Below are 72089 nucleotides of genomic sequence, written 5' to 3'. Positions count from 1 at the left end.
TATCCTGAGGAAGTTTAAAACGATGTTGGAGGGAACAACGGGGATGGGAGAGTTGATGGTCAGGAGGAACATTTGCCTCTGACCAGTTCAACTCCCCAGATGACTGGGATTGAGGACATTTAATTGAAAACATCATTTGTGTCGAATAAACTTTGCGAATTCTGAATAAGCTACACAGGTCTGGCATTATCTGTGATTGAAGGAACAGAGCGAACGTTTTGAGTCAGGTCCGTTTCCGGTTCACAACCCAAGTTTCCTGCATGTCAACAAATAAGCAGACCTGACAAAATGTAGGGTTATTGAGACGTGTTTCCTGTAGTTTGAGGGATTACGTATCCACTGGAAAGTCATTTAAAATCAACAGTGAAGGAATCGTAGTTGTGATTGAAATCTGCACGGGGAACCCCTAATAGATATCTAATACATCGCCTTACACACTCAGCCACAACTATTACCCTGGGATGCTACTTAATATTTAAATTGGTGCTTCCAAGAGAAAACGTGAGTACACTATTCGGTTTGTTCTGTCTGCGCAATGACTCCAAGATTTGGGGTCCCCCTGTAAGTGACTAAAATGGATGAGGCTGATAGGAAATTGGATTGAACGACACATATTGATGAGAGATAGAATGCTTGGGAAGATGCATTTTTATGACCAGAGAGATGAGTAATAATGTAATGGATCGAGAAATGAAGATGTCATAGTATTTTAAAGCGCCTTAATATTACTATCTGTGTCCCAGGCACTGAAGAAAATTTGAAGCAGATGTGTTGTTTTCAAATCAAATGTGCCAATCCGGGCAGTTTGTTCAACCAGAAGTTAAAAAGAAACTGCTACAAATACTTAGAATTGACACTGGAGACGCCAGTGAGATTATGCCTTACATTTAGCGTTTGTTCTGCTCTGATTGCTATCCGGGATAGTATAGGACTGGAGGTCCTAAAAAAGGAGCAGTGTTTACCCAATTAAGACACAGATGAGGAGGCTGTTGTCACATTCTCAGGGGAGCAAATACGTGTACTTACTTTCAACAGAGACGTCTGTCAATATTGGGTATATTTACGGCTTCAATTACTTATCTCTTTGTTAATAGCATGGAGCAAGTGGCATTGTGAAATGTGTCCAAGTTTGCTGACGATAGACAATAAAGGGAGGACGTGGGAATCTGCAAAGGAGTATAAATAGTTTGAGTGAGTGGGGGAAACACTTTGCAGATGAAGTTTCATGTTGGGAGAGTCAGGGTGGAAGAGTCAAAAGGCAGAGCATTATTAAAATAGAGGGAAAATAGAAAAACACTTGAAGCACAGAGGAATCTAGGAGTTCTTGGGCCTGACGCAAACAAAGTTTTGTGTAATTTGTTTTCGGACAAAACCGTATGACCTCGTTTGCGAAAGGTTGCAATGAATGATGTTTTCCCGAAAAAAAACTATAAATCGAAACTATAAAACGAAGGCAAGAAAAGTCTTGTGCCGTTCTATTGGCCAATGTTGATGTGTATGGTTCTGTAAAATTTGTTTACAATGGAGTCGGGAGTTGGAATTGTGGGAGCTGGGGAGTGGAAGTAAGGAGATCCATGATTACTGCCATCCTTTGTCTGTCTTCTTCAATTTTTGGACGTTTTATTTCGCATTGTGGTTCTTGTGAGTGAGCTTGTAAACTACACGCTCTGGTGACTTATTTCCCTCACTGTTTCTCGTCACACCATGAAAGAATTCAATGATCTTAACTCCTGCATCTAGGTAACGTCTAAATATTGTACAAATGTCAGTCAAACCTCGACGTTTCCCACAACTGTCTGGCTGTTTACAATATCAATTGATCCATCACTGTGTTACTAATGCACACATGAAGAGCAACGCAAAACAGCAGCAATCGATACTGGGTTACAAACGCAGATGACTGCAGCCACATCTCAGAGTACTGACAACTGTACGATCACAGAAGCACATATCGAAACGCTAGGAAACTCCATATAAGAACACTGCCAGAGGCCGTGCTAGGCATAGCACCGGAAACACAACAGAAATGCTCTTTTCTGCGAGGGACCTGGTTGTGTTTCTCAATCTGCAATCAAATGTTACACTGGTGACATCAACAGTTCCCTCAAAGAAAGAACTAACCACTGCTGCAGACGGAAGTGAAAATGAGGACGACATGTGCTGGAGATCAGAGTCGAGAGTGTGGTACTGGAAAGAATAGCTGGTCAAGCAGCATCCAAAGAGCAGGAAAGTCGACGTTTTGGGCATAAGCCTGATGAAGTATTCATACCCAAAACGTCGATTCTCCTGCTTCTTGGATGCTGCCTTACATACTGTCTTTTTCCAGCAACAAAGTCTCCACTGCGACAGACTGCCGTATAATGCGAGTTCCCAGCGACGGAATCAGAGAGTCTGAGTGCCCTGAGAACACCTACTGGGGACACCTCGCGGTGGTGTTTGGGGTTAGTTGTTCTTCATGAATGTGGGTCTCGATTTGCCTTCCTCTTGGTCCTTTACAATGTTTTATGCAGTCCTTGCGTGGAGTATTGTTTGTCCACATGTGTCCAGCACATGCTGGGTATTGGTCATTTGTTCTGGTGAGTTGTTGGCTGAACCTGGCTTTCGATTTATGTTCTCTCATAAATCCGAATGGTGAGAGGAGTGTGGCTGTCAGTTCTGAGATATTCTCTTCATATAATAGGTAGAGTGCTTAGGATATGGGGGTCATAGCATGTCCTCCGAACGTTGTTTCTCTGTAAGGATTCTGCGGGAATATCTATTGCTGGCAAAGCATTTCTGGAGTAGCCAGTGAAAACAAAGGCTAGCTGCCCCTCGTCGCAATACACACAGTCGACTGGAAAAACAAGTTGGACTGGGTCAACACATAAATAATAGGAGAAGCCAAATAGAGAATGGCCAGAGAATTTTTAGAAGGACAACACTCATCCATGAACTCCATCAACAAGCACGTTGAGCTAAACCCAAAATACTGGGACCTGCAACGAAATGACAGAACCAACAAACGAAAGCAGTGCAAACGAACTCAAATCAATTCCAAATGCCACAGGACAGTCACACTTCACAGGAGTCTCAGCACCCCTGAAGATGTCGCCGAGAAACGGGAGGAAACGGCTGCAAACCAACTTCCCAAAACCGCCAAATTTAAACACCACCTGCACTAGATTTACAAATCTTTACACAAACCTTGAAATCCCAAAACAGTCCGGGCCGTGGCAGCAAGGAAATGAACTCTGGACACCCACGTGACAGGTGAGGATAGTAAATATCACACTACGGAGGAGGTCAGAGCTAGCCAAGCTCCCAGCTCCTTGTTCGTAACCTTGTTAAAAATAACTGGTTGACTCTCCTCATCCCATTTTCCATCCTTTGGCCTTGTGTGCCGTCAGCATTACAAATTCACAAGTCAACACCTCAGAAGGTTATTAGGGTTTCTGCCGCTCTGACGCTTGGAGACAGTGAGTTCCAGATTCCAAACACTCGCTGTCTGATTAAGTTTTATATACATCTACTCAAACGTTCTTGCATCTTACCTTAAATCTCCGGTTCACTGGTGATTGACAACTCCATCATAGGGAAACGTTTCACTCAATGTGCCCAATCCATACCCCTCATTATTTTCTGCATATCAATTATGTCTCCTGTCAATCTCCCCTGCTTTCAGGAAAATAATCCCAGTCTGTCGAAACACTTCAATAGCTGCGCTTCTTCAATCCAGACAATATCTTGACAAATCACTTCTCCACTGTTTTGATAGCTGTCATATCGTTTCTATCATGTGAATTGCAGAATTGTAATCAATATCCTCGCGAAAACTGAATGATGATATGAAACAAATGTGCAGAAACCACCAAAATTCGTCTTTTACAATAAAGTCTCTTCACTTCGATTCGGTTCAGAGCCTTTTTCGTGAACCTGATGCTCCAATACTCTCTGGTCCATTCAAATAAATCACTATACGTGAGGAGTGATCATGCAACCACCTTATATGAGTGCATTAAGTGGTTTTTAGGTCCTGATGGTGATATTGGGGCACGTTCACCGAGCAACAGTGACTTAATGGTGTCAACGTGAAAGTGAGTGTTAGACGGTGGAATGCATCAGTGACATGGTAGGACTGACAGAAAGGGGGGATAGTGTTTGTGAAAGAGAGAGAAGTCTCCAATATTGGGTGAATTGGAATCCTGATATATGAATCGCAATGACGTCAGAGAGCAGACTGAAGTTAAAAATGGTTTGATTCATTTCAGTGTGTGTTTCGCACAGGTTACATTGCATAACATGGAACAAATGTGCCACGTCATTACTTGGAAATGAGCGGAGTTTGCTGCAGTCACAACGCAGAGTACGAACCACTATATGACCATGTGAAAAAAACACAACATATAAAAAGCAAAAAACGCAATGGCAGAGGTAGGTGAGGAACAGCACCGCATGAACAACAGGAAATCTTTTCACATACTGGACTGAGGTATGGATACTGAGATTGAGTTGAAACCTTTTCTTCGATATCCCCAGAGACTGTCGATATTCGATCATTGAGGATGTTGAAGACTGAATCCGATAGGTTCCTACAAAAGATGAAATGTACAGGCGATAATTCACGGTATTGTCGAAATGTAGTTTTCAGTTGAACCGAAGTTTCACATCGTTATTTTATCAGTTCCACGAGACAAGGAAGTAAATATTGTTCACACTCACATCACACCGGTTCCCAGGTCTGGAATCAGAGAAACTGAGTGGCGCAGAGGCGATGATCTAATCGGAAATGGGGAGTGGAGTGAATGCTTGTTTCTACTCTGTTGTCCGGTGATGAAATCCATGAGAACGCAGTTCTTCTATGAAAGTATAGGGCCGATAAAACGCTGAGGCTGGAAGCTCCAACCTCAGCTGGAGCAACTACTATTCACTTGGAGAAGGGAGCATTGGGACATCGGGCTGGCAGGTCTAATATCACCTGAACATTCTTGAATTGACATGGCGCAGGGAGCACTGGGTTGGTGGGGGGGGGGGGGGGGGGTAAGATACTGAACGATTTTAATCAGAATTGAAATAGGTTATCGCAGCACACATGATTGTGGGTTGACAGAGGATTTGCCCCAGGGAATTGTCTCAATTGTAAATAAACATTTCGCAAAGATTGAGCACGTATACAGGGAGAAAAATGATTTAATGATATTGCTCTCTGACATTTCTTGTATGTCTGACTCAACAATCGGTCCTTTCTGGAAGGGTTTTTAAAATCTTTTTATTTTCAGACTATTCAATTTCCTGCAAGCTTGTTCAGGTCATTAAAGTAATCTAAAAGTCCGAACATTAAAGGAGATATATGATGTAGTGATTCGGCTAGAGTTTCCCTCGAATAATGGAGGAACAACAGGAGAGACGATGTGGAATTTATCAGATCGGCCGTAATCAAATTCAATATCTTGGCAGACAGAGGGTGAAAGGAAGCTTCATGTGTACAAATGTGTTTTCTTTGCCAATGAAACTGACCACGTCACAAAGTGGTGATGACATCTGTGGCAGGATTCCTTTCGAAGCCTCGGTTCAATTAATCACCCCGAGAACATGAGTGTCAATGTGTCGGATTCTGACATAAGGGGAAGATACCTGGATAGTCCCTTCTCTGTCGGTCATTTCAGCCATTGTTCTCCACCAGTTCCGTTTCCAAAGAAGTTTCTGAGGATTTTGAAACTTGAGATTGGGTATTTGTTTGGTTTCCTTGCCATTCCCTGGAGCTGCAGCAGTTGAGCAGCTGGGTTTGGTAAATATAAAGTAGTAAGAACAAACTATTTCATCTTCCACTTCTGTGGTGACCATGGTATACTCAGGGAATTTATGGAAGGGATTCCTGCACTTGCATATCAGGAATTAAATCCACATCTTAGCCTCACAGCAACTCGTCATCAGTTTGGTAAAGCCGAAAGGCCTTGCTGTCGAGCCAAACAGGATTCCAACCTACAAACTCCTGACCCGTAGACAGTTGCATTACCCATTGCGCCACTGGCCAGGACATTACGGCATGTATCCAAACTGCAAATCAGTGTTGTTAACACGAATATGAACAACAACGTTCATTTTCACAAGTTGAATAGCCAGTAAAGATAATCACCGTCACTGTTTCACATCAATGGCCCCCACTTTTTGAAGCAACAGCCGCAAAGGAAATACATCTGCCCCCATGAAGCTGACAATCACCAGATATCTGCGCTAGCATTCAGTCCGATCACTGTTAATCTGATAAATTTCAACTCTAGTTCCCTTTTGTGGTTCTGTTCGCCGAGCTGGAAGTTTTTTGTTGCAAACGTTTCGTCCCCTGGCTAGGCGACATCATCAGTGCTTGGGAGCCTCCTGCGAAGCGCTTCTTTGATGTTTCCTCCGGTGTTTATAGTGGTCTGTCCCTGCCGCTTCCGGTTGTCAGTTTCAGCTGTCCGCTGTAGTGGTTGGTATATTGGGTCCAGGTCGATGTGTTTGTTGATGGAGTTTGTGGATGAATGCCATGCCTCCAGGAATTCCCTGGCTGTTCTCTGTCTGGCTTGCCCTATGATAGTAGTGTTGTCCCAGTCGAATTCATGTTGCTTGTTGTCTGCGTGTGTGGCTACTAAAGATAGCTGGTCGTGTCGTTTCGTGGCTAGTTGATGTTCATGTATCCGGATTGTTAGCTGTCTTCCTGTTTGTCCTATATAGTGTTTAGTGCAGTCCTTGCATGGTATTTTGTACATTACATTCGTCTTGCTCATGTCGGGTATCGGGTCCTTCGTTCTGGTGAGTTGTTGTCTGAGCGTGGCTGTTGGTTTGTGTGCCGTTATGAGTCCTAGGGGTCGCAGTAGTCTGGCAGAGAAACCCTAGCCAGAGAAACAATAGCCAACCTACTGGACATACAGAACAGAAAACAGGACGCTGAACCTATCAACAAAGACGGCATACTTAAACTACTGGACTTGTGCCTCACAACTCACTTCACATTCAACAACCAGACATACGAACAAATCAACGGAACGCCCATGGGATCACCAATCTCGGGACTCATAGCAGAGGCAGTTATGCAAAGGTTAGAACAAACAGTCCTACCACAAATTCAACCCAAACTCTGGGTCAGATATGTCGATGACACGTTTGTAATCATTAAAAACACGGAAATAGAAAAAACACACCGGATCATCAACGCCACACCCACAGGAATCCGATTCACGAGAGAAGAAGAAAAGGATAGTCAACTCCCATTCCTAGACGTGATGGTACAGAGAACACCAGACGGAGAATTCACTACAAGAGTATACAGGAAAGCCACACACACAGACCAAGTCCTAAACTATGAAAGTAACCACCTCAACACACACAAACGAAGCTGCATCAGGACACTATTCAAAAGGGCCACAACACACTGCAGTACACCAGGACTGCAAAAAGAAGAAGAGGAACACCTATGCAAGGTATTCGCCAAAAACGGATACCCGCGCAACTTCATCAGCAGATGCCTAAGAGAAAGACCACGGAACGAGGACATACCACAACCAAAAGGACTAGCCACACTACCATACATCAGGAGCATCTCGGAACTGACTGCCTGACTACTGCGACCCCTCGGGCTCATAACTGCACACAAACCAACAGCCACGCTCAGACAACAACTCACCAGAACGAAGGACCCGACACCCAACATGAGCAAGATGAATGTAGTGTACAAAATACCATGCAAGGACTGCACTAAACACTGTATAGGACAAACAGGTAGACAGCTAACAATCCGGATACATGAACATCAACTAGCCACGAAACGACACGACCAGCTATCTTTAGTAGCCACACACGCAGACAACAAGCAACATGAATTCGACTGGGACAACACTACTATCATAGGGCAAGCCAGACAGAGAACAGCCAGGGAATTCCTAGAGACATGGCATTCATCCACAAACTCCATCAACAAACACATCGACCTGGACCCAATATACCAACCACTACAGCGGACAGCTGAAACTGACAACCGGAATGGGCAGGGACAGAGGAGGAAACATCAAAGAAGCGCTTCGCAGGAGGCTCCTAAGCACTGATGATGTCGCCGAGCCAGGGGGCGAAACATTTGCAACAAAAACTTCCAGCTCGGCGAACAGAACCACAACAACGAGCACCCGAGCTACAAATCTAGTTCCCTGCTTTTCGTCCATAAATCGAGGTAAACTCGGGTGTAATCACAATGGATGTTCCCGTTAATTTTCGTAGCTTTAGATTACTTGAACGATCTGTGCGATTTCGCAGGAAATTCAATAATATGAAACAAGCTAAAACACGCTTCTGTAAATTTAACTCAGTGCAGAGTCAGCCATATGAGAAAGGTCACAGAGCGTAAAAAATGCCCCTGTTTGTCTCTGCACAGAATAATAATTCTCCCATTTCCTCATATCCCGATACAAATAACCTAATTTCCTGTTGCCTTCGTCCAGATATCCCACTTTAGGGTGCCCTACGCTCATTTTCGCATTTAAAGGTGCCTTTCACATATTTTCTGATTTAGTTCCACTCTGCTCCATTTCTTCCATTAACTATTTCTCTGCAATGATTCTCCCATGTGGTGGTCCACTGCCAGAGTTCTCCAATTTTGGTTTTTTTTCTGCATAAAATCTCCAAATTGGCAAACCTGCACAAATCCTGACTTTCATGATGAACTGCACAAACTCTCCCATTGAGTATTGTCTTGTCCCAAGTCTCCCATTTGGTTGCTTCCTTGCATACATCTTCCACATAATCGTGCCATGTCAAATTCTATTCATTTAGTGTTGCCAGAATCGAATCTTCACTTTCCTGCTCTTTATAACATACCTCTGACCTACTCATTCCCTGCCCGTGTTCTCCCATTACACATGCTCTGTTTCCATGCTCTATGTTGTGAGTACCCCACACCAATTGTCCCATTCAATGTTACCCGAAACAATTCTCAGGTGCATTGATAATCAAACGAAATTCTCCTAGCGAGGGGTGCCGTACTGTGACTCGCTGAGTTAGTGGTACCATACTCCAATTCGCTGTAAACCTTCCATTGCACAGTTTTTTTTCCATTCCCGTGGTTCGTACAACAATTTTCCCAATTGCAGCTTCACTTCCGTGCACCATTGTCCCATTTTAGAATCCTGCAGAAACCCTCTTTCAGTCAGCAACTGCACCTCCAGCTGCATTGAGTATGATCCAGCACCATTTCTCCCACTTCCTGCACCAATTCTCTAATTTAGTGACACTGGCACCAATTCTACTATTACTGACGTCCTCCATCATTTGTACCATTGAGTTGTTTCCTGATGCACTTTTTCCACGTATGGCTGCCCTGCTAAAAGTTTTTTTCATTTCGTGGTGGAAGGACTCGAATCTCTAATTTATTGATGCTTGCAAAATTGCTTCTTTTCACCGTTTTTCTCCCACTGTTCTCCGACATAGACGTGTTCTGCACCAATTCTGTAATGAATTCGCAATTCATTACATTTTTCTAATGGAATGGCACCGTGAAATTATCCCATTTACTGACACCCACCAATTTTTCCTCTTGCTGACAACCTGACATTCATTCCCCCATATACTGATGTCCTAGCTCACATTTCCCATTTAGATGTGTCCTACTCTAATACTACAATTCACTGATACCATGCCCCCTTTTCGCTAATTGAGTTCCACTGTGAACTGGCTCTTCCATTTAGAATTTCCCTGCAATAATTCTCCCATTTAGTGGTCCCCTTCCAGGAATGTATATTTTTGGCGTTTCCTGCATCAAATTCCAAATTGCCAGTCCTGCACTAATTACCCCTTCAGTGGTGAACTACACCAACTCTACCATTTGTAGAGTACTGTATCATAATACATCAATAACAGCTTTATTAAAATTGTGATTTGGAGATGCCAGTGTTGGACTGGGGTATACAAAGTTAAAAATCACACAAGACCAGGTTATAGTTCAACAGGTTTAATTGGAAACACACTAGCTTTCGGAGCGAATCTCCTTCATTAGGTGATTGTGGAGGGCTCGATCGTAACACAGAATTTATAGCAAAACTTTGCAGTGTGATGTAACTGAAATTAGACATTGAAGGATTGACTGTCTGTTAAGCCTTTCATCTGTTAGAATACAGTGATAGTTTCACTTCTTTCATGTGTAAATCACAAAACCCTATTTTTTAAAGTTGCATGCTCGGGTTCGCTGTTAACAATGATGATAGCTCGACAATATGTTGATAGCATATTGTCTGGCATATTTTCTAGCTATCACCATTGTTAACAGCTAACCCGAGAATGCAACTTTAAACAAAACGGTTTTGTGATTTACACATGAAAGAAGTGAAATTATCACTGTATTCCAACAGATGAAAGGCTTAACAGACCATCAATTCTTCAATGTATAATTTCAGTTACATCACAATGCAAATATTTGCTTTAAATTCTGTGTTACGATCGAGCCCTCCGTGGGTGGCACGGTGGCACAGTGGTTAGCACTGCTGCCTCGCAGCGCCAGAGACCGGGGTTCAATTCCCGCCTCAGGCGACTGTCTGTGTGGAGTTTGACGTTCTCTCCGTGTCTGCGTGGGTTTGCTCCGGTTTCCTTCCAAAGATCTGTTTCCACACTGTAAAATAATCTAATCTAATCACCTGATAAAGGAGCGTCGCTCCGAAAACTAGTGTGCTTCCAATTAAACCTGTTGGTCTATAACCTGGTGTTGTGTGATTTTAAAGTTATAAAAATTGAATCTGGACAGTCCGTTTTTTTCCTTTAGTTAATCTCCATCACTAACCCTGAGCATTTATCCGATTTCCTGATTTGGTGCTTTTGTTCATCAATTTGTTGCAAGTCTCGAAGATATTAGTGTATTGCACCATTTCGGTCATTAACTGATGCCCTGCACTAATTCTCCAGTTCAGTGTTGTACAATACCATTTCCCCATTTCCTGATATCTGGAAGAGTTTCTCCACTCAATATTGTCCTGTACAATTTTTACATTTACTGGTGCCCCAGTCCAGTTCTCTTATTTAACATTCTCTGCCCCATTTCTCCATTTTGGTTTTGTGCTCGCCGTGTTTTCCCATTTCGAGTGACAGTTCCCCAATTCTCCCGTTCAGAGCTACACCATCCACATTCTCCCATTTAGTGCTGCACTGCCCAAGTCTCCCATTCAGTGCTACACTGCACTAATGTTCCCGTTTAATGCTACACTGCCCCTTTGACACTGAGGCACTTCACCTGACATTGAGGCACTCAGACCCACCCTCTGACAAAGAGGCACTGCCTCATGCTGACCATCTGACCGTGTGGCACTGCCTCACCCTGACACTCTGGCGGTGCTGCGTTGTCTCAGGCCGATCTTTGATCGTGAGACACTGCCACAGGCTGACATTCTGATGATGAGGCATTCCTCCAGGCTGCAACTCTAACGGCGAGACACCGCCTCATGAGTGAAATTGCAGTCCTCCTTCAGGCTGACCACAGTGCTGATCCTCTCATTTTGACTGACTCCTTTCACACTAAAGTATCAGACAGAATCTCCAGGAATAGTGCACTTCCTCAGTTCTGGCCATCTGAAAGCGCGGGCTTACGCACACGATACTGGCCGTTTGACGGCGCTTTTGTACTGCCTCTGACCTCACACTCCAATAGTATGAAATCCTTCGTTTCTGGTCTTGTTGCACTTTGCAACTGCGGAACTGAACTATTAACAAAGAGTCAAGACACAGCCACTGGCTCTTTTCACTGCAGTTGTGGGGAGCAGTACTGAAGTATTCTGAGATGCTTGGAGGTTTGGAGCGGGGTAATGCTTCGTTTTAGGAGGGTCAGTGATGAGGACGTGCCTTATTGTCTGCGATTGAGTCCTGAGTGAGTGACTTGTCAAACATTCAGAGCTGTGTTAAAAATTGCGACGCTCCGAAAGCTAGTGTGCTTCCAATTAAACCTATTGGACTATAACCTGGTGTTGTGTGATTTTTAACTTTGTTCACCCCAGTCCAACACTGGCATCTCCAAATCATTTAGAGCTGTGATGTTGTCTGAGTACCCTAGTTGCATTCTCCCATTTATGGGTTCTCTCCTTTAATTCTCCCATGCAGTATGTCCTGCTCCATTTACTGTTGCACTGCACAAAATCTCCGATTTACTCCTGCCCTGAACCAAATCTTCTATTCGCTGCTGTACCTAACCGTTTCCCCCATTCTCTGACGCCCTGTTCCAAATGTTCTTACTGAGATAAACATTTGGCTATGGTTCCATTTCGTCATTCCTTACAATTACTGTCCCATTCATTGGCGCACTGTTAAATTCATAAATATTAGGGATGCACAAGTTGGACAGAGTGTCTGTTTCTATGCAGCGCTTCTTCATCATTATATTCAGTGTTTCACTACGCTGCACACTTTCTCCCATTTATCAATCCTGCACAAATTCTGGAAAAGCATCAACTCTTCCATTTAATATTATCCAGCCCCAGCTCTCCCACTTAGAATGTAACAGCACCTGCGTGAATTCTCCAATTATTGATGCCCTGTATCAATTCATTCCCTTCTGTTATTCCCTGTACACCTCTTGCACGTATGGGTGCCCTGCACAGTTTTTATTTTCATTTCGTGGTGCTCTGACCCGAATACCTGTTTTGCTGTTGCTTCCAACATTTCTCCTTTAAACTGATGCCCTGCCCCGATTCACCTACTTAGACGTGTACAGCTCCAACTCTCTCATATTTTGGAACTCCCACCAATTTTGTTATCTCCCACTTACGGATTATCCCATTTACTCATGCCCCTGTACTTATTCTCCCATTTCCTCATGCTCCGACACTAAATTTTCCTGCTTTTTCATATAATGATACTAATTCTGCCATTTCCTCATATATCCCAGTATGATTCTCTCATTTTCTGATGCCCGAGTTCAAATCTCGCATTTAGGAGTGCCCTACTCTAATTCTACATTTTAATGGTGACTTGCATCAAATATCTAATTTAGGTCCACTCCGCATCACTTCTTCCATTATCTATGTAGCTGCAATGATTCTCCCATGTCGTGGTCCACTGCTGTAATTCTCCAATTTTGGCGTTTACTGCATCAAATTCTCAAATTACCAATTCTGCACTAATCCATCCTTTTGTCATGATCTGAAGAAACTCTCCCACTGAGTATTGCCTTGCCCCAACTCTACTGTTTTGCTGTTTCCTGACATACATCTTCCACATAATGAGATACTGCTCAAAGTTTTTTCATTATTGTCGCCCTGCATCGAATGGCCACTTTCCTGCACTTTACAACATTTCTCCGACTTACTGATTCCTGCCCGTGTTCTCCCATTTAAATATGCTCTGTTCCAAGTCTGCATGCTTAAAGCACCCCACACCAATTCTCGAATTCAAAATTGCCCTGAAACAATTCTCATGTTCATTGATACCCAAACCAACTTCTCCCAGTGTGGGGAACGCCACTCTGACTCTCTGAGATAGTGGTGCCATACCCCGATTCGCTGTTAACGTTCCACTGTGCAATTTTTCCATTTTGTGGTTCGTGCAACAATTGTCCCAAACACAGCTTCACTTCCGTGCACCATTCTACCATTTTCGAATCCTGCACGAATCTTCTTTTCGTCAGCAACTGCACCTCCACCACATTTAATATTATTCAGCACCAGTTCTCCCACATCTTCCACCAATTCTCTACTTTCGTGACATCGGCACCAACTCTCCCATTATTGATGCCCTGCGTCAATTGTCCCATTGCGTTGTTTCCTGATACACTTCCTCCACGTATGGATTCCCTGCTCCAAAGGTTTTCTTTTCATTTCTTGGTGGGCGGACTCGAATTTCGACTTTACTGCTGCTTGCAAAATTTTCGTTTTCAATGATTCCATGCCCCTATTCTTCCAATTAGAGGTTTTCTGCTCAAATTTTTTAATGAATAGGCAATTTGTACTAATTTTCCAATGTACTGGCACTGTGCAACAATTCTCCCATTTACTGATACCCAACAATTCTCCCACTGCCTGACACCCTGTCACCCTGACGCCTGTCGTGGAAATTTAATCGACTCGAATCAACTGCAAGCAAGAGCAAAGGAAAGGCTTTATTTAAAGTTTGTGCGAAGATTTGCAGCTCGGGTGCTCGTTGTTGTGGTTCTGTTCGCCGACCTGGAAGTTTTTGTTGCAAACGTTTCGTCCCCTGGCTAGGCGACATCATCGGTGCTTGGGAGCCTCCTGCGAAGCGCTTCTTTGATGTTTCCTCCGGTGTTTATAGTGGTCTGTCCCTGTCGCTTCCGGTTGTCAGTTTCAGCTGTCCGCTTTAGTGGTTGGTATATTGGGTCCAGGTCGATGTGTTTGTTGATGGAGTTTGTGGATGAATGCCATGCCTCTAGGAATTCCCTGGCTGTTCTCTGTCTGGCTTGACCTGTGATAGTAGTGTTGTCCCAGTGGAATGACCTTTGACCGGCTTAGGGTTAGGTCCACGATGTGGTTTGATTGATTGCCATGCTCCAGTGCTCCTGTCGTCTGTCGTACATTCTGCACTGCATCTCGGAGGGCGGGGGTGGGGCGACTGCACCACTATATTCACCTGTCTACAGATGTCGGAGAAGGATCTATCTATTCCAGACCACGAGACTCCCTCATTGCTCTTCTGAGTCTTACTTTGATCATAGAATATCTATTTCCCATGTCAGGTGCCCCTTTTGCCGTGGTGGCTACTACTAAGTGCCAGTCACCGGCGCAGCATGGATCCCTGCATAAATCTTAATGATCGAATTTATAGTCGTCCTTGTTACTGAACGGCTATGGGTAGCATGTAAAGATCCACTTCATCCTATCAGTTAAGATAACCGTCAGCTGCTGCATCCCAGACGCCGCTGCCCTGATGAATAGTCCTACCAAGGCGCTTGCCAACAGTGTGAACTGGGGCAGCCCCACATTTGCTTAAGTCTTCTGATAAATACTTGTTCTAAATTGGTTTTGGTGTTGTGCAATGTCTCCTCAGTCCCAGCTGCAAGTTTATCCACGTGGCTGTGCCGGCGATCTTAACAGCTATCTGTGCTGTATGGCGTCCTTGTCACGGTCCCAGGCTCCTCTTTGCCTTCCTGTTTTCCCTCCTGAACTCTTTCGCCACTATTCAGGCTCCAGTTTATAGATCGTACATCTCCCCATCTGCTGATTGGGGTAGTTCTGTCTTCACTTGATTCTGTATTTGGGACAGAAGTGTAGAGAGTTTCATGCAGTAACACAATATCTCATCCTCACAGTGGCCTGTTTTCTGGCTTCCATTACGTCTCGGGACAATTCCTGTGTTTGGCGGCCTACCAAACAAAATCTCAAACGGGCTAAGATTAGCTCTCCCTCTCCTCCTAGATCTCATACGCATTAGCACAATTGGAAGTGCCTTTGTCCATGTCAACCCTAGTTCCTCACAGCATTTTGTCAATTTATTTTTTAAGGTAGAATTTTCTCTTTCCGCTGCTCGACACCTCGTTTGGTGGTAGGCACAGTGTTATCTCATGTTTATTCCCAAATACTCACTAATCTACTGGAGGGCATAGAACATAGAACATAGAATAATGCAGCGCAGTACAGGCCCTTTGGCCCTCGATGTTGCGCCGATCCAAGCCCAGCTAACATACACTAGCCCACTATCCTCCATGTGCCTATCTAATGCCCGCTTAAATCCCCATAAAGAGGGAGAGTCCACCACTGCGACTGGCAGGGCAGTCCATGAACTCACGACTCGCTGAGTAAAGAACCTACCCCTAACATCTGTCCTATACCTACCACCCCTTAATTTAAAGCTATGCCCCCTTGTAATAGCTGACTCCATACGTGGAAAAAGGTTCTCATGGTCAACCCTATCTAAGCCCCTAATCATCTTGTACACCTCTATCAAGTCACACATAAACCTTCTTTTCTCCAAGGAAAACAACCCCAAGTGCCTCAACCTTTCCTCATACGATCTTCCTACCATACCAGGCAACATCCTGGTACACTTCCTCTGCACCCGTTCCAGTGCCTCCACATCCTTCCTATAGTATGGCGACCAAAACTGTACACAATATTCCAAATGCGGCCGCACCAGAGTCTTATACAACTGCAACATGACCTCAAGACTCCGGAACTCAATTCCTCTACCAATAAAAGCCAGTACGCCATATGCCTTCTTCACCGCACTATTTACCTGGGTTGCAACTTTCAAAGATTTGTGTACATGGACACCAAGATCCTTCTGCTCATCCACACTACCAAGTATCCGACCATTAGCCCAATACCCCATCTTTTTGTGACACTTACCAAAGTGAATCACCTCACACTTAGCTATATTGAACTCCATTTTCCACCTTTTTGCCCAGCTCTGCAGCTTATCTATTTCCCACTCTAACCTGCCACATTCTTCCTCACTGTCTACAACTCCTCCGACTTTCGTATCATCCACAAACTTGCTCACCCAACCTTCTAACCTCTCTTCCAGGTCATTTATAAAAATGACAAACAGCAATGGTCCCAAAACAGATCCTTGCGGAACACCACTAGTAACGGCACTCCAACATGAACGTTTACCATCAACTACTACCCTCTGTCTTCTTCCAGCCAGCCAATTCCTAATCCAAACCTCCAACTCACCCTCAATGCCATACCTCCGTATTTTTTGCAGTAGCCTACCATGGGGAACCTTATCAAACGCCTTACTAAAATCCATATACACCACATCTACTGCTTTGCCCTCGTCCACCTCCTTACTCACCTTCTCAAAGAATTCAATAAGGTTTGTGAGGCACGACCTGCCCTTCACAAAACCATGCTGACTATGCTTGATCACATTATTCCGATCCAGATGTTCATAAATCCTATCCCTTACAATTCTCTCTAAGACTTTGCTCACAACAGAAGTGAGACTCACTGGCCTATAGTTACTAGGGTTATCCCTACTCCCCTTCTTGAACAAGGGAACCACATTTGCTAGCCTCCAATCTTCTGGCACTACTCCTGTAGACAACGAGGACATAAAAATCAAGGTCAATGGCTCTGCAATCTCCTCTCTTGCTTCCCAGAGAATCCTAGGATAAATGCCATCAGGCCCAGGGAACTTATCTATTTTCACCCTTTCCAGATTTTCCAACACATCTTCCCTACATACCTCAAAGCCATCCATTCTACTTAATTGTGACTCAGTATTCACATCGGCAACAATGTCCTGTTCCTGAGTGAATACTGACGAAACGTACTCATTCAGTGTCTCCCCAATCTCTTCAGCAAATACTTAACTACGCCATTATGGACAAATGATGTCCCACTGTCACTACTAAGCCTAGAGTGTCGGTTTGCTCGCTGAGCTGTAGGTTTGATATCCAGACGTTTCATTACTTGGCATATGGAGGTTGGTGTGCTAGTGTAGGTTAGGTGGGCTTGGATCGGCGCAACATCGAGGGCCAAAGGGCTCTGTATTTTTCTATGTTCTTTGTTCTAGGTAACATCATCAGTGACGAACTCCAAGTGAAGAGAAGCTGTTGTCTCCTGCTTTCTAGTTATATGTTTGTCCAGGATGGGATTCCTGGGGTTTGTGGTGATGCCATTTCCTGTTCGTTTTCTGAGGGGTTGATACATACTATCTAGATATATGTCTTTTATGGCGTTGTGATTGGAGTGCTAGGTCTCAAAGAATTCTCTGGCATGTCTTTGCTTAGCCTGTCCCAGGATAGATGTGTTGCCCCAGACGAAATGGTGTTTATCTTTCATCCGTGTGAAGGGCTACGAGGGAGAGAGGGTCGTGTCTTTTTGTGGCTAGCTGGTGTTCTGTATCCTGGGGGATAACTTTCTTCCTGTTTGTCCTGTGTAGTGTTTGTGGCAGTCCTTGCATGGAATTTTGTATATGACGTTGGTTTTGTCCATGGGTTGTACTGGGTCTTTTAAATTTGTTAGTTTTGTTTCAGACTGTTGGTGGGATTCCGAAGGGTCTTAGTAGTGTGGCTGCCACTTCTGAGACTTCATTGATGTATTGAAAGGTCGATAGGGTTTCTGGCTGTGTTCGGTCTACTTGTCGTGGTTTGTTCCTGAGGAATCTGTGGACTGTATTTTTTTAAGTATCCGTTCTTCTTGAATACGTTGTATAGGTTGTTCTCCTCTGTTTTCCGAAGTTCGTCTGTGCTGAAATGTGTGGTGGTTCGTTTGAATAGTGTTCTGATACAGCTTCCTTTTTGCGTTTTGGGATGGTTGCTGGTGTAGTTAAGTATTTGGTCAGTGTTTGTCAGTTTGCTGTATATGCAGACACACCAGAGAATTCCGAGAGACCTCACACTCCAATCACAACGCCATAAACAAACACATAGATCGATTTACTATCTGTCAACCCCTCAGAAACGAATAGGAAATGACATCACCATGAACCCCAGGAACCCCATCCAGGACAAACATATAAATAGAAAGCAGGAGACAACATCTTCGCTTCTCTTGGAGGTCGCCACTGATGATGTTACCTAGCCAGGTAATGAAACGTCTGGATAACAAACGTACAGCTCAGCGAGCAAACCTACACCCTAAACCTCTACCGGAGCTATAAACTTTCACAAACCTTGGGACTACTAAGCCTCTCAGGGATGCTCCATCTCGGAATTATTTCAGTTGGGAAAGCTTTGGTTCCGGCACTGACATTCTATTTTGACGTGGGGAACGCTTGCACCCATTTGGAAAACATATCAACTATTACCAGACAATAACTTTTACCTTCGCAGTGTGTTAGTTCGGTAAAATCCAGTTGTAAATGTTCAAATTGTTTTTGGGGTTTCGGAAGTGCTACATGACTCATCCGTATTCCTCTCCCCACATTATTGTGGCACAGATAACACATCGTTCACAATATTTCTGGAAGTAATGAGTAAATCCCTCAGTGTACCACTGTGCTGAAATGCTGTCATATCTCCCCTCTTTTGACACATGTTCCTTACCGTGTGTCAGTTTGGCATAGAATGGAAATAATGATCGTGGGAGAAAAGGTTTAACATTGGGACCACACCATACCCCTGACCTCAAACTGCACTCTGCTTTTTCCCACAAAAACGTGTCTTCAAGCCTGGACTTCGACTGTGACTCCCGTACATCTGCTGTTTGGGTAAGGATTTTTGTAATTCCCATGTCAAACTGATCATTTACCGGCTGCTGGGCTGCCGTCCTTCCCGCTGAGTCTGCCCTTGCATTCCCTTGAGAAACGGAATCGTTATTTTTGCGTGTGTGGATCATATTTACACACAGCGATTGATTTAGGCAATACGACCGCTTCCAAGAGGTCAGAAATCAGATCACGGTGTGTGATGGGCTTTCCGGTGAAGGTCAAGAAGTCCCTGTATTTCCACAGGGTTCCAACATCATGTGCAACTCCGAATGCGTATCTGCTATCGGTTAAATATTTGCTGTGTTTCCCTTAGCCAATTTACATGCCTCAGTCAAGGCAATCAGCTCTGCTGCTTGCGCTGGCAGTTGACAAGCGAGTGATCCCGCTTTGAATACCTCCTGGGTAGTTACTACAGCATTCCCAATAAGATTCTGGCCTATCTCCTTTTTCCTGAATGCTGACCCATCCACACAAAAAACGCCATATTTAGATTCTGAAGTGGTGAATTCTGCAAGTCTTGTCTCGGCAGCACATTTAATTAATTACAGCGATACAATCATGTGGGTCTCCGTCTCATTTTCTAGTGAGAGGATTAGCAGCATTAAGGACGTTACATCGTTTTATTGCAATTTTAGGCTTCTCCAATAACACAGTATTGTATCTGAGTCAACGTGATGCCGACGTATGTGCTGTGTTTTGCTCGGAAAGCAGTAAGGATACTGCATGTGCGATCAAATTGGTTCAGTCGCCATAGCCGATTATATCCATGGACACTGCAACAGCCTTTTCAGTTGCAACCACAGCTCGCAGGCATTTACGCAATCCTGCCGCTACGAGGTCTAGCTTCGCCGAAAAATAAGCTGCCAGCCTGAATTTTCTCCCATGATCCTGCAACAACACAGATGTCATGCAGCCATGTTTCTCATCTACCGTTTGACCGAAGGCTTGTTTGCATTCGGAATCCCCTGTGTGGGTGGACTTTGAAACGTCTTTTTGAATTCAACTCGGCTGCTGGGATCCATTGCAACGGACCTTGGTTCTGCTCCCCTTTTCCATGGGCCGTGTCACTTCAGGGCGCCTCAAGATTTGTGTAATGTGGGATAAACATTCTTCAGTAGGAGCGTATCCCCAAAAAGGACAGCAATTGTTTCTTCATGTGAGGCCTTGGAATTTGCTGAATTACTCGCACTCTGTCTTCACGAATGGCCTTCTCTTGCTCAGATTTTAAGTGATTGAAGAACAGCACCTGTTGTTGCATAAATCGAAGCTTTGCGAGACTGACTTTGTGCCCTTCCCTCGTGCAATGCAAAGGAATCCTTCTCACATTGTTCCTCTGTCGGTGCTACTGTTAAGCAATCGTCTACAGATTGCAGAAGCGCAGACCCAGGGGTTAAAACAAGAGTCTCCAGACTCCTGCGTAGAGCCTCATTATATATGGTGGGTGACTCACAGTAACATTGACAAAGTCGTGTGAACACATAAGATTTCCCTTTGAATGAAAAAGCGAACCAGAATTGACTATCTGGATGCACCGTTACACTAAAGAACATATTTGCTAAATCCACAGCAGGGAACCATTTACTGTACGGTGGAAATTGAACTGATACAGTATGGGGTTTGGTAACATTTGTTGCGCGCGGGACAACACTGTTGTTGACTGCCTGCAGGTCATGAACAAACCTGCATTCCTCCGGTTCACTTGGAATTTTTGCCTTTTTGATCAGAAAAATGGGAGTTCTCACCGGTGAGTTTACGTAGGTGATTATCTCTCTAGCCTTTGGGAAGGATTGAAAGACTGGAGTAACTACGTCCATGACCTCGGGTTTTAACGGGTATTGTGTCCTGCAATGACGATACTCCGACTTCGTGGTTACTCGTATTGATTCACAACCTCGTATATGCCCCACATCCTATTTGCCTTTTACCCATAATTCAGTAGGGACCGCTATTAATCTTGGGTCTGTGAAGTTTATCTTCGGGAAACGCCAGGCCAGCCTTTTAGGCTCTTCAGAGCTAGCGGTGGTTATCTCGACTGTTCTATTGCCTGAGTTAGACAAATTAATTTCTTCCTATATGTCCGCACATCTGCATTGAACCACATACCCACATCGTCCCAGAACACCCAACATTTCGTTCTTTATGCCTTTAGTATCAATGGCCCCAAATCCTGCCACCAGTCACTGGACACCTTCGCCAGTGACACGCGAGGAGCGTTGACTTCCACATCAAAAATATAGAATTTACTTGCCGTCGCAGGTACTTTATATAAGTTCACACTGACTGCACATCTGCTATCCCTTCAATAAAATTCGCACAATAACAACTGACCTGGTTTAAACAATCTCCTGAACAAATACTTCTCTTATGGTTCCTCAAGGCTATCGTGGTGTATGTGTGCTGTGTAGTGCAGCATATTCCCGCAAAACAAAAATCGGTGTTAATAGGATTAACATGGTTACCTGCTTCCAAGGCGAGTGAATTGCTCACTGAACTCATTGCTCTCTGGCTTAATCGCCACTCATAGACATACACCAGGGGTCGTGGGTTGTATTTTGCAGTTTACACTTGTGAATCTTCCCTTTGAATTACCTGCAAACCCGTCGGAGTACTGAGCAAATACAACCCCAGTCTCACTATGAGATCCCGAGCCATCAAATGTAAAGGACATAATTCCGCTAACAAAATTGAGAATTAGAATGTATACACATTACTTATTTCACACAATATGCGTGCGGTAAAAGTCTCTCATATCACGACGCCTGATGCCTCCATTGAGTTCAGGAACATTCCACTCATCGTTATTGGCGTCAACTCTCTGAACTGTCTTGATTTGAGGAGTGAATGTGCTGGTCATGTATCTACCAAAAAGGTAACTGGTGTACCTTCCACATATAACATAGAGGTAGGCATTGACATATACGTATCATTGTTATATTGAACATATTGTCCACACTTCGCAATCTCAATGTTCACTGTAGAGTTGGGACACATCTCAGTGCCCGTTAGGTTAGTAGAAGTCATTAGCATAAGGGATTCTCCGTTGCCAAGTATAAAGGAAAGCGGTTTACCTGTACCTTGTGGCCTGCCCACCTCAACCTCATTCGTCCCCTGTCAGTCACCATGCTGTACAGCCTCCAGGCCTGATTGAGGCTGTCTATGCGGGCACTGTCTCGACCAGTGGTCCATTGCTCCGCAAACAAAGCACCAGCCAGATCTATCTCTGCAAGCGCACTTCCGCGATCCCTTCCTCTTTTGCGAACTCCACCTGTGCCTCTCCCTTTTCCCGCAGTTCCTCCCTCCAACGGCTGAACGACCACTTGCATCATAATAAGCTGAGGTTTATGTGATTGCTGTTCCATCTTTAATTTCCGTTTATGGTTCTCCTGGGCCAGCGATTTTTCAGCATGTATCACATATTGTTCTATCTAATTCAGCTTTGCCGTGTCCCCGGTAATACCCGTATATTTTACCTATTTTGTTGTTTCATACTTCATTCTATTGATGAAGCTGCTCCTCAGGTCTGCCTCATATGGTGTGATGTCTGCCGTCGCTATGTCCTTGGGTGGTATCAGTCCACAATAGACGTTATCGACGTTCGTGAGGCGCTTAAGGTACTGGGACATTGTCTCAACTTCTTTAGGGATTCTTGCTTCAATTGATTGTGGGTACGATATGCTATTGGTGATTCAGAAGACCCTGATGTGGCGACCGTTGACTTGGATCTGATCCAGTCTTAAGACACTGTACAATTTCATTAGGTTGTTTTCCGTGTGTGTGTGCATGTGCGTTGGTGTTTGTACGTGTACTTGATCTATCCTTTATTCGAGATTTTCTTTCCCTGAAATCAGGCTCAGCCTTCAACATGTTATAAGCACTCCAATTCACAGGTTCTATTTTACCCTTCCGTTTCTCCTTCTCTCTCTCCTCCAACGGTGACCTCAGCATTTGCAACTGCATGTTACTAAAACTTCCTTCCTCCAGAAAACCACATTCCTTGATTTACATTTTTAACTGCTTTACAGAAACTGGGCCATAATTATTTATCATATATTGTATTTTTTCTTGACCATTCCGAGTTGTCTGTCGACCGTCTTTTTGTTCGCTCTTGTTGGAGCCGATTTTCATGGATATTGGAAAAGTGAACATCTCTGTCTGTCTGTCTGTCTCTCTCTCTCACGATACCATAATCTTCTCTTTGCCAATATAACTTGTTTTTACCTGCCGAGGTCCCCTCTCATTGGTTGCGACCGCCTCATTGCCTTGGTTTTCACAAACCAAGAACCCACGTAACCGGTACAGCTTTGGCGACTCCAACGTGGCACATGGTGGCTTCAAGTCTATACCGACGTTAATCTTGCTGTCTCTTAAACTCTCTCGAGACGGCAATCCTTTCACTTGAGTTTTACTCGAATATCGCGTGAGAGTTCACTGGTCCCGCTTCCTGGTTCATGTATTCTCTTCGAACGAGTCTCCATGTCGGATTACTTTAGCCACAACTCTTACCCCGACCCTATTCGATTCGGAACGCGACTCTGGAGCGATCCACTTATCCCCAGTTCTCTCATGCAAAGGGGCCAATTCAGTGCTCGAGATGGAGTGAAAGACCTTCAAGGCAGTGGCGCGTACACCTCCTGGGAATCTTCAAAATCTTACCCAGTCGCAGGGTCCCAGGCGAGCCCCCAAGTTTACTGCCGTGGGATTTCAATCGATTCGACTCAAATGCTACCAAGAGCAAAGGAAAAGTTTAATTTTGAAATTTGCAGAGTGGACCCGACACATTCGCAAGACGCCTCATAAAATGGACGCCTGACGGTTTTCACATATTCCCTTTATACTATATATCGCCTTGCCTTATCACACCTCAAGCCAGGAACCTGGATCAGTCGAATTCCTTTCCACACATGGAGTTGCTTTTTCTAATTCATGGACTGCAGATATAATAGATTATTGGCCTTGAGAGTCAGCTGAAAATTAGGTTGAAATTTACATTTTTTCAGTGTTTTTGCAAAGTTAGGTCCATACTTCTTTGTTTCAAACTGATTTCACAAGACATGATAATTTTCCATGACAGGGGATCAGGCTGACAGTGACTGAATAAGTGTGATGGAGTGAGGATGATAGTGACACAATGAGGGTGAGGTGTCAGCGTGGTAGTGATGCAGACTATGTGAGTGGATCAGGCAGATATGTACGCAGTTTGGGGGGGTCAGAGTGATTGTGATGCAGTAAGTCTGAGGGATCAGACCGATAGTGACGCAGTAAGTGTGAGGTGGTCAGGGTGACAGTGACGCAGTAAGAGTGAGTGGTCAGTTTGATAGTGACACAGTAATTGGAGAGAGATCAGGCTGATAGGGATGCAGTAAGTGTTACTATGTCAGGCTGATCCTGACGCATAACGTGGGAGAGGACAGGGTGATAGTGACGCAGTAAGTGTGCAGGGGTCAGGCAGAGACTGTCGCAGTGAGTGTGAGACAGTCAGGGTGATAGTGAGGGAGTAAGTGTGTGCGTTCAGGCTGGCAGTGACACAGTAAGTTGTGAGCATCAGGCTGATAGTGGCCAATAAAAGTGAGGTGTTAGGGGAATAGTGACGCAGTAAGTGTGAGGTGTCAGGCTGTTAGTGATGCGGTAAGTGTGAGGGGTCAGTCTGATAGTGAAGCAGTAAGTGTGGTGGGGTCAGGCTGACAGTGTCACAGTATGTGTGCGGGGTCAGGCTGATAGTGATGCAGTAAGTGTCCGTGAGTCAGAGTGATCCTAATGCAGGAAATGTGAGGGGACAGGGTGATAGTGACGCAGTGAGTATGAGGGGGTCAGCGTGATGGTGACGGAGTAAGTGTGAGTGTTCAGGCTGATATTGATGCAGTATGTTGAGGGCGTCAGGCTAATACTGGCCAGTAAGTGTTAAGTGACAGGGTGGCAGTGATGCAGGAAATGTGAGGAGTCAGACTGATAGACACTGTGAAATTGTGAGGGGTCAGGCTGAAGGTGATGCAGGAAGTGTGCGAGTGTCAGGCTGATAGTGACGCAGTAAGTGTGTTGGGAGCAGAGTGATAGGAACGCAATAAGTGTGAGCGGCTCTGGATGACAGTGACAGGTCAGTATGAGGGGGAGTATGGGAGTGATCCAGTGAGTGTGAGGTGTCAGGATGACAGTGAAACAGACTGTGTGAATGTGTCATTGTGATGGTGACATGGCAAGTGTGATGGGGTCAGGGTGACAGTGACGCAGTGAGTGTGAGATGTCAGTGTGATAGTGACGCAGAACATTTGAGGGGCCAGGCTTATAGTGACGCAGTATGGGCAAGGGGTCAGGGTGACAGTGATGTAAATGCACTCACAGGGCCAGGTTGTCGTAAAGCTGTAAGTGTGAGTGTCTCAGGCTGATAGTGATGAAGTAAATGCGACGGGGTAAGGTGGATAATGTTGCAGTAAGAGTGCAGGGGTAGTGCTAGAAGTGACGCAGTAAATGTGAATGTTGAAGCTGATACTGACGCATTAAGTTTAAGGGGATCAGTCTGATCTTGACGAAGTATGTATGACATTGTCAGGATGATAGTTACGCTGTAAGTGTATGGGGGCACAATGATCTTGATGCAGCAAGAGTGGCGAGTCAGGGTGATAGTGACGCAGTAAGCATGAGTGGGTAAGTCTTATAGTGACGCAGTATATGTGAGGGAGTCAGCCTGGTCGTGGCGCAGTATGTGTGAGATGGTCAGGCTGATATTGATGCAGTCTGACCCCTCACACCTACTGTGTCACTATCAGCCTGACTCCATCACATTTATTGTGTCAGTATCAGACTGACGCAGTTGGGGTCAAAATGATAGTGACGCAATAGGTGTAAGCGGCTCAGGATGATAGTGACACAGTGGGTGTGAGATACCAGTGTGATAGTAACGTAGTAAGTGTAAGTGTAAGGCCCTCAGTGTGATAGTGCCACAGCAAGTGTGGGGTGTCAGGGTGTAAATGACGTCGTAAGTAAGAGAGGGGCATTGCGATAGTGAAGCAGTAAGTGTGAGGGGGTCAGGCTGATAGTGACACAGTCAATGTGACGGGGCAGTGTTTTAGTGACAAGATAAGTGTGAGGCGTCAGTCTGATACTGACACAATAAATGTGATTGAGTCAGGCTGATAGTGATACAGTAAGTGTGAGGAGTCAGACAGATAGTGACACAATAAGAGTAAGGATTCAGGGTGATAGTAACATGGGAAGTGTGAGGGCGTGACTGAAAGTGAAGCAATAAGTGTGTGGTGGTTAGGCTGATGGTGACGCAGTAAAAATAAGGCCGACAAGGTGAAAATGGCAAAGACTGTGTGAGTGGGTCAAGGTGATAGTGACGCAGTAAATGTGAGGAGGTCAGGGTGAAAGTGACGCAGTAAATGAGAGAGGATCAGAGTGAGAGTGACGCAGTAAGTCTGAGGGGTCAGACTGATATTGACGCAGTAAGTGTGAAGGGGTCGAGCTGATAGTGACACAGTCAGTGTGAGGGGAGAGAGTTTTAGTTACGCAGTAAGTGCAAGGCGTCAGACTGAAACTGATACAAAAAGTGTGAGTGGTTCAGAGTGATAGTGACGCAGTACGTCTGAGGAGTCAGGCTGATAGTGACGCAGTCAGTGTGATGGGGCAGAGTTTTAGTAACATGGTAAACGTGAGGCGTCAGTCTGATACTGACGCAAAAAGTGTGATGGAGGCAGGCTGATAGTGACGCAGTAGGTTTTAGGAGTGAGGGTGATATTAACATAGGAATTGCGAGGCGTAACTGATAGTGACGCAATATTTGTGGGGCTGTCAGGCTGATAGTGATGCAGTAAAAATGAGGATGTCAAGGTGGAACTGGTGCAGTAAGTGTGAGGAAGGCAGATGGACAGTGACGCAGTAAGTGTGAGAGGTTCACGCTGATATTGAGGCATGCAAGTGTGAGGGGCTAGGTTGATAGTGACGCTGTGTGCCGGCGGGTCTGGCTGATAACGACGCAGAGAATGTGAGTGTCTCAGTATGACAGTGACGCATTGCGTGTGAGAGGGTCAGGGTGATAATGACAGAGGAAGTGTGAGGTGGTGAGTTTGATAGTGATGCTGTAATTGTGAGCTTGGTCAGCGTGATAGTGAGGGGCTCAGGCTGATAGCGACACAGCAATTGTGAGGAGGTCAGGGTAGTAGTGACGCAAAACGTGTGAGCGGGTCAGGCTAATAGTGATGCAGTGAAGGTGAGAGTGTTGGTGTGCTAGTGACGCAGTAAGTGTGAGCCGCTCAGGATGATAGTGTCACAACATGTGCGAGGTTTCAGGTAGACACCCATGCAGTAAGTGCGACGTGTTCAGGGTGAAAGTGACACAGACACATTGAGGGTGTCAGATTGAAAGTGACACAGGAAATGTGAGGGGACAGGTTGATAGTGACACAGTAAGTGTAAGGGGTCAGGCTGATAATGATATATTAATTGTGATGGAGTCAGGATAATAGTGGTGCAGTGAGTATGAGTTGTCAGGGTGATAGTGACACACACACGGTGTGAGTGGGATAGAGTTATAGTGATGCAGCAAGTATGAGGAGGTTAGAGTGATAGTGTGCAGGGTCTGGCTGAAGGTGACGCAAGAAGAGTGAAAGGTTCAGGGTGATCTGGACGCACTAAGTTTGGGGGCTCAAGGTGATAGTGATGCTGTAAGTATGAGTGGGTCAGTCTGATCGTGACGCAGTACATTTGAAGGGATCAGGCTGGGAGTGATGCAGTAAGCGTGAGGGGGTCAGGCTGATATTGATGCACTAAGTGAGAGGGTATCAAGGTGATGGTGACGCATGAAGTGTGAGCAGGTTAGAGAGAGAGTGACGCCGTGAGTGAGTGGGGTTTGGCTGATAGGGATGCAGTAGGTGCGCATGTGTCAGGGTGTGAGTGATGCAGGAAGTATGAGGGTGCCAGAAGTATAGTGACGCATCAAGTATGAGGGGGTCAGAGTGATTGTGACGCAGTAATTCTGAGGGGATCAGGGCGATACCAACGCAGTCAGCATGAGGGTGTCAGGCTGTTAGTGACGCTGTCAGTGAGAGTGCCTCAGCCTAATAATGATGAAATAAATTTGAGAGAGTAATTCTGCTTGTCAGGTGATAAGTGTGAGTGAGTCAGGCTGGTAGTGATGCTGTACGTGTGAGTGTTGAAGCTCATAGTGAAGCAGAAGGTGTGAGGTGGTCACTGTGATTGTGAGGCAGTAAATGTGAGAGGGTCAAGATGATAGTGACATAGTTAGTTTGAGGAGGCAGTGTTGTAGTGACACCGAAAGTGTGAGGCGTCAGTCTGATACTTACATAATAAGTGTGATGGAGTCAGGCTGATAGTGACACAGTAAGTGTAAGGAGTCAGGGTGATAGTAACATAGGAAGTGTAAGGGTGTGACTGATAGTGACAAAGTCAGTGCTTGGCAGTCAGGCTGATAGTGACGCAGTCAAAATGATGGTCTCGAAGTGAAGGTGGCGCAGTAAATGTGAGGGCGCCAGATGGATAGTGATGTAGTAAGTTTGAGGGGTTCACGCTGATATTAAGGCGGTAAGTGTGAGGGGCAGGTCTATAGTGATGCAGTAAGTGTCGGCGGGTCAGGCTGATAGTGATGCATTCAAAGACCAAATATAAAAGGCTCACTGTAGCGCTGATTAGTGAGACTTCTCAAGGCTAAGACAAAAATCAATATTTCTCATCCTGGTCATAAATCACAATGCTTCATTTTAAAATTCTCCTCTCCTGCTTCTAGATTCACCAATGAGGGAACAAAATTTAATTGCACCACCCTGTTTATCTCTTCAAATATTTTGCAACTCTCAATGAGATTACCTCTCTTGTTTTGAAACTGTTAAAAAAAGGCTGGATTTGCCCAATTAAAATTCAGAGGACTAACGTTCATCCATTATATCAAGGCGAAACACCATTCGTGGTATTCCTCATATGGCATTAGTATCTTTCCTAAATTGAGGATTGTAATTCCTCATACTGTCGTCCAAGTGCGGTTGAACTGAGCCACCATACATTGGAAATAATGCTTCGTTCTCGTGCCCTGAAATCCTTCTGCAGCTTTCACAACAGACTTCTACAACGGCTACTAGACTGTAATGACTTATTAAAAACTTCTCCAAGATGCATTTCTAAACATCTGTACATCAGACTTTCTACTTCAAACCTTCGACAAATAATCTCCACACATTTCCCTCCTGACAAGTATGATAAAGTCAAATCGTTGCTATTTATTAGATCATGAGGGACATGGATAGGTTGACTCGTCACGGTGTTTTCCGGCTGGTGAGGAAGTCAAAATTTAGAAAACATCGGTTTACATTTAGAGGGTAACGATTTAAAAGGGACGTCAGGGGCAACTTTTTCAGTCGTGTCCAGAATGAGCTGTCAGAGAAATTGTTGTAGACTGGTACAACTGTAACATTTAATGGCATCTGGATGGATATAGAGTAACAAGGTTTTGAGGGATGTGGGCCAAATGTTGGCAAATGGGACCTATTAATTTAGGATAACTGTCCACCATGGTCAAGTTGGAAAGAAGGACCACTTTCCGTGTTCTTTTGTTCAAGGACTTGATGACTCTAGAACAACCGCAAAAACTTTGCAAATAATTCCGTCAAGACGATTTCAAGTTCCAAATCTTTGGTTAATCTTCCCCTTTTGCGCTCACAAATTCATTACCTGATGTCAGAACTTATGGATTAGTTGCTGGATCCATTCATGTAAATTGGTTCTGCATTCTTTCTAATTCCGATATTGTTTTTACGAATGTAGCTAGTGTTTATGGACTTAGCATCAATATTTCTAATACCATATTTCGATGAATATTAAAACACAACAGCATATCTAATTTGGCACCAGATGATGAGCAATTGAGTCAAAATCGATCGGACGCAGTGAGACAATGATCCTCTCTTCGTGTGGTGTACATCCGTGACTCTATAATTCTACGAAGAATCATTCCCATAACTTCAGCTGTGTCAGAATCTAGTTTGCGGTGAAAGCCTGTCAATCTGCGAAGGTACCGTTCGTCTGGGCATCTGCAAAGGATTTGGCGAAATCTTTGGGTCTTGACAATTTGTTCTTCCAACAAATGAATTCAGTTATTTTACTATGAAAATTGACAGACTTGCCGCAGCTGTGATGGCCGAGAGGTTAAGGCGTTGGTACTTGAAATCCAATGGGGTCTCCCTGCGCAGGTTCGAATCCTGTTCACAGCGTAGAATCTTTTAAAAGTCATTAATTCATTTGCAGAATTTGAATTTCGTGGAGCTTGAGCTTTGCATTCAATCGAAAGTAAGTTTTCAACTGTGAAGAATCCGAAGTAATTTCAAGACTGACCCAGTCATCTAATTGAATAAATTATGTGTCGAGACACAAAAAGCCACCAACTTCCAACACGAATCAGTGTCAACACATTTGTCGAACTATCATGAAATTTGGATGTTTGGGGGGTGGAATTCAGCAAAACAAGAAGCAATGCAATACATTTACCTGCAGGTGATGACATCTTTTTCAGGATCAGTTGAAAGTCAAGCTGAGAAAGTTCAACCTAATTTACAGCTGACTCTCAAGGCCAATAATCTATTATATCAGCAGTCAATGAATTAGAAAAAAGCAATTCCATGTGTGGAAAGGAACTCGACTGATTCAGGTTCCTGGCTTGCGATGTGAAAAGGCAAGGCGATATCAGCGGAGTAGAATTTTCTGGAAATATTAGAAATGGGATGTTAACGGTCTTCTGCTGTCCACATTCATAAGAAACTGTGCATTAAGAACTGAAATTGAAAATTAACGATGAAAATCAGACTTAGCCCTCTGTTTGTGGTGTAGCATTGTTCAGAACAATTGGTTGTTGTTGAGGCTAAAATTGACCAAAATAATCGATGGGGAACTTATCCACGGCCTTCGTTGGAGCAGTTGGTGTGGAGAGGTCAGCTTGAAGAACCAAATGCCAATTATTCATCATGGCTGTCTGAATTGCTTAGTTAAACATACTCCCAGTTTAATGAAAAAAAGTTTTGCTATCGGAGCTAGATGTTTTCGTGTCAGCATGTTCAGATATGAGAAGACACTCCATGGAGTAGATGTGACTTAAATATTGACTTTAACGTCAGAGATGTTGACACATTTCTGCACCAGAACAGCACTACCATTGGTATCAAATCAAACTGAACAAAGGACTAGTCACTTCGACATTTCCTGTCTGCAGACTCTGCCAATAGACCGTTCAGGCCCGATGTAGGAATAGGGCGTGGTGACATCTGTTCGCAAGTGGATCACTTCATTCTTGCTCACGATCCGTAAACCGTAATTCATTTTGAACTTCTTCGCCATCAGCATGATAAGTGGTACATAATGCACAGGTTTGCTTCTCGAAAGAAAGAGTGAAATCTTATTCAATGCAGACGCAAATTCAAGTTGTCCCTGGTCGACCAGAAGACAGATGTCGCGAAACAAAGTGAATACAGAAAACAATCAATGTTTTCTGGGAGTCAAAAAGATGTACTGGAAGAACGGAAACATATATTTGGAACTAAAGTCACATACCACTTCCACAGACTAAATGTTCTTGAACCGTTATCTTAATTTGACCTTCATGTCCACCATTGCTGGAAAAATTATGTTAACAACTCAGAACTTTGTGTTCTTTGATATTCTCTCCTTCATGTTTCTCTTGATTTTAAAACTCAAACCGAGCAATAGTAATGCGCCCTACTTCATTTGCAAAGATCAGAAGAAGATCAATTTATAAGAGAACAGAAATAAAGCTACGTCTGTCTTTCGAGAGAAAACACAGTTACCATTTCGACTCCAAAAAGTCTTCTTCAGAAGTCTGCGCAATGAACTCGAAATAGTAGACCGAAAATGAAAAAAAGATGCCAAAATGCCGCGAATACACCACCCGCAAGTGCCTCAAGTCCTACTCGAATATGCCGGATTACTACCATCAACATCAGTGGAGAACGGAACAAAGCTCATTCTGCAGTTGTCAACCTGTTATGACGTAGTTTGTAAAGTCAGAAATCTGATTCGGTAAAAAGCGGGATGAGAGCGGGATATAGGAAGTCTGAAAAAAACAAGTGCGTGCTTTGCTTTGAAGAAGGTTGGCAGTGATGAAAATGGAAATTAACTACAGTAAGGGGGGCTGAATTAATACTCAGAATCGTTGCAACACACAGGGACGCAATTCTTTTTGCGAGGTTTCTGTTCTGCCATTTTATAATCACGACTGCTGTCGGGTTTGGTTTCTATTCCAGGCTTAGGTGACAGCCTGATGGAAGTTTGCACATTCGCCCAATTTCTGTGTGGTTGCTCTGGTTTGCTACCACATTCCAAACATTTGCAGGTTATTTGGAATCGCCATTGAACGCACACGGTTACAGAGACAGTGATGTCTCTGTAATAGGAGTGTCTGGATAGGACGTACTTCAGAGGATTTTTGTGAACTTAAATAGACAGTGTGGGGTAAGTCTGCTGTTTTTTGGGTGAGCTACATGGACAGAGAGGGGTCAGGGTCTTCTTCACTGAGGGAGATACGTTGACAGAGTTGGGTTAGTTGCTCTTACCTGTTTCAGTCACGCAGATACAGTAGGGTCAGTCTGCCTTTCCCTGGGCGAATGTCTTTCACAGAGTGGTGACAGTCTGCTCTTCCCTGCCTGAGTGAAATAGAAAGAGCGGGGTCAGTATTATCTTCCCTCGATAATTAATGTTGACAGTCTGGCTTCCGTCTGCTCTTCCCTGGCGAGTTACATTGGTGGAGTGGGGTTAGTGTTCATTCATTGGGTGAGTGCCATAGACGGAATGGGATCAGTCTGCTCTTCCCTGAGGGAATTACATTTATAGAGTGGGGTCAGACTGCTCTTCAGAGAATGACTTATATTGACAGTGTGGAATCAGTCTGCTGAGTTACACTGAGATTGTGGGGTCAGTCTGTCCTTCCCTGGGTGAGTAACACTGACTGAGTGGCGTCAGTTTGCTCTTCCCTCAGTGAGTTACATTGACAGAGTGGCGTCAGGAGTGGCGTCTTTGAGGAGTTGACAAAAGTAACTCGTCCCCTACATCTTTGGGATAATTAGGGATGGGCAGTGAATCTTATCTCATTGAAAGACAACTGTGTCCCAGAAATGCATTTCTAATAATTGCATGTACTAATTCGACACTGCAAGTGGACGGGAATAACTTGAGGAGAGGTGCAGGGTAGAATAATTAAAGTCAAATGCACTGATGCCGAGGAGACATGACACAAGATGTGAATGTGGAGCTAATGGTGCAAGGCTCAGTGTCAGTGCTATTGGTTCAGCATTTATTTCTCACTGTTCGCAATGACTCACACACCACTGCTGTCAATTCACAACAATGAGCCTGTTCATCTTGGTTTGAACATCCCTGCGTGTGTATTAACGTGGTTAATGGGACGCGAGAGGAGATGAGCACATCCTGTTTATTCTGTCAGTTTAAACAGATGAAAATATCGGTTGGATGCCAATGCAAAAGGATACTGTCTTTTTCTGTGCCTTTTCAGTAGGGCATGCTCAGCATTGAAATGTCTGTTTCTGCACAAACAGAGTTTGATTGCCATTTATACTGAGCAACGCTAATACAGAAAACGCGTTTTCGAATTCCTGTGATCAAGTAGTTCAGACATTGCACATATGGACGAGAAATCTGGCTTTTAACGTGGCGCCGTTGCTTAGCTGGTGAAAGCACCTCCCATCACACTGGTGCCTGCTCATTGTATTGAAAGCTCGTTATTTCTCGCAAGTATTGTGTTGCTGATCGAGAAACTCAGTGTCTGTTTGAATTGCTTTATATTCTGATTTCGAGATCCGGCTTCATTTTCCAGGTTTAAATCCAGTAGTGTATGTTGCTCTTTTTAACTACTATTTTAACCTGGAGATTCTTCCCGCAGTTCCACAAGCACTTTTGCTTCTCATCCTCTTATTCTCATTCCTTCATTCCCAGTTTTGTGGAAATTAAGTGGTGAGGCAGGAGACACTGCAGCATTCCCGGGGAATGTTATGGTAATGGCACTGACACCACGACATGATCACCCTCATTCTCTGCTGTCACCATTCATTTGTTGTACACCAAAAGTAAATGCATCCTTGTTCTTCTTCAGCTATCATGTAATTACTTTCTTTTTCTGTTGGATAAGGAATTCAACTTTAACTTCGAAAGGGTCTTTAGATTTTGAGGAAGAAATGTCTCCTTGCCTCAGGTCGAAGTGACAGACGCATTATTCAGAGAATGTGAGACGACTTCGACCGACTCCAGCCAGGCGTCAGAAAGCCTCTCAGCAGTTCGAGTCTCAAACTGTCTCTGAATGTCATGCTTTTCAAGAGCAGAAATGGGAAATGAGGGATATGGACAGCCAGAGAGTTGGAGAATGTGAAAAAGGCCCAGGAGGATACAGAGACAAATATAGAAAAAACAAAGACAAAATTTGAGGCAGATACTGAAAGAAACAATTCTCCATTCAACGCGACTGCTAAATAACAGAAAGCAAAAGGAAATGTAGCCATTAAAACGTAGCCTTCCACCAGCTCAGGAAAATGAAAGTAGCATGACAGCTGATTAAGTCCTTTTAAGATTGTAAATTCGACGTTTGTAAGCTCAAGAGTGATTTTGATAAATATCCTGATTCGACAGGTAAGATTATCATTTTCCCAACAGTATAATCTAGAAATCTATAACTAACCTGTTTCCTGTCCATCTTAAAAAAAAATCTGTTTCTCTCCACAGATGTTGCCAGGTGTAGCGGGTTTCTCTATCAATTCTCGTTTTTAGTTCAGCTTTCCATAACCTGCATCTTTCTGATTTTTGATATTCTGGCACAAAACCAAGCATTACCAGGTTCGGACCAGTGATCAGAAATACTGGTACCACGATATATTTGCACAATAAAACGTTCATTCCCTGTCCGAAAATAGAACTAACTGCCATGGCAGTTCTAGTTCCAAATCCTACCTACGTCATTACACTGAATGAAGACAGACGCTCTTGCACTTATTCTCAATGAAATGGCTTTTCCCTTTGATTTCTGATCAGTTTCACTGCAGATTGTTTTCTGCTCGTCTTCAAGTTTTGCAGAATGGGAAAGCCCATTTGGCCCATGGTGCAGTCTGGTTTAAAGACATTCGTCTATTCCATTCCCAGTTTCCAGCTTTGGTCCATAACCTTCTGTGTTCTGATGTTTCCAGTGCAAATGGCAGTGAGGTTCTCGCTTTGATCCTAGATGACACAACAATGGGATTGAAGTTTGACATAGTCACACTGTGTTATTACCCACGTCTTGTCTCCCACAGAAAGAGACACGCAGACACATTCCCCGAGAGTGGCAGAGTTCTCAGGATTTGATCAGCTCCTTGTACTTCACTTCAGCTATCCGCTCCAACATGCAAGTTCAACCGCCAAAAGGCAGCTTTTGGTTAAACCAAAGCCAGTTCTACAGACAATGAGAGACGTTGCTCTGAGCTAGAATTTGAAGTGGGCGAAAGAAAGTGTAAATTCGAAAACCCAAACCCTTCCGTTCCTGACAGATAACAGGAGTGGACTAGCACGCTGCATCCTCGTGATTTTAAATGCGAACCGATAATCCCCTAACTCGACGTCAGGAGTGTTACCAATACTGTCACTGACCCAAAGACCAGGTTTGGCTGTGACAGTTTGTCTATAGGTAATGTAAACGTCCACATCAGGGGAACAGCATTCACAAGGTGAAAAATCAGCAAACATAATCGCCATCACTGTTTCACTTGGAATTCCCCACTCTGTGAACCATTTCCTTTCACTGTACTTTCACATTTGAAGTTTTTTACATTCCAGAGCCTGAACTATTTCAGCGAGAAACCACTGGTCATTTCGAGCCCGTCATCCGGAATGAGGCGAGTTGAGCGATGCCTTTCTTGCTGCCAAAACATCAGCGCATACAAAACAAGCTCGTGTTAGCATCAGTCTTTTATTAACTTGCTGCAGTATATCTGCTGAACAACATCAGATTATCACAGCATTGCTTTCTTCACATTGAAACCAAGGGTGATAGTATGAACCGACTTGGGAACATGGAGAGAGAAACAGTGCTGGGGAAGACGATTATGACGTGAAGAGAAGCCACTAAAGTTTGTACAGGTCCCAAAGGTGACTGCAGTATCAATGGACATCCCTGCATACGTGTCTGATTTTGCATTGCCCAGAACAGGCCTTCATTCCCAGTCAGGAAATGAAGATTTAATTCTCTTCTTGTGAATTATCCGAATGAAAACTAAATCCTGGTTGCACCCAGAACACACACGCGGATCCTGCCAGAACAATTCAGTGATCGATCAGCATCTGTCTGGAAGGACAATGGCAGCAAATTCAAGCGAAAGCTATCACAGCAATTACCCCTCCAAGGTTCTCGCGTTTCCCAGTTGAAAATATTTCGCTGTTCCTTCAATGTCACTATGTCTAAACCCTTGCCTCATGGCATCATGCCTGTACCCCGCTACTGAGGACATCCGGGGTTATGCGGAGTAACTCAAAATCTCAATCTCTCGAGTAATTAGGCATTGACGGTGCATCCCATCATATTGAGCAATGACTTTATCCCAGTAATACGTTTCCTAAAGCTGCAGGTTCTAAGGGAACACCTGCAAGCTGTCGGGAATAAGTTGAGAAGTGGAACGGACGAGAGGAAAATGTGAAAGGCAATGATGACTGGGAGGCATGAGTCAGCAAGTGAGTGAGGAGCTGGTGTTGCAACGTTCAATGTCAGTGTCAGTATTTAGTGACCACTATTCACTCTGACTCACACACCACTCCTTAACAATTCACCACAATGAATCCATTCCTCTTAGTGTGAATTTACCTTTGCTGATATTAACGTGGTTAAAGGTGCCCAAGAGGATGGATGGATCCACGTTATCCTGTCAGTTTAAGCAGTCTAAGTTATCAGTTTACAACAAAAGCAATAAGAGATTGCCTCTTCCTGTGCATTTTCAGTGGAGAATATCCAGCTTTCAACTCTTCTGCATAACCAGAGGCTGTTTTAAATTTACACCGAGTAACTGTGAAACACACAAAAATGAGTCCGAGTTCCTGTGTTCGAATAGTCAAGTAAATGCACGCATAGTTTTGAATCGTTGAGCTTGGGCAGTCCCTCAGCCTTAGTTAATGAAAGTTCCTGTCAAAAAACAGCCTAATATGAGATCAAATCCTGACATCTCAATGTTTATAGGTCTTTCATGAAAAACAAAGTTCTCGACTTCACCTGTGGTTCTGGTCGTGGTGGGAATTCAAATCAATGACTAGATTGAGGTTATAGTTTAAAGACAGCTCCTTGAACACCTCTGCCACGATGCCACACAAACCCCCGCAACCACGTTTTTCATGATTAGTGTGTCAGCATCGCCTCACTTCAGGTACTTACCCATACGCACTTTCAATGGCGAACTTGTTTTAAGTTTGATAATATTTATGAGGATGTTGCAAGGCATACAGTGTTTGGACAGTAGCGTAAAGCTGAATAGGATGTGAAAATTCTCCCTGGAGCTTGAGGGCTGAGGGATGGGATTACAGAGGTTTATATCAATATGAAGGAGACGGTAGAGTAAATGGTCAATGACTATTTCTTTCCAAGGCAGGCAAGTTCAAAACAAAGGAACAATGTTTTAAGGTGAGAGTGGTAAAACTTAAAAGGGATCTGAAGAACATTGTTTTTTATTCACATAGAAAGGTTTGCGTGTTTGGAATGAATTGTCAGATTTAGTGGTGGAGTCTGGTATACTCTCAACATTTCAAAGGCATATGGATCTGTATACAGACAGGAAAGTTGAAAAAGAATAAACATGAAAATTTGGCAAATAGAGCCTTTGTTTACGGGCTCAGCCCCTCTGAGATGCTGCAGTGGCGATCACCAGTTTGAATAGGCACTCATCACTTGGTCAGTGCGATGGGCTAGTTTTCTGGAAGATGGTTAGATTAGATTCCCTACATTATGGAAACAGGCCCTTCAGCGCAACTAGTCCACACCGACCCTCCAAAGAGTAACCCAAACAGACCCATTTCCCTCGAACTAATGCACCGATCATTATGAGCAAATTAGCATGTCAAATTCACCTGCCCTGAACATCTTTGGAGTGTGGGAAGAAACCCACGCAGACGCAGGGAGAATGTGCAAACTACGCACAGGAATCAAACGTGGAACACTTGTGCTGTGAGCCACGGTGCCGCCCTAAAAAGCTAGCATCCCCGCAATCTCTTGCATGCAAAGCGAGTACTCTCCCATTTGAGATAACTCCCACAGGCTGCTTCCGTTAAAACCAGCAACGAATCATTTTTTCTGGTCTTAGGCTGCCAATGACCATTCTTCTTGACACATTCCCAACTTCTCAGTGGAGATTTTGGCTTCGGAAAATACCTCACAAATCAAGTTGCCCACGCGGCTCTCCAGCGAAACCAAAACCTGACAACTCATGAACAGAAGCAGAACTGACAAAGAGAACCTATTTTCAGCCACACGGACTCATGAATGCTGTCTGTGAGGCAGAGCGAGTCGTCTGGGTCATGAGCTGCTCACACAAATTGCAGCGAGGCAATTTCAAATGGTGCTTTCAACGTACTGGCGCCTTAGTGCACCAATACTTCCAGGAAAGTGCTCAAGTAACATGAATCAGAACTGACTAACAATGAACCATGAAAAGTGAAGAATGACCAATTACAGTCTCGATTAGATGAGGTTAACAATTGGGCTTATGTCTCCACCGGATCGAGAGGACCAATCACCAGCCTCTCTCATCAGGACAGAAATTAAGGAAATTAGGGAAAAGTAACTAAGTTTCATATCGCAATTTCCGTCCTTTTCGCAACAACAACAGAAAACTGCGAGCAGATTCAATGTAGAACCTAATTTCACATAAACAGGGAAATAAATATCTCCATTTACTTTCAGAGAAACGGTGAAAAATGCAAATTGTCTGGAATATGAAAGATTGGCGCAGCCTGTTTTTCAGTCGCATATTATGCTGGTGGACTTTCAAGCTGGAGGGGAACGTGACAACTACAGCAGAAGGGGAAAACATGGGCACTGACATGTTGGTTGTTTTCTGCTGTGCCACATCACAGCCGGGTTAGAAGAAATGACTGCTTTTTTTTCTGTTCAACTTTAACAAACTCATCCCTGCAAAACGTTGCCAGCTTAATCCATTCACACACGTGGCCGCGCAGGGATGCAAACACAAGCCTTCTTAAGAAGTGGAATCTGAAATCAGAGTTTCAGGTTGCTCAGCCACGCGAGCACACAGGCCAAACCGGAAACCAAAGTGCATGTACCTGATGATACCCTGCAGCATACTCACAGCAACTGCACCAATTCTGCAGAATAAGCGCTGGGGAGGAATTGCTCTATCTGAGCGGTCGTGCTTGTTGTTCTCATCAGCAAATCTGGCTTTGAATTTGCTAGCCCATACCTGTTACCATGCTGAAACAGAATGCATTTCCGATTAGTCGCTGTGTGAAACTTTGATCATTTTCTCTCCTCAGATAAAGTGATCACTGGAGATGATGAATTCTGCTCCTGCCAGAAACGCCAACTCTCCTGCATCTCGGATGAACTGAAAAACTGGTTGAGCACTGGATCCGAGAATGGCAGACGACGTAGTAAGATTATTCGAAACCCAGTGCATTATCCAGCAGAACCATGAGCAACTGCCACCTGGCTGCAGGCTGAGTTGGAAACCTATGTGGGAATCAAGGACATGCGACTCACTTATTGTCGGGAAATCAAACAGTTCTCACTTTGAGGTGTACAAAAATTAGTTTCTATACATATTCAAGGAAGGTCAAAGGCGATCTGAGATGTCAAAGAGGTGGTCACTGTTCCTGATTGCGTTTTGTTCGAGTTGTGAAAAGGTTTTCCGCTTTAGTCGCATTCACGTCTCTTGTTGATGACTGAATCAGACAGAAGGCGTTTCACCAGAGCTGCACTTGACTTGCATTCCTCTTCCTCGCTGTCATACTTTCCTGGAACTGTGTGAGAACAAGAAAACAAAATACATACTGCGTCATTCGGCAGCCTGTCTGTCGTTTCCTCATTTTCTGTTACAACATGGCTTAGACTTCAGGCCACACGGTAATATTAGTAACAGTATGAGAACAAGAGTCGATAGTTCATCTGTGCCTGTAAATCTTTTCATTCCTGTTGTTGACTGAATGAACTGTATCCGTGTCTGCTGCTTCGAAACTCGAATATGTGAACTGCTCCAAACTATGATTGAGGATTTCTGGTTTTGGTTGACACACGTTGAGAAACGCCAGACAGCGTTCAAATGAAGCTTTCAGAGCACATTTTCGGATGCATTTGACAGAGACTAACATCATGAATCCAGTGTTCGCTGTGACAGAAGGAAATGAATGCTCTCCTTGTTTCTGATCCAGGCCACCTTCGCATGTAAAGCAAATGCGGTACTGTTGTTACAAAAAGGATCAGTGTCCGGTAACTGTGTCCTTAAAGTGGACATGATTGAAAAAATAAAGAATACCATGTTGAAATATCCAGGAAATATTGGCTGAAAAGGCGCAGACAATTTTCCCTGCAGCGCCAAGACAGAGGAACATATGTAACGGCATTCTTAAACAGGATGGCCAGCAGTGACATAGACATCCCCACAGATGAAGGACCACGGCGAATAGAAATTTGAAAATGAATTTCACGCAGTAGGTATTCGGAATTATATTATTTTCACCGCTACAGTAGTATTGGGCGAGTAAATTCAAAGTAAGATTTGCTGATCAGAATACAATAAAGCCCCATCGATCATGATATGAAAGTCTGTCGTCCGGAAAGAGGGAACAACAATGTTTCTTCTCAGCTTTGTACTGGGCCACTTTCGCACAAACTGATACTGCTACTCTCCAGAAAAGATCAGGGTCTGTGGCATGCACTCTTCGAAATGGTGACCATCAGTGCTGGAAACATCCCTGCATATTCAGAACAAGGAAGACACATATCGAATAAAAGCGGAGACGGCAATTAATTGGACTTGTATTCTCTTTCACCACAACAGCTAGAATGTGCGGGGATATACAGAGTAAGGTTTACTGACCAGGTCAGAAAGCAATTACCTCCACATATCTTGAAACACAAGATTATCTTTCTTTCTGTCCGTTTTTTTTTTGAATCGCCGATCATTTCCATAGGAGATGGAGATGATTACTGCTCCCCCGCAGGATCACAGTGGGGCCAGAGACCCGATCGAGCTGCTCAGAACTGTTCGTGTTTGCCGAAAATCACTGAAACTGAGATTGATGACACGTAGACACGGGGTAACAGCTGCCAACACATGTGGAGGGTTTTGGGACGGATTAGGACCCACACTTGGAAAAAGACTGGATCCTAAGACTGGGGAGTAAGTGTTCAGGGAGAGGACTGGAGAATGGGGTTAAGAACGATATTAGCCAAGATCGAATGGCGAAGCAGACGAGATATTCTGAAAGCGCTAACCGCTCCTATGTCTTCCAATTTCTGGCCATCTGGTATCTAAGGAAATAGAAACAGAGTTATTTGTTCAGTTGGAAGTCCTGGGCAAAGTGAGAGATAGAAAAAGCATGATACAATTTTCGAGACTGGGAAAATGTTTGGAGAGGAAGCAAAAAAGTGAAGCTGAATATAAAGTTTGACGTCAGGACATATTCAATAGAAAGGAAGTTTTTAGAAAGGCAGAGGGACATGAAGATGAAAAAAGAAATGTCACCAGTCCCGAAATCTCATTCGGTTTTCATTTTCAAAATACGACCGGACCTGCTGAGATTTTCCAGCAATTTCATTTGTTGATTCTGAAACAGAAGATGGGAGTGATCCTGGACCAATCAGCTCTCTCATATTTGACTTGCTCGTTCGATCAGATCACGTCTGTCCCACACTGAAACTTCAGAATCCTTCCCCACCCCCACCCTCGTTACTGACAGTAAACTGTTCATTACATAAACTTACATGAGCACACAATAAGAACAATTGCAAAACGTTTAGGGATAGCTCCGTTCCGTTCCATCAGCACATTCTAAATCAGTTATTTTTTGTTCAGGACGCATGAGACATTAAGCCGTCTCTGTCAGACCACTAACAAATGGCCATTCGCGTTCTGTGTCTTTGAACACTTTGGTTGGTGCACGGATGAAGTGGAATCTCACGTTTTGAAATGGACATCATTCATAGTATTTTCAGCTGCACTGATACAGTTGTCTCTGGCGCTTCCAGTAAAGTGCAGACAGTTTTCACTCAGACACTGACATGTGATCAAAGCAGGAGGACCTATGTGTCAGCGAAAGCAACAAAAATGCTCCACCAGCGTTGGCTTGCAATTCTGCATGTGGAACGAAGAGCTGGAACTCTATTAAACAGTGACAACGACTATTATGGGGCTTGGACGCACGGCTCTCTGATTAAACAACTCACATTGCACCGAACTGAGATATACAGGCTTGGGACACGATGAAGTAGTTTGCTATTTCATTCACCAGCATAATTCACCTGGCACAGCAATTTGCAAAGATCCAGCTCATTCCTACCAATCACAAAGAACATAATTCACGTCTTTCACTTTTGTTATTTCTTCAAAACATTACAATCTATTTAACACTTGTCCCGGCATTTAAGATTCAACCCGAATATTTTCATATGAAGTGATTTCCAGTCACTCTGGCAGACAGTACATCAGTCGGAAAATTACCTTAGGAAACCCAATCATTTCTGTTTACAGTATTGGGGATTTCCCATCTGCTGACGATACAGAGTCCTCACAATCACCATTTTCTTTGTTCTTCCTGCCTAAAACGTTTACCACTTCTTATTTCCAAGACAGGAGTTTTGTTTATAACACGTTTCAAGAACAGGAACAACCTTCCAATCTCCTGAAGCCGTTTCCAATTTAAAATGGAAGCTTTGTTCCATTCCCACGGGAAGAGCAGTTAATGAGAAAGGTGTTTCCACGAGCTGTGTCCCACGGTTTGGCAGGAAGCACTGATTGAAGCTGCAGTGGCCGCTTTTAGTTGGCATCGGGGGATTGGAGAAACATGGTGTCGTATTCTGATGCGTGTAAAGGTCTTGCTCCCTGTGGACTCGGGGTGAATCATGGATGAGTTTTCGGAACAACATTGCCTTCCAGTCTCTGGCCATCTGCTATCTAAGGAAATAGAAACAGAGTTATTTGTTCAGTTCGAAGTCCTGGGCAATGTGAAAGATGGAACAGTTCTGATACAAAATTGGAGACTGGGAAAATTGTTGGAGAGGAAGTAATAAAAGAGATGCTGAATATAAAGTTGGAAGTCAGGAGACATTTAATGAAAAGGAAGAGTGTGCAAAAGCAGGTGGAGATGGGCATGGAAAAGAAGTGTCACTAGTCCTGAAGTCTTAAATCGATTTATATTTCCAAGATGCTACCAGACCTGCTGAGATTTTCCAGTAATTTCATTTGTTGGTTTAGAAACAGAAGATGGCAGTGATCCTGGACCAACCAGCTCTCCCGTGCTCTGGGGATATTTGACATACTGTGTCTATGTCCCACACTGAAACCTCACAATCCTGCCGCACCTCCACCCTCGTTACTGACAATATACTGTTCATTATGTTAAACACAAGAAGAACAATTGCAAAACGTTGAGGGAGAGTTCCCTTCGGTTTCCATCAGAACAATCTGAACCACTAAAAATTGGTTCAGGGCCCATGTGACATTGATCCGTCTCTGTCAGACCCCTAGCAAGTGGCCATTCACTCTCCGTGCCTTTCAACATTTTGTGTGGTGCACGGTTGGTTCGGAACTTCACGTTTTGAAACGGTCATCATTCATTGTATTTTCGGCTGCACTTATAAAGTTGTCTCTGGCGCCTCCAGTAAAATGGAAACAGTGTTCACTCAGAAACCGACATGTGATCAAAAGCAGGCGGACAGATGTGTCAATGAAAGCAGCAAGGATATTCCCCTGCAAAGGGTTGCAATACTGCACGTGGAACGAAGAGCCGGAATTGTATTAAGCGGTGAAAGCGCCCATTGTGAGGCTTGCATCCACCATCCTTAGATTAAGCATCTCACACTGCACCGACTGAACTAAGCAAGCACGGTGCACTGTGGGTTAGTTTGCTATTACATTGCGAGCATAATTCATCAGTAATTTGTTAGGGTCCAGTTCATTCCTCCTAATCACAAAAATATCATTCACACCTTTCACTTCAGTTATTCCTTCAAAGCATTACAATCTATTCAGCACTTGTCCCGGGATTTATGGTTCAACCTTAATATCTTCATATTTTTACACTCACCTTTATGTCGCTGATGTGATTTCAAATCACTCTGGCAGACAGTCAATCAGTCGGAAAATTAAGTAAGGAAACCCAATCATTTCCGTTTACAGTGTTGGGCATTTCCCATCTGCTGACGAGACAGAGTCGTCTCAATCAACACTTTCTTTGTTCATTCTACCTAAAACCTTTACCACTTCTTATTTACAAGTCAGGAGTTTTATTTATAACATGTTCCAAGAACTGGAGCAACATTCCAATGTCCTGAAGCCCTTTCCAATTTAAAGTGAAAGGTTTGCTCCTTTCACACGGAAAGAGCTGTTACTAAGGAAGGAGTTTCCATGAGTTGCTTCCCATGGCTTGGCAGAAAGTCGCTGATTGAAGCTGCAGTGGCCGCTTTCTGTTGGCATCGGGAGCTTGGAGAAAGTGATGTCGTATTCTGCTGCGGGTAAACGTCTCACTCCCTGCGGACTTGGGGTGAATCATGGATGAGTTTTCCCAGTTACAATTTCAATACATGGTCGGGGTAAATGCTTGTGCTGAAATATTTGAGGCTTATTCCCTGGGTGGGCTCGAACCACCAACATTTCAGCCAACTGCACTGACCATTTGAGATACAGAAACTGGCAACGTAGATATCCAAAAGCAAAGTTTTCGACGGGTTATGAGGATACGTCGAACAGCAGGAACTTGCGTTGTTTTCAGAGACGGTCGCTGATTTTATCACCGAGAGGGTAAGCACACTGAGGAGTTGCAAACACTCAAATTAAAAGGCATCCGTACATGCGCAGTTCTCTCACATACATCTCCACATAGCAGCTCACTTACGATGCTGGTATTTGAAGCCACGATTCGATAGAAACTGAAGCTTAAAATCCAGCATATTAGACCGCTCGACCACGCTACCACACAAAAGGCAACCCTCAGTTTTGTTATGACTAGTGTTTCAGCATCGATTCACTTCAGGCACTTAGACCTCGCAAATTTTGTAATGAAATTGGCGTAATTTAAGAAGAAAGTCCAAAGAAAATGTACAGACAAGGAACAGGCCCTTCATCTATTCAGCCCTGAGCCGATCCAAATCTACTGTATAAATCTGTCACCCAATTGCTAAGCATCTGCATCCCTCTGCTCCCCATCTACTCATGCATCTGTCCAGACGCATCTTAAATGTATCTACCGTGATTACCTCTCCCGTCTCTGCTGGGAACGCGTTCTAGACACCCAACACCCGCTGTGTCAAGTCGTTGCTGCGTGTATCCTTCTTAAACGTTTCACCTCTCACCTTGAAAGCGTGACCTCTCGGTATTTAATCCTTCAACCTGGGAAATGAAACTTTTCTCTATCTGCCCTGTCTGTACCCTTCATGATTTTGTAAGCCTCAAAAAGGTCCCCCTCAAACTCATTTTTTCTAATGAAAACAAACCTAACCTACTCAACCTCTCTTCCTAGATTGCACCTTCCATACGAGGCAACATCCGCTTAAACCTTTTACACGCCCTCTCCAAAGCGTCCACATCCTTTTGGTAATGTGGCGACCAGGAATTTACACAGTATTCTAACCAATGTATTGTTCGATTTTAACTTGACTTACCAGCCATTTTATTCAATACCCCATCCAATGAAGCCAAGCATACTATATGCCTGCTTGACGACTCATCCACCTGTGCAGCAACCTTCAGTGTATAATGGACCTGCACTCACAGGTCTCTCTGCCCATCAAGTTTTTTTTTCCCAAAGCTCTTCCGTTCATTGAAATACCCCCATCTATAATTAGACTGACCGAAATGCGTCACCTCACAATTGTCTGTTTTGAACTCCAGATGCCACTTTTCCGCCCAACCTTCCAGTATATCTATATGCTCCTGTATTCTTTAACAGTCACTTATACTTTCTGCTCGTCCAGAAATCTTCGTGACATCTACAAACTTTCTGATCATTCCAACAGTGCTCTCTTCCAGATCATTTATGTATATCACAAACAACAGTGGCCACAACACTGACCCCTGTGGAACACTACTGGTCATCTTTCTCTATTCCCAGAAACTCCATTCAACTGCCATCTCTGTCTCCTATTGCTCAACTAATTCTTTATCCACCTGTCTAGAACACCCTGCACACCATGTTACTTTACGTTCTCTATTTGGTTACCATGGGGAACCTTATCTAACTCCTTACTGTAGTGCATGTATATGACATCAACAGCCTTTCCTTCATCTATCAACTTGGGCACTTTCCCGAAAAACTCTATGCCTCTCACTGATATGCCCATTCTTTTCTAAATATGAATAGATCATATCCCTCAGTACCTTCTCCAGCAAATTTCCCAACACCAATGTTAGGCCTATTGCCCTGTAGTTATCCGGAATATCCCTAGTATCCTTCTTGTACAGGGGACAATATGAGCAACGTTCCGGTCGGCCAGAACCTCACCTGTGCTGAAGGATGCCGCGAAGACATCTGTCAGGGCCCCAGATATTTCCTCTCTCACCTCAGTCAGGAACCAGGGATAGATCCCATCCGTTCCTGGGGATTTGTCCACATTAATTACCCCTAGCCTGCCCAACACAGCTTCCCTACTTATGTCAACATGGTCCAGACTAATCAAATGTCTTACGCTAGACTCAACATTTATCATATTCCTCTCCTCAGTGAACACTGATGCAAAATAATCATTCAGAATCATACCCACTCTCTCAGATTCGACATACAGCCTTCCTTCATTTTCCTTTAGTGGACCAATCCTTTCTCTAATTACCGGCTTGCTTCTTATATATGAATAAGAGGCTTTAGGATTCTCCTTAATTCTGCTAGCGTGAAGTTGTTTCATGACCCTTTTTAACCCCCTTGATTCCTCTTTTAAGACTTGTCCTATTCTTCTCATGTTCCTCCAGGGACCATTATGTTATTAACTACCGAGGCGTTATGTATGCTTCCCTTTTCTTCTTGGCGAGTCGTACATTTGTCCTGTCATCAACAGTTCACGAATATTGCCTTTCAAATCCTTTGCCTTCAATGGGACATGCCTATCCTGCACTATATTTAACCTATCTTTCAAAGCCTGCCACATATGAACTGTGGACTTTCCAACACATAGATGTGTCCAATCCACATTTCCGACCTCCTGCATAATTTTGATATAATTAGCTTTGGCCCAGTTTAATACTCTTTCCTCAGAACCACTCTCATCTTTGTCAATGAGTATTCTAAAACTTACAGAATATTGGACACTTCCCAAAGAAATCACCCACGGCAACTGCTATCACCAGCCCTGTCTTATTCCCCTATATCAGTTCCAATATGGCCTGTTCTTTCGTCAGACTATTGATATACCGCTCCAGAAATCTCACCTGGAGGCTTCTTACAAATGATGTCCCTTCCAGACCTCTGACGCTAAGAGTATCCCGGTCAATGTTGGGAAAACGGAAATCTCCAATCAACACTAAATTATTGCCTCTACATCTTTCCATTATCTGTTTAACTATTTTTTTCTTACACCTCACGCTCACTGTAATACAGCCCCACAATCTAACCTCACCCGTCTTATTTCACTGCTCCATCCATGGTGTCTCACGACCCAGGCCCTACATGATGTCCACCTTTCGCACAGCCATGATATCATCACTGGCCAGCAACGAAATTCCTTCCCCTTTTACTTCCCTCCCTGTCCTGTCTGAAGCGTCTATATCCTAGAACATTTGGTTGCCAACCCTGACCTTCCTTCAACTAAATCTCTGTGATCGCAATAACGTCATATTCCCAGGCACCAACCTAAGATCTAAATTCATCTGTCTATACTCCATGCATGAATATAGATGCATTTCAGGCCACCAGTTCTTTTGCATTCATCTGCTCTCTGCCTACTCTTCCCATTATTAATGCTATCTTCCAGATTTTTAGCGTTTGCAGTTTCCACCTCACTGCCGACTTGCTTAATGGTGTGGTTCCCAGCCCTCTGCCACATTAGTATAAAACCTCCTCAACAGCAGTAGCAAAAACTCCCGAAAGGAGATTCGTTCCTGTCTGGTTCAGATGTAGATCGTCAATTTTCTTATACTCCCACATTCCCCAGAACTGGTCGCAAAATCCAACAAATCTGAAACCGGCCCTGCAGCACCATTCCTCAACTCACGTGTTCATCGTGCCTTTTTTTAAATTCATTTCTACGCTGGCAGTCACATGGCACCGGCAGTAATCCCGAGATTACTACCTTTGAGGTCCACCTCTTTAATTTCTCTTCTAGCTCCCTGAATTCTCCCTGCAGGTCCTCATCTTGTTTTTTTTTTTTCCGTTGGTGCCTGTATGCACCAAGACAACTGGCTGTGCACGATCCCCTTTTCGAATGCTCTTCAGCCGATTGGCGACATCCCTGGCCTGAGCACCTGGGAGGCAACATAACTCTCCAAGGTTGCTGATGCTCCACAGTGAGTCCACCCGCAGCTCCAGAGTGGCCACGCGGTCAAACAAGTGCTGCAGCTGGACACACTTCTTGCAAGTGTAAGTTTATAAAATCTTTACAAGGATTTGCAAGATTTTCACTGCTTGGATATGAGAACGAAACTGCATAGGCTTCGTCAGATTCCCAGGAGCTTCAGGGTTTAGAGGTGGCCTCACAGACGCTTATACAATCATGAGGAAGACAGACAAAGTAAGTCGTCAGGGTGCACTTTTTCACAAGACATGCGAGTTCAAATCCACATAGCAAACGTTTAATGTGAGAAAGGAAAAAATTAAAGGGATGTGAGGAACACTTCTTTTTCATACAGAACTTGTGTGTGTGTGGAATGAATTGCCACATTTAGTGGCAGAGTCTGGTGCACTCACAACATTTCAAAGGCATCTGAATGGGTGTGTCGACAGGAAGACTTCAGAGAGATACGGCACAAATATTGGCAGTTACGTATGGATTAATTTCGAAAATCTATTCAGCAAGGACAAGTTGGACCGCGGGATTTCTTTTCATGCTCGACAACTCTGAGATGCTCCAGTCACCGGCAACGGTTTGAATATACCATTTGCAAAAAACGCATGATGTTTGTTACTCAGTCAGCGAGTGTGCCTATTTTGTTTGGAGGGTGGATGGGCCCAACCGATCCAGAGATGAAGGTTTTCCGGATATTTGCTGCCAATGACCCTTCTTCTTGACACTTTCCCAAGTTCGCCATCAAAGATTTTGGCTGAAGAAAAATACCTCACATATCGCATTACCCACTTTGATCTCCAGTGAATCCAAAAACTGACAGCTCTTCAAGTGGAACAGAATAAAAACTGAAAAGTCAGTACCATGATCAGACACACCGAAGCGTAAGTGCTGTCTGTGAGGCACTGTGAGTCGTCTCTGACATGAACTGCTCGCACAAATAACAGCAAGGCAATTCCAAACCTACTGGAGATTTAGTGTATTGCCAAGTCCCAGTAAGTGCACAAGTATCTTAAAAAATAAACAAAACAAAACAACAACGAACCATTAAAAGTGAACATTTCCAATTATATCAGTGATTAGATTAGGCCATCAATGCACCGGTTCCTCCATCTGATCGAGGGAGCCAATCACCTTTCTCCCTCACCAGGACAGTAATGAAGGAAATGAAAGTATAGCAACGTTTCACATCACGATTGCCCACCTTTTCGCCACAGCATCAAAAAACGGCGAACAGATTCAATGCAGGATCTTCTTTCGAAATAACGGTGAAATAACTATGTCTATGCACTTTCAGAGTAAACGGGGAACAACACAAGTTGTCTGGAAAATGAATAACCAACGTCGAGTACTTTGGTCGCAGATTCTACTGATGCACAGACTTTCATATGAAAAGATACCTTGGGTGATTGCCTTACACCCAGAAATCTTCTGGCTGCCTTCTGTTTGCCCTGTCACATTAACCTTGTGCTGTTCTAATCGAAATTGTAGTTATTGCCATTTGTCCGTATTGCTACTAGGGATAGCTGGTCGTGGCAACTCGTGACTGCCACACAAATTCTTTGCCAAAATTGAATAGTCCCGCAACGTGATTCGCAGTGCACGAACTTCGCAACGAGGATATGCCACGCGGCAAGTTAAAAAACACGCTTCCATTTATTAAAGTAAGTTTCTGGCAACTGACAACCAGATTCCTCCTTCCACTCGGAATTATGACAACACATAAACCAACAGCCTCTCTCAGAGACAAGTGACCAATGCCCATCTTGTGCCGGACGAGCATAGTTGACAAGATTGCACGCAGGGACTGCACAGAAAACTATAGAGGAAAAGAGACAGACGACCATCGAGCTGCATTCATGCAGTTCTGTTACCCTGTAAACCCCATGCACAGCTGTTCCTTCAGGTACACACAGGGCACTGAGTGTCTCTGACTCCGGGACTTGGAACTCGGATTATATGACCGGCTGCAGCATTGGTTACTTCCTTGTGTGAGGTAACTCCCGATGGAACATATGTAAAACATGATAGCTCATTGAGAAATACGTCCAAAATAGTACCCAAGAGATGTATTTGTGTTGTGCTTCAGGTCCAAGAACACTCAGATCAAAAGCTCCCTTTATTACCTCTGCTGGTCATGTTTGCAAAGAGATCTAGCAAATTGCCAAGTGTGATTTTCCTTTCAATCAACAATTCTGACTCAGTTTGGCTGCAAATATCTTTTCCTAACTTTGTGCTTTTCTTCTTTTACATTGGTGTCTCGCACCTTACAATTGACAGCAGAGTTAGGAGAGGAGATGGAAGCATTTAGCCCATCAAGTCAGCGACAGCTTTCAATGAGATCACGGCTGATTTGGTTAATGCTCAACTCTGCTTTTTAGTCAGTACTCATGGCCGAGTGGTTAAGGTGATAGGTTAAAAATCAATTCAGGTTACCCCGCGGAGTTCCGAATCCAGTTGACTCCGCTATGAATGACTTGCTGCTGGGCGAATTTTCGCTCAAAGTTCAAAAAACCTATTTTGCAAACCAGGCCGGTAATTTAATTAGATTTTGGAACTCGAGCTCTTCATCAGAAATGTGCCATATTTAAAACATTATCTCTGTTTCTCTTTCCAGATACACTGCTCGACACATCGGGTTTCTGCAGTTGTTATTGAATGTCCTGAACAGAAATGCTGCTTTTCATTAGATTCCTTTAATCCCTATCCTCTGTTCTCTGACTCGGATCAGTGGCAACACTTCCTCCTGCTCAACAAAGTGCTCATTCCCCACCGCTTCCTCTCCCATCATTACAAACAACCGCAGGAAATTTCCACTTAACCATCTTTGTTCCAAAGTGAAACTCACCAGCCTCGTGAATCTCTCCACCAAACGGGACTTCTCATCACTGGACATGGTGCAGACCAGAGGTTTCCGAAGCTTACTGTGAAAGTATTGTCAATTGGCAGTTGAAAAAATGTTAAGGAGCCAAACCAATCCAGGCACCAGCTTTGGGAATCTTGAGAAACTCTTTGGGAAGTGGAATCAAAGGAGAATGCAGAAAGGTGAACTGTCGGACCGAGCAGAGGCCAGAATATTGACTCTGATGTTGTCGGGACAGGAACTGGTCTGAAGCATTGAAAACATTCTCACCCCTGTACATGGGGAATAGAAATTTCATCTGGACTCTGCGACAATGAAAATCTCTGGAACACACAAGGCACTGAGAGGCAAAAAGGGAGATTATCCCTGATGGAGCTGAGCTGGTTCCCAGTGACATGGGTGTGTCTGTCTTAGGGGTATCAGACTGTTTCAATGTCTCCATAATGAATGGTTCAGTCTTTCATTTGGAAAAGTAAGACTGATAGAGGACAATAGTCGTTCAGGGAATGGCACATTGAATTTGGAATTCAGTCACGGACTGCTTCAGAGGATCGTCGAATTTGTTAGGTTGGAAGTTTCAGCGCATTCGACCGTTAACTGAAACGTCCTTGTGGAACATAGTACAGAATCTTTCCGTTGAATTAGCAGGATCTAGTATTGACAGATGGGGGCACAGCAGGCGGCAAGACGTGGTAACACAAAATAAAAATGATCTGAGCTCAAACACAAGAAGAATGTTCTTTCGGTGTGGTGGATCAACAATACAGCATTTTAAAGAAGTTTAAGCAACGATCCTTCAATGTACAGGACATGCAACGCCAGGATTTGACACCATACTAGTCTCGTTCTTACCAGACGCTTCAACGAATTCATCAACGGTGTCAGCGCAGATGATGCTGTTCATATCCATATGTGTATTTAATTAGCTGTTCAGTCACAGTAACTTGTACATTTGTTACTTTATGAAAGTTGCTCCATAAGAATTTAAACTAACCTCCGCTGATACAGAAAAGAAACGTTCACACCTGGACATTCTCCAGTGCAAATGCACCGAAAGAGCCAATCTCGTATTGCGTTCATTTCAAACAGATATATTCATCTGTTTAAGCCGACAGGATAAAGAAGATCCGTTCATCCTCTCGGGGCCCATAAACCACGTTAATATGCACAGAGGGAATACAACGCCAAGAGAACAGTATCATTGTGGTGAATTGATCAGCAGTGTTCTGTAAGTCAGTGTAAACAGTGGCCAGTATACGCTGACCCATTAATGCCAACAGTGAGCCTTACATCACCACTTCCTCTCTCACTTACAGCCTCACGCCCTCCAGTCATGATTGCCTTTCACTTTACTCAAACGTCCTGCCCACTACTCCCTTCTCCCGATCGCTTGCGGGCGTCCACGTAGAACCTGCAGATGTTCGAAACTCTAGTACTACTATCGTCCTAAAGACAAAGGAAGTAAACGAATGGGAAAATCATTATCTGCATGTTCGCTTCCAAGGTACTAAACATCACAATAGGATAGGTATTCCTTCAGTCAGTCCTTCACTGTCCCAGTGGATCAGAGGGTTGCTCTCTTCCCCCACTTCAAAACATCCAAATAGTTTAATGAACTGTTCAAATAAACGTTGTCAAACTCAATTGTTAGAAGGCCAACACTTACTGGGAGGTGAGAAAACCTTCACCAAAATGTAACGCTTAAGCTACAGAGTTAAGAGGAGCAGTTTGGAAATGTGTATCCCTGTGTTCTTGCAGCATATTCATGCAATCAGACATTTGAGATAGGCTGAATCAGCAACTTGCCATGAATAGAAATGTTGAATTTGGTGATGCATTTTCACTGGAGGTATTTTCCAGCCATGATTCTCTTTCAATTAAATTTGCACAGTCGTCAATTCCAATTGAGATGAACACATGCCAGTTAACTTTGACACAGATAATCAGCGTGAATCCACCATTCACCATTTTACTAGCAATCTACTGAGTTGTACCATGCCTTACACTGTTAAAGTATCGACGTTATGAAATAGAATCATACCATCCCTACAGTTTGGAAACAGGTCATTAGGCCCAACAAGTTCACACGCAACCTCTAAGGAGTATTCCACCCACAGCAATTTCCCTTCCCTATTACTTTGCACTGCTCCTGACTAACACATTCTGGAGAACGAGGTACAATTTAGCATATCCAATTTATCTAACCTGCATATCTTTGGACTGTAGTAGGAAACTGGAGCAACCCGAAGAAACCCATGCAGACACAGGGAGAATATGTGAACTCTATACGGTCGCCTGAGGCTGGAATCGAATCCAGGTCCTTCATGCTGTAAGGCAGCAGTGCTAACCAACGAATCACGAAAGCTAACTTCAAACCTTAGTAGAGCCATTCTTCCGAATAAGCCTGATATCAAAGACATACACGTCTCCATAGCCATCTTGCAGCAAAAGGTAGACATAAGTAGACTAGACATACTCCAGCACGTGGCTGAAGGTGATCAGTTAGAGGATAGATGTTTTATCATCATTTATGAGCAGCTGACTAAGCTGCGCTACTTAAAGGCTGCAGCAGGAAGTCCTCAATCAAATATGTTCTTCTTACAATTCGTCCTGCTAAGACTGCGGTATTTATCTTCATTTAGGCTATGTTATATATTTTCGGTTACACCATTCTCCTGTTAGAAGGCAACCCCCGAGATTTTATTCAATGACTTTGCCTGTTTGAAGTTTGGAAAGACTCTCAGATACTGCCAAAAACTGTTCAAGAGGCTTCCCCTCCCAGAATCAGCTCTTGCCTTCGAACTTCCCCTCATTGTCAGTCCTACTCCATAGAAACTAACTGGAGATAAATGCATGTATGATGTCACCGAACAGGCCATCACCGCGCTTCACCCTCTCCCAGGAAGCAGCACGGCTCAGCGTTGGTGATCGATGCCTTGCAAATCCACTTGGGATGATGGGAAGAGTGGTTGTCAGCTTCCTATCCACGATCAAAATGAACCTGAATCTGAGAAGTTACCATTCCAATCAGTTTGAAGTACATGCATTAAATGTAGATAAATGAGACAAATTCGACTGTTTATGATATAGATTAAGAAACAAGATTTGATCTTAATGGTAAAAAGCTGTGATTTCCAAAGCGTGAACACTGAATGCACAAATTTAAATTGTGTAAGTGCAGACTTCGAGGTGTAGTTCCTGTGTGAGAATTGGAATATCTTTTGCAGACATTCAAAACGACACCTGGAAACATTATTTATCTTTCGGACTGTCTGGAAAATCGCACGATCGCAATAATTTTCGTAAAATCCCAATTGTGTGGAAGTAGACCGTTCGGTCTATCAAGTCCACACCAAAGCAGTGAAGATTATCCCAACAAAAAACACTTCCTCATCGATCCCCTTCCAGTTTCTCACAGCGAAATAACCTGACGTCCACATACCTGGACAAGTTGGGTATTTTTCCATTTGGCAATCCACCGAAACTGCACAGCTTTCATAATGTGGGAGGAAAACTCACGCACACATGGGAAGAGTACAAGCACCATACAGACAGTCGCCACAGGCTGGAATTGAACTGGGTCCCTGGCACCGTGTGGTAGAAGTGCAAAGCACGTTTATTCTTCCGTCAGCTCACTGGGTTCAGGATAAATGACATTTAAACAACTCAGGCAAAGCTTTGAAGCATATATCGTCCCTTGAAGTATGTTTTTCTTTGACATTGAACCACATTCCAAAGTACATACATTGCAAAAGAATCGCTTGAACCTTAAGATTTCATCACGAACAACAACAAGTTCAGAATTACATGCGGCAACAGGAGTAAATGAGCTTGAACAAAGTGTGGAGGGGAAAGTGCGTGTGATGGTGTTTCCGTATACCTGCTGTGGAGGTTGCGGTTTTGGACTGCGATGGACCAATTCAGAAATCACACCAGGTTATAGATGCACTTGTTTATTTGAAATAACAAGATTTCGGACCAGAGCCCTTTCGTTAGGTGAAGTGGGAGGGAATAACACAGAACACTCAATTTAAGGGAAGAGAGATCAAGGGCACACAGATCAAAATATCGGGCAAATTGTGGGAGCGGAGTGTGAAAGACTTAGTCTCTGCAAGTGAACAAAAGTGTCAGTCAGTGTGAGTAATATGTCAATAACTGCGTGCCAACAGAATGGATGACCGATGATCCAACAAAGTGAGGCAGAGAGATAATTACAAACCGTTAAAATAAAGTCGTACTGGAGACAAATCAAGGCACTGGAATGACATGGAACAGAAACAGAAGCAACTGGAAAACCGTTCCACAACAAAAACACCAGAGGAAGGGTCACCAGTTCCGAAACATTAACTCTCATATTCCTCCACAGATGTCCCCAGACCAGCGAAACACCTGCCCCCTTCTCCCCGATGCCCCAGTCCCGTTCCCCCACCCCGCCCAGTAACCCTTGTCCTTGCTCCTGGTTTACAGCATTCCCAGTTCTTCTGATTTTTATTTGGCTAGAGTCGCATGCTGCGAATCTGACCCAAATTATCAGTTAGCCAATATTGAACAAAGTGATTAAGGTAGAGAGACAATAACAACTTGTCACGGTGATGGTGAGAAAACAGAACAATAAGGAAGATGTCACAGATACAGAACAGTGTGGTGGGTCACATGTGGTGTGACATGAACCGAATATTATGGTTGATGTCATCACCACAACGAAGGCAGTTGGCGACCCAATTCTGTTTGGCGATTTTGCGTTGTTGTGTATCAAGAAAGCCGCCTTGGCCGACATTTAGTCGAAGATTGAAAACCAAATGTTCTTGATTGCTGAACTCTTCCCCGACTGGGTGTGAATAATCCTGTCTGGCAATTTTTATGCCGTTACCATTCATCCATTGGCACACCATCTGCATGGTAACGCCAATATATCATTACTGGGTATCTTGTGGTATCTTGTGGTATCATTGCCTGATGCATATGTGACAAACAACATTGCTTGGGTCACATGAGTACCTGTCGTGTACGTGGTGGGTGGTGTCCCAACGGGTGATGGTAGTGTCCATGTCTTGCAAAGGTTGCGAAGGCATGGTGCTGTGGTTAATGTTATGTGAAAGCTGAGTAGTTTACAGTAAACTGTCGTATGTTATAATTTTGCTGGGTGTTTGAAGGTGAGAATTGAAGTCATGGGGACGTTCTTAGTGAGATGCTCATCATCATCGGTGACATGCTGAATCCTGTGAAGAACGTGCTGAACTCCAGGAAAGTACTCACGATGAAAGATATTCTATTAGTCGCACCCTCTGTCTGCCTTCTGACGAGTTCACAGCAGATTTTCACTGTGGCACACCGGAACTGGCGATCAATCAGTTCAACATGTAACCCATTATCATGAGGATATCCTTCAAAATCTTTAGGTGTCTGTCGCATTATTCCTCATCTGAGCGGTTCCTGTGCAGGTGAAACGCTTGACCTTACGGTATGGCTTCTTTAATATATTTAGGGTGGAAGCTGGAGAAGTGCAGTATCGTGTAGTTATCCTTGGGCTTGCGGTGGAGTGAGATACTGAGGTGTTATTTCTTAATTTTGGTTTGTGGTGGGTTTGGTTGTATCATCCTTATAAATGGTATAGGCATTCAGTTAAAACCACGAACAGAAATACCAGGAGAATCTCAGCAGATCTTACGGCGTCTATTCAGAGAGAATCAGAGACAAATATTTCAAAACTTCATCAGAACTCGGTAATCTCCCACAGGCACTGCCAAACTGGTTAGTTTCGACAGCAGTTTCTGTTTTTGCTTCAGATTCCCAGAATCCACATTTCTTTACAGTAACCATTAAAGCAATGCAGAAACTTTTTTTTATCGTTCGTCATACCAAAGGTTTCTGTTTGGAAAACATTTTCCTGACGCCATTGGAAACACGAAACGGTGCTGCACAGAAAACAGATGCATTATGAACATCAATCGCTGTCGCTCTGGGGCTATTGAACCAGTAACATTTCAGTTAACAGTCGAGTGAGCTGACACCTTGGACGATCCTCGAAAGCAGTCTGTGATTGACCTCCAAATTCAGGCTGCCATTCCCAGAACGACAACTGTACTCTATCAGTTTTACTTTTCCGAAATAAGGACTTGGACATTCATAATGGAGACATGGGAACAGTCTGATCCCATCCACGACAAACACACCCATGTCACTGGGAACCAGCTCTGCTCCAATCGGGAACATCTCTCTTCGAACCTCTCAGTATCTTGTGTGGTATCGAGTATTTTCATTGTCCCAGTGTCCATACAAGGTTTGTATTCCTCATGTACAGGACCGAGAATTACTTCAATATCTCCAATCAGTTCTTGTCCTGAGAACATCAGAATCAATGTCCCATCCTCTTAAAGAACGGGAAGTTGTCCTGACTGATTCCTATCAGTCTGACAATTCACCCTTCTTCATTCTCCTATGAGTCCTTTTCCCAAAGAGTTTCTGAAGATTCACGAAGCTGGAGACTGGGTGACGTGCTTTGCCTTCTTAACATTATTTCACCTGACAAGTGACAATATTTTCCCAAATTCTGTTCACAATCGCCTGTATTTCACCATGTCCAGGGAGGAGATGTCCCGTTTTGTGGAGGGATCCCGATGTTGGTGAGTTTCGCTTTGGAGCAAAGATGGTTTGTCAGCAATTTCCTGCGGCTATTTATAATGATGGGAAAATTAATGGTGGGGATTGGTTCTTCGACGAGCGGGGGTGAAATGTTGCCACTAACCAGAGTTAGTGAACGGAGGGCTGGGGTAAAAGGAATCTATTCAAAAGCAGCACTTCTGCACAGTACATTCAAAGAATACTGCAATATCTCGATGGGTTTGGCAGTAACTGTGAAAAGAGAAACGGAGATAATGTTTTAAGTGTGTTGCATTTTTGATTAATAACTTGAGTTTGCTAAGTCTAATCAACTAACTGGTCTTGTTTGTTGAGACGAGATTTCTGAACTGTGAGTGAAAACTCGTCCTGCATTACATCACCAAAAACGGAGCCAGCAGAATTCGAACCTGTGGAGGGAAGCCCCAAAGGATTTCTAATCCATCACGTGTATCACGCGGTCATGACTACACGCGTGCAATGCTGCCTTAGTATGTCTTGTGTAACGGAAAGTTCCAACCTGAAACACCAGGATTTGGCTATTCCTGGTACCCCAGTATTCGCTGTCAGACTCTCTTGCTTTCGAAATGAGGAGGATGCTGGGGTGCCAAGAAAAGCCAAATCCTGGTGTTTCAGGTTGGAACTTTCCATGACATAAGACATACTAAGGCAGCATTGCGTGCATGTAGTCATGGCCGCATCAATTTGAATTACACACATATTGACGAGAGATAAAGTGGATGGGTCGGATCCATTTTCATGCGCAGAGAGGTGAATAAACACAGCACTGGATCCCGAAAGAAAAATGCCCTTGCATTGGGGCGGCACGGTGACACAGTGGTTAACACTGCTGGCTGATAGCGCCAGAGACCCGCATTCAATTCCCGCCTCAGGCGACTGACTGTGTGAAGTTTGCACGCTCTGCATGTGTTTCCTCCGGATGCTCCGGTTTCCTCCCACAGTCCAAAGATGGTCAGGTCAGGCGAATTGGCCATGCTAAATTGACCGTAGTGTTAAGTAAGGGGTAAATGTATGGGTGGGTTGTGCGTCGGCGCGGCGGTGTGGACTTATTGGCCCGAAGGGCCTGTTTCCCCACTGTAAGTAATCTAATTTGTCTGGCCCTATTCACTGCCAGTAGAATTACGCTCATTGAAGTCTTCTTGAAAAAAATTTCACCACTGGCAAATCTGATGTGCAAATTAGTTCTGCTATTTTTAATCAGAGGTCAAAATATGAAAATGTTTCAAATATACGGAGCGGCACTGGAGAATGCCGACCTACCTTCAGGGGCTTATTCTGCTCTGATGTACACCCCCGAAAAATTGGGACGAGAGTGCGTTCTCACAGCTGAAGGGATCACACATTTAAGAAACTGATAAGGAGGATATTCACTCTTTCAGAGGGTAGCAAATCTGTGGGTTTCCTAACAACAGAGGGCTGTGAAGGCGAGGTGTATTCAAGGCTGTGATAGACAGACATGGAGCATTACGGAGATGAGGATAAAAACGGGGGTTGAGAATTAACCAAATCAGCCATGATCTCATTGAATGTTGTCGCACACTTGATCGGCTAAATTGCTTCCATCTGCTCTCATATCTTTGCCGGCATTTGGAAGATACCGGACACCATTTTAAAAGAAGAAAAGCCCAAATTTAGGGAGAGGTGGTTTCAATCAAACTGAATCAAAATTAGTTATTGAGCGAAAAATCACACTTGGCATGTTTCCAGATTTCTTTGCTAGCATGACGAACAGAGTTGATCAAGGTCGTCTGATTGTACTTGGGCATGAAACAAACAAAGATTAGTGACATAATCTTCATTTTCTTTATGTCAAAAGTAATATCTTTCCTGATGGTCACAACAAAGGAGATGGTTTCCAAGAAAAGACAGATACTAAGTCAGCTGTAAACTAACCGATGACCAAAATATGGCTCGCGTTGTTCTCTGGGACAGATATGATTTACTGATTATTGTCATCCAAACTTTTTTATTCACCATTGAACCGTGAGTGGGAGATGGGAAACTAAGATCACCCGTAACTATTGCCATCTTTTATCACTCACATGGAGTATTTTTTTCTTGTACGTAGTGGTTACTGCGAGTGCACTTGTAAACTACACCTGCGGATGACTTCTTTCCTCACTGGTCCTCATTTCTCCACAAACACGTTTTACATCCTTATCTCCTGAATCAAAGTAATATGCAACCATTGGATAAATGTCACTAATACCTTGGCATTTCACACGCCTCCGTTTGTCACCTTCCAATGTAAATTAATAATTTGCCGTGTTGCAATGCACACAATAAGAGATAACAAAATACAGGGAGGTGGACCAGATTTGCAAACGCACGTTATTGAAGCTAAAACGCAGGTTTCTGCCCAAAATACGATCACGGAAGCATGCACCGAACCGTCAGGAAGCACACAATAAGTCCAGTTCCAGAGGGTATGACAGGAACAGCACCAGAAAAACCACCAAATTCCTTCTCTCGGCTAATATTTTGGATGTACATCTCAATGAGCAATCGAGTTTTACATATGTTCCAACAGTAGTTACAACACAAGGAATTAACCAGTGCTACAGACGGTCCAAGCCCCTGAATCAGAAACACTCAATGCCCTACATACAACTACAAGAACATCTGCCCGTGGCGTATACGGGCTGGCTGAAGCTCATGATTGCAGATCGCTAGTTGTCCGACTGTTTCTCCGATATAGTGTTTCGTGCAGTCCCTACGTGGAATCTTGACAACCACATTTGTCCTGCAGAAGATGGGCATTTGATATTGTTTTCTGGTGAGCTTTCCCTCAGCGAGGTTTTGGTTTATGTGCTGTCCTAAATCCGTGTGTTCAGAGGAGTCTGGCTATCAGTTTCCAGAAATTTATTTTATTAAAGGGAAGCATGGTGTTTCAATTGCTTTATGGCATATCCTAGTTGACAATTTAGTGTGCCAGACATCTGGGAATGCAGTTGTGGGATACATATTCTTGGCAAAGAATTTGTGTGGCCGTCACTAATTGCCACGGCCAGCTGTCCCGAGTAGCTATACGTACAGACAGAGAGCATCCTCGAGAGCAGCACAACAGTAATAGAACATGGCAATCAGAAGGCAGCCAGAGATTTTTAGAAGCAGGGCACCCATCCATGGATTCCATCAATAAACACATTCATCAGGATCCAATCTGCAACACCAACAACTGGACAAAGCGGCACTGAAACTAAATCAATTCCAACCGCCACAGGACAGTAGGCTTCACAACAGGCTCTGCAACCCTGAGGATGTTACCTAGAACTGTGAGGATCCCACTTCCCAGCACCGCAAAACATTCCAACAACATCTCCATGAAGCACACGAGCTTCGCATCTTTCTGCTCCAAAGCATTCCGATTTTTCACAGCAGAGAATTGTACACTGAACTTCCGCATGCAAGGTGAGGATGCCAAACCCAACACGATCAATAATGGCAGTGAGAGCGAGGGCAACAATTTCCATTGTCATATGGACAGCCACAAACACTCTTTTTGAAAGGTACCTTTAAATATGAAAGTCTGTGCAGCAGTATAATCTGGGAACCAAGTAGCCTGCACTGGGTATTCATATTTCAGACAATTTCCTTTGTTCACCGTTTTCACTGAAAGTGAATGGATATTACTATTTCATTGCTGATATGAAACCATATTCTGCATTGTATCTGCTCGTCGTTTTTGTTGTTGCAGTGGCGAAAAGGTTGGCAACCGCGATGAGAAATGTTTTTTTGTATTTCTCTCATTTCCTTCATTACTGTCCTGGTGAAGGGGGCTGGTGATTGGTCCTCTCGATCAGATGGAAACATCAGCGCATTGTTGACCTAATTTCATCACGAGTGGAATTGGTAAACTTCATTTGTCATGGGTTATTGCTGTTCCGTTTTGTTTTATGTTTGTTGAGCACTTCCTGTGACTTGGCAATGCACTAATTCTCCAGTGTGTCCTGAATTGCCTCGCTGCCGTTTCTCTGAGCAGTTCATGACATAATCGGCTTGCACTGCAGCAAAGGCAGCATGCATGCTTCGGTGTGTCTTCTGTTCCACATGAGGAGCTGTCAGTTTCTGGATTCGTTGGAGAGCTGAGGGGGGTAACATTATCCGTGCGGTAGTATTCTTCAGCCAAACCCTTTGATGGCAAAGTTGGGAAGGTGCTAAACGAATGGTCATTGACAGAAAAAGTCCGGAAAGACCTTCATCGATGGGTCAGCTCGTCCATCCACCCTCCAGAAATATAAACGCGCTGACTGCGTAACAAACAGAGTGCATTTTTTTGCAAATGGTCCATTAAAACTGGTGTCAGCTGCGGGAGCACATCAAAGTTGCCGAGCACGGAAAAAGACCCTACTATCGAACCGGTCCCTGCTGAACAGATAACCGAAATTAATTGAACCATATTTGCCAAAATGTGTTCCTTATCTCTCCGAACGCTTCCTGTCTATATACCCATTCGGATGCCATTGAATTTGCCTTAAATGTGGCAAATCATTCTGCACACACAAAAATGTCTGTGTGAACTCGCTGAGTTTTTGCATGACACCATGACCAAACTTTGGGCCAAAGTTGGAAACTGCGACTAGAATAGATGGCTCTCTGATTAGCCGCAATGCACAATGGGTGGAATGGCCTTTTCCCACTTTGTAAATCTTAGAAGACAAGAAGAAAATAATCTGCAACGAAAATGTTCAGAAAGGGTGTTTTATTTACACCAAATACGATCGTATCGATCGCCTTGTCTTGTTATTTACTTGTGAGGATTCGGTGCTCTCAGCACCGTGACCCAGATCGTGGAATGGTTTTATTGTTCAGCAAACATATCGGTGTACCAGTAATTCTGCCGATTTTCCGATGCGAGCAAGTCATTTTCTTTTCCCCAAAAACATTATGAAGGCTGGAAATCTGAGCCAAAAACGAAAATTGTTTGCGGAACGCAGCAGGACTGGCAACAGAAACGTCGACTTTCCTGCTCCTCGGATGCTGCCTGATCTGCTGTGCTTTTCCAGCATCACTCTGATCTAAAATCTGGTTTCCAGCATCAGCAGTGCTCACTTTTGCCTAGTTCCTTCAGTGTCGCTGGTTCCCAATTCAAGAACTCCACCTGTAGCGGTTTCATGTCTGTACATCAATGCTGAGGAGTTGAGAAGTGAAGGAAAGTAACTCACCCCATCCATCTCTGGGGGAATTAGGGACTGAAAGTGAATCGTATCACATTGAAGTATATCTAGATGCGACTTAATCTCTATATTTTATTGGGAACCATTTCTTTCATTCTAACCATCAGGAAAGACCCTTTCGTTTACCACAAAAAGAAATGAATATGTCACTAACCTTTGTTTGCTTCAGGTCCAAAAATACTCAGATCAATAGCTCCCTTGCTTACCTCTGCTGGTCATGTTCGCAAAGAGGTCTAGCAAATTGCCAAGTGTGATTTTCCTGTCAATAAATAATTTTGACTCAGTTTGGCTGCAAATATCTTTTCCTACCTTTGTGCTTTTCTTTTTTTACATTGGTGTCTCGCACCTTATAAATGACAGCAAAGGTATGAAAGGAGATGGAAACATTTCCCTCATCAAGTCAGCGAGAGCTTTCAATGAGATCACGGCTGATTTGGTCAATGCTCAGCGCCACTGAGTTGTCTGTAGTCATGGCCGAGTGATTAAGGCGATGGATTAGAAATCCATTGGGGTTTCCCCACGTAGATTCGAATCCTACTGACTATGTTATGAATGCTTTCCTGCTGGAACAATTTTTGCTCAAAATTGAGAAAACCTATTTCGCAAACGAGGCCGGTAATTTGATTAGACTTGAGAAGCTCGAGTTTTTCATCAGAAATGTTCCATATTTAAAGCGTTATCTCTATTTCTCTTTCCAGATACACTGCTCAACACATCGGGTTTCTGCAGTTGTTATTGAACGTCCTGAGCAGAAGTGCTGCTTTTCATTAGATTCCTTTAATCCCTGTCCTCTGTGCTCTGACTCGGGTCAGTGGCAACACTTCCTACTGCTCGTCAAATTGCTCATTCCCCACCGCTCCCTCTCCCATCATTACAAACAACCGCAGGAAGTTGCCACTTAACCATCTTTGTTCCAAAGTGAAACTCACCAACCTCGGGAATCTCTCCACCAAACGGGATTCTCATCCATGGACATGGTGCAAGCCAGAGGATTGTGAAGAGATACTGTGAAAATATTGACAGTTGGCAGTTGGAAAAATGTTTAGGAAGCAAACCATATAATTTAGACTCCAGCTTTGGAAATCTTCAGAAACTCTTTGGGAAATGGAATCAGAGGAGAATGAAGAAGCGTTAAATATCGGACCGAGTAGAGGACGCGACATTGACTCTGATGTTCTCGGGACAGGAACTGATCTGAGACATTGAAAGAATTCTCGTTCCCGTACGTGAGGAATACAAACTTCATCTGGACTCTGGGACAATGAAAAACTCTGGAACACTCAAGACAATATCCAAATATTGACTGGGAACACTACAGTACGAGTACTATAGAAGGGTCAGTTTTAGTCCAGTGTGTGCAGGAGGGCTTCCTGACACAGTATGTAGACATTCCTTCAAGAGACGAAGCCACTTTCGATTTAGTACTGGGTAACGAGCCTGGCCAGGTTTTAGATTCGGAAGTAGGTGAGCACTTTGGAGACAGCGATCACAATTCTCTCAGGTTTACTTTCGTGTTGGAAAGGGATAGGTGTAGTCCACGGAGCAAGAGTTTCAGCTCATGGAAGGGAAATTACGTTGCATTGAGGTAAGATTTAGGAAGCGTAGAATGGGGTAGGAAACTGCAGGGGGTGAGCACATTAAAAATGTGGAGCTTATTCAAGGAAAAGCTCCTGTGTGTCCTAGATAAGTATGTACCTGTCAGGCAGGGAGGAAGATATAGAACGCGTGAGCCGTGGTTTACTAAGGAAGTGGAATCCCTGGTCAAGAAGAACAAGAAGTCTTATGTTAAGCAAAATGTGAAAACTCAGTTAGAGTGCTCGAGGGTTCCAACGATATCAGGAGAGACCTAAAAAGAGAGCTGAGAAGAGCCAGGAGGAGACATGAGAAGTTGTTGGCAGATAGGTTCAGGGTTAACCCTAAGGCTTTCCATAGGTATGTCAGGAATAAAAGAATGACGAGAGTTAAATTTGGGACAATCAAGGATAATAGTGGGAAGTTGTGTGTGGAGTCAGAGGAGATAGGGGAAGCACTAAATAACTATTTTTCGACAGTGTTCGCTATAGAAAATGAAAATGTTGGGGAGGAAGGTACAGAGATACTTGCGTCTAGACTAGAAGAGATTGAGGTTCACAAGGAAGAGATATTAGAAATACTGCAGAGTGTGAAAATAGATAAGTCAGCTGGGCCGGATGGGAGCGATCTGATTTTGTTTAGCAAATGCACTGCAGGAAGGTACAAATCAAGCTGATGCTAACAACGGCTCGTTTTGAGCCGCTAATTTGCAGTGAAGTGGTGGCGCCAATAAAAGGTGTCAGACATCTCGTCTAATTCCACATCCAGACCTCGAAATGACCAGAGGTTTCTCGCTGAGTTTCTGCAGGGTCTTGTTTGGACGACACCATGACACTTTTTCACTGGAGTGGATCATGAAATCGCGTCGTGACTGTGAATAAAACGATGGAAAATTCCAGCAGAGAAGGAGGCGACCCTGAAGCAGGCAGCTGAGGACAAATGTTTCTCCTTTGCCAGTGAAAGGCACTGCTTCACAAATTGGAAACTTCGAAGTGAAGCAATGTTGGTGATTATCTTCGGTGCTTGTTCACCTTTTTAATTCTGATTCCGTGAAAGTCCATGGCATTACATATCGACATTCTGCCAAGTGCAGGCTTGTCTCTTGGGCCAGTGGCGTAATGGATAACGCGTCTGACTTGGGATCAGAAGATTGTAGGTTCGAGTCCTACCTGGCTCGAGGGAGAATGTTTTGCTTTAACCGTGGTATATGTTGACGCTCCCCTGTAAAGTTCTCTCGGGACATTACCTCAGTGCTTTCGCAAGTAAAGCTTGCATTTGTCCTATTGTCCATTTCAAATTCCAGCTCTCCACAACGGACACCGCCGTCAGTTTGGGGGTGTCTTCTGGTGTGTCTCCCTCTGTGGGTGAAAATGAACAGGAGTTCCTCAAAAGAGTTACAATTCGTTGTAGAAGTGTCATACTTCTGCCCCGTTATTGTGCCATGTAAGAACATAGGATAGCCTCATTGACATTTGACCTGGAAACATTAGAACAGACGAGACTTTGGGCCAAAGTTCGAAACTGCGACTAGAATAGATGGCTCTCTGATTAGTCGCAATGCACACGGGCAGAATGGCCTTTTCCCACTTTGTAAATCTTCGAAGACAATTTGAAAAAAATCTGCAACGAAAATGTTCAGACAGGGTGTTTTATTTACACCAAATACGATAGTATCTATCGCCTTGTCTTGTTATTTACTTGTGAGGATTCGGTATTCTCAGCACCGTGGCCCGGATCGTATTCCAGCTCATGGAATGGTTGTATTGTTCAGCAAACATATCGGTGTACCAGTACTTCTGGCGATTTTCCGATGCTGGCAGGTCATTGGTTTTGTCCAAAACATTATGAAGGTTAACATAAAACAAATAACTGCAGGTGCTGGAAATCTGAGCCAAAAACGAAAATTGTTTGTGCAGCGGAGCATGACTGGCAACAGAAACGTCGACTCTCCTGCTCCTCGGATGCAGCCTGACCTGCTGTGCTTTTCCAGCATCACTCTGATCTAAAGTCAAGTTTCCAGCATCTGCAGTCCTCACTTTTGCCTAGTTTCTTCAGTGTCTCTGGTTCCCAATTCAAGAACTCCATCTCTAGCGGTTTCATGTTTGTACCTCCGTACTGAGGAGTTGAAGAGTGAAGAAAAGTAACTCACCTCCTCCATCTCTGGGGTAATTAGGGACTGAAAATGAATCGTGTCACATTGAAATATATCTACATGCGAAATAATCTCTGTCTTTTATTGGGAACCGTCTCTTTCATTGTAACCATCAGGAAAGATCATTTCGTTCGCCAGAAAAAGAAATGAATATGTCACTAAACCTTGTTTGCTTCAGGTCCGAGAATACTCAGATCAATAGCTCCCTTACTTACTTCTGGTCATGTTCGCAAAGAGATATGGCAAATTGCCAAGTGTGATTTTACTTTCAATAAATAATTTTGACTCAGTTTGGCTGCAAATATCTTTTCCTACCTTTGTGCTTTTCTTCTTTTACATTGGTGTCTCGCACCTTACAAATGACAGCAAAGGTATGAAAGGAGATGGAAGCATTTCGCTCAAGTCAACGGTAGCTTTCAATGAGATCACGGCTGATTTGGTCAATGCTCAACCCCCCTGGGCGGTATGTAGTCATGGCCGAGTGGTTAAGGCGATGGATTAGAAATCCATTGGGATTTACCCCACGTCGGTTCGAATCCTGCTGTCTACGTTATGAATGCTTTCCTGCTGGAACAATTTTCGCTCAAAGTTCAGAAAAACTATTTTGTGAACCAGGCCGGTAATTTGATTAGACTTGGGAAACTCGAGTTCTTCATCCGAAATGTTCCATATTTAAAACATTATCTCTGTTTCTCTTTCCAGATACACTGCTCGACACAACGGGTTTCTGCAGTTGTTATTGAACGTCCTGAGCAGAAGTGCTGCTTTTCATTAGATTCCTTTAATCCCTGTCCTCTGTTCTCTGACTCGGGTCAGTGGCAACACTTCCTCCTGCTCGTCAAAGTGCTCATTCCCCAACGCTCCCTCTCCATCATTAGAAACAACCGCAGGAAATCGCCACTTAACCATTTTTGTTCCAAAGTGAAACTCATCAGCCTCGGGAATCTCTCCACCAAACGGGACTTCTCATCCCTGGACATGGTGCAAGCCAGAGGAGTGTGAAGAGATACTGTGAAAATATTGTCAGTTGGCAGTTGAAAAAATGTTTAGGAAGCAAACCATATAATTTAGGCTCCAGCTTTGTAAATCTTGAGAAACTCTTTGGGAAATGGAATCAGAGGAGAATGAAAAAGTGTGCACTGTCGGACCGAGAAGAGGACGGGACATTGATTCTGATGTTCTCGGGACAGGAACTGATCTGACACATTGAAATCATTCTCGCTCACGTACGTGAGGAATGCAAACTTCATCTGGACTCTGGGACAATGAAAAACTCTGGAACACTCAAGACAATGATGTGGTTCTGTTCGCTGAGCTGGAAGTTTTTGTTGCAAACGTTTCGTCCCCTGTCTAGGTGACATCCTCAGTGCTTGGTAGCCTCCTGTGAAGCGCTTCTGTGGTGTTTCCTGCGCCATTTATAGTGGCCTGTCCGTGCCGCTTCCTGTTGTCAGTTTCAGCTCTCCGCTGCAGTGGCTGGTATATTGGGTCCAAGTCGATGTGTTTGTTGATGGAGTTTGTGGATGAGTGCCATGCTTCTGGGAATTCCCTGGCTGTTCTTTGTTTGGCTTGCCCTATAATAGTAGTGTTGTCCCACTCGAATTCAAGTTGCTTGTCGTCTGTGTGTGTGTCGACTACGCATAGTTGTTCGCTTCGTTTCGTGGCTAGTTGATGTTCGTGGATGCGGATCGTTAGCTGTCTTCCTGTTTGTCCTAAATAGTGTTTTGTGCAGTCCTTGCATGGGATTTTGTATACTACATTAGTTTTGCTCATGTTGGGTATCGGTTCCTTAGTTCTGGTAAGCTGTTGTCTGAGTGTGGCTGTTGGTTTGTGTGCTGTCAAGAGTCCTAGTGGTCGCAGTCGTCTGGCTGTCAGTTCGGAGATGTTCTTGATGTGTGGTAGTGTGGCTAGTCCTTTGGGTTGTGGCATGTCCTAATTCCGTGGTCTATCCCTTAGGCATCTGTTGATAAAATTGCGAGGATATCCGTTTTCGGCGAATACCTTGTATAGGTGTTCCTCTTCCTCTTTTTGCAGTTCTGGTGTGCTGCAGTGTGTTGTGCCCCTTTTGAATAGTGTCTTGATGCAACTTCATTTGTGTATGTTGGGGTGGTTGCTCTCATAATTCAGGACTTGGTCTGTGTGTGTGGCTTTCCTGTGTACCTTTGTGGTGAATTCTCCGTTAGGTGTTCTCTGTACCATCACGTCTAGGAATGGGAGTTGGTTGCCCTTTTCTTCCTCTCTGGTGAATCGGATTCCTGTGAGTGTGGAGTTGATGATCCGGTGTGTTTTCTCTATTTCCGTGTTTTTAATGATTACAAAGGTGTCATCCACGTATCTGAACCAGTGCTTGGGTTGAATTTGCGGTAAGACTGTTCTAACCTTTGCATTACTGCTTCTGCTATGAGTCCCGAGATCGGTGAGCCCATGGATGTTCCGTTGATTTGTTTGTATATCTGGTTGTTGAATGTGAAGTGTGTTGTGACGCACAAGTCCCAAGATTTAGGAAGATTAGGTAAGATTTAGGAAGCGTAGAATGGGCTAGGAAACTGCAGGGGGTGAGCACATTAAAATGTGGAGCTTATTCAAGGAAAAGCTCCTGTGTGTCCTAGATAAGCATGTACCTGTCAGGCAGGGAGGAAGATATAGAACGCGTGAGCCGTGGTTTACTAAGGAAGTGGAATCCCTGGTCAAGAAGAACAAGAAGTCTTATGTTAGGACAAAATGTGAAAACTCAGTTAGAGCGCTCGAGGGTTCCAACGATATCAGTAAAGATCTGAACAGAGAGCTGAGAAGAGCCAGGAGGAGACATGTGAAGTTGTTGGCAGATAGGTTCAGGGTTAACCCTAAGGTTTTCCATAGGTATGTCAGGATTAAAAGAATGACGAGAGTTAAATTTGGGACAATCAAGGATAATAATGGGAAGTTGTGTGTGGAGTCAGAGGAGATTGGGGAAGCGCTAAATAAATATTTTTCGACAGTGTTCGCTATAGAAAATGAAAATGTTGGCGAGGATGATACTGAGATACTTGCGTCCAGAGTACTAGAGATTGAGGTTCACAAGGATTAGGTGCTAGAAATACTGCAGAGTGTGATAACAGACAAGTCCCCTGGGCTGGATGGGATCTGTCCTAGTATCCTCTGGGAAGCAAGGGAAGAGATTGATGAGCCTTTGGCATCGATCGTCAAATCATCGTTATCTACAGGAATAGTGGAATGCCTGTGGAATGGAGCATAGCATACGTTGTTCCCGTGTTCAAAAAGTGTCGTAGAGACAACCCTGGTAATTACAGACCAGTGAGTCTCACTGCAGTTGTTAGTAACGTGTTGGAAAAGGTTATTATAGATAGGATTTATGACCATCTAGAAAAGAATAATCTGATCAGGGACAGTCAGCACGGTTTTGTGATGGGTAGGCCTTGCCTAACGAATCTTATTGACTTTTTTGACAAAGTGACCAAACAGGGAGATGACAGTAAACCGGTTGATGTGGTGGATATGGGTTTCAGCAAGTTGTTCGATAAGGTTTCCCACAATAGGCTATTATATAAAATGCGGTGGAATGGAATTGTGGGAGAGATTGCAGCTTTGATCAGTAATTGGCTTGCCAATAGAAAACAGTGTTGTAGTTGATGGAACATGCTCTTCTTGGTGTCCAGGTACTGGCGACGTACCACAAGGGTCGGTGTTAGGTCCACTGCTGTTACATGAGGTCTAACCTTGCCAATCAGTCTCCCATGGGGAACATTGTTGAACGCCTTACTGAAGTCCAGATAGATCACATTTACTGCTTTGCCCTCATCAATCTTCTTTGTTACTTCTTCAAAAAAATCATTCAAGTTTGTGAGACACGATTTCCCACGCACAAACCCATGTTGACTGTCCCGAATCAATCCTGGTCTTTCCAAATACATGTACATTCTGTTCCTCAGGATTCCGTCCAACAATTAGAGTATTCTTGGCAGATGCAGTTTCATGTCGGGAATGCGAGATCATATACTTTGTTGGGAAGAATCAAAAGACACGCTACTATTAAAATCGATAGAAACGCAAAAGATGTGCAGGGCAGAGGAGTCTCAATGTTCTTATACATGAAACGAACAAAGGTTAATCACATATTTATTTCTTGCTGCCAAAAGAAAGCCTTTTCTGATGCTCACAATTAAAGAGATGGTTTCCAAGAAAATCGGAAAATTTAGTCACCAGTAATCAATTACCAAGATATCCCTCGTGATGTTTTATGGGACATGTGGGATTTTTTTGATTATTGTTCTCCAAACGTTTTTACAATGGAACCGAGAGTTTTAGATGGGAAATTAAGATCACGCATGACTATTGCCATTTTTGTCACTCACACACAATGTTTTTTCCTTGTACGATTTATTTCGCTTCGTGGTTACTGCGAGTGGGCTTGTAAACTACACATGCTTGTGAGTTCATTCCTCACTGTTCCTCAACTCCAGCCAAACAGACTTTACGTCCTTATTTACTGAATCAAGGTAATCTCTGACCATTGCATAAATGTCATTAAAACTTCGATATTTCACAGGCCTCTGTATATCATCTTGCAATATTAATTGATCCTTTACTGTATTGCAGTTGCGCATTGAATTGAGAATGGTGGGCCTCCGCTTCACACACCCGGTATTGAAGCGAAAATGCAGATTACTGCCCATAATACGATCGTGGAAGCATGTGTCAAACCCTCAGGAATCACAGAATAAGTGCAGTGCCACAGGGCATGTCAGGGACAGCACCAGAAAGACAACAGAAATGCAGCTCTGAGCTCCTAATTTGGATATATTTCTCAATGAGCAATAGAGTGTTACATGTGTTCCATCAGGAGTTACCTCACACAAGGAAGTAACCAGTGCTTCAGACGGTCATATCATCCGAGTTCCAAGCCCTGGAATCAGAGACATTCAA

General features: G+C 43.9%; 2 non-coding genes across 2 annotated transcripts; both read left to right on the top strand.

Moving 5' to 3' along the window:
- The first annotated feature begins 30213 nt into the window (after nucleotides 1–30213).
- On the top strand, nucleotides 30214–30296 carry trnas-uga (transfer RNA serine (anticodon UGA)). Its single transcript has one exon. It is a non-coding gene; the product is annotated as a tRNA-Ser (tRNA).
- Nucleotides 30297–66121: 35825 nt separating this feature from the next.
- Nucleotides 66122–66194, top strand: trnap-ugg (transfer RNA proline (anticodon UGG)). The gene has a single exon. It is a non-coding gene; the product is annotated as a tRNA-Pro (tRNA).
- Nucleotides 66195–72089: the final 5895 nt, after the last annotated feature.

This window comes from Chiloscyllium plagiosum, unplaced genomic scaffold (assembly GCF_037043375.1).
Source record: "Chiloscyllium plagiosum isolate Xiang-an unplaced genomic scaffold, Cpla_swu_hap1 HiC_scaffold_39, whole genome shotgun sequence".
Classification (NCBI taxonomy): Eukaryota; Metazoa; Chordata; class Chondrichthyes; order Orectolobiformes; family Hemiscylliidae; genus Chiloscyllium; species Chiloscyllium plagiosum.
The sequence above is the reverse complement of the archived record's forward strand: the minus strand, read 5'-3'. Positions and strand labels throughout refer to the sequence as shown.